The sequence below is a fragment of the Lampetra fluviatilis genome, chromosome 62 (assembly GCF_964198595.1).
Source record: "Lampetra fluviatilis chromosome 62, kcLamFluv1.1, whole genome shotgun sequence".
In the NCBI taxonomy this organism is placed as follows: Eukaryota; Metazoa; Chordata; class Hyperoartia; order Petromyzontiformes; family Petromyzontidae; genus Lampetra; species Lampetra fluviatilis.
Window position 1 is genome coordinate 7,825,653 of NC_136336.1, and position 63,250 is coordinate 7,888,902.

The following is a 63,250-nucleotide window of genomic DNA, read 5'->3' on the forward strand; positions in this document are numbered from 1 at the left end:
CCCAGGTCCGTGGCCCGTGAGAGGAGGCGCCAAGGCTGTTGTTTACAACCACAGCCTGCCGAGCACAGGAGACCAATGGCACGAAACGTCAAGCAGCCCGCAACAAACAGCGCGATCAAAGTCTGCGATAATGTAAGTCTTGAGGAGGCGGGTGGGGTGGCCCTCTCGCCGGGAAGACATCTCCAGTGTCAGGAGGGACGCCACAGCACTTGAAACCATTGTGGGCACGATGATGATGATGGTGGTGGTGGGTGTTTTCACTCCGTGTATATCGTCGAGGGCCGCGCTCAAGGCCACCAGGGGCCCGAGGGCCTTCCAATGGAGAGCACCGGCACAGAGCTGCATGGAGCTGCTCACAGAGCGGCGGTCAGGGTCCAACATGGTTGCACTGTACTCTGGTCGACCTGGTACTCGCCACGGTAATGTGGACTTTCCAGCCCCGTCCTTGCGTCGTGCCACGTTGACAAGCAGCACGCTCGTTTAGTCAGGGACGCACGACTATGGCTGATGACTTAGACCACAACGTCTGAAAGGGGTTAAGTTTTAAAGGAAAACCACGTGGATGTCGCACCCAGCGATAATCCAGAATCCTGATACGGGACATCCACCCCGCTTCTTCCAGGCTGTCACGACCACGAGCGCTACCCGCGTCTGATTGGCCCAATGGGATCACGCGACACAGTCCGCGTCCAGGAGTGGAGTCGCAGATTGCGGATCCAGGAGCCGTGGAGCCGCGATCGCCCGCCCGCCACCTCAGCCAGGAGCTTCCCGTCAAACTTGTAAGCTGTAAATCTGAAGTTGTTTTCGGTGAAATGTCATAGTTTGCATTCATCAACATTCTGCGTTTGTATAATTTATGTAAAAAAATTGTCTATGTTTCCATACTCGTTATACAATGTGCGACTGTTAAGTGACAGTCACGTGACTCGTCTGTGGTTTTTTTGTTGGTGACGTCATGTGTCTAGGTTCACGCGCCGGTGACGTCGGCGGGAGCGTCGTGACGTCAATTTCCACTTCCCCGTTCCGCCCTTACGTGACGTCACTTAGCCGCGCGATCCCCCCTACACCCCGCCCGCCCGTCCTCCGCCTCCAATTGGTCGAGGTCGCCTCGCGCCATGACGCGCGCGCTCCGTCACGTGATCGCGGTGGCCAACGGGGTCGTCGCGGGGCGGGGCCTGTGTCGCGCGCTCCTCGCTTCGTCCGCGCAGAGGAGGTGAATAGTCCCAGAGGGCGCGGGGCCAGTGGGAGGGGCCATGGGGGAGGGTGTGAAGCGGCCGGTGGAGCCGAAGTAGTTCCCGACACATTCGTGTGAGGAAAAGGCCTTTAGCACGCGCAGTGTAGCGATTTAAGTGTTTATCGCAAGGCGATTCCGAGGTAAGCGTGCTTTACGTGTCGATACTATGAAGAAAATGGCTATTACTTGAAACGTCGCCTATAAATATATGTTTTTGTTATTTGTGCACCACGTAATATTAAATAATTCGTGATTATATTTCTGTATCTCTTGTCATCAATGAGCTGTAAGCGTCGTACGGGATACAGCAGCAGCAGCCAGACACTCGGCATAAAATCATAAATACATTTTAACAATAATTTACGAAATGAACTAAACGTTGATTAAGCACAGTGATAGCATGACGCGCGCGTAGACATAATGCAGTCGCCTTGTGCATGCGGCCTTGTGCATTGCATTGCCAGGGGGAAATCGGGGGTAGAAAATGTATCTAAGCGTAGAAAATGTCTGTTTATGTTCGAGAGTTGCTGAGGGAACATTTAAGAAAGTGAATGTGAGAAAATTCGCTATTGTAGCGTTGTGTAGAAGACCATTGGGTGAGCGAGTGCCATGGGAAAACATTGTAGTTCATTAACACAACGTCGAGGATTAAGTGAAGCCAGCGTAGGTTCCCATTTAAAATTAAGAAAAGTCCCGCGTTCATTGTTTTGTTTACGTTAAATGTCACCTTTTAAAAGTGAAATAGTTAATTTCCCTAATTATTTTACTACGATTAATTACATTGTTGACTTGAGTTCCAAGTACTGTAATGGTCGAATCCTTGTATGTATATTGAACTTCTTTCGCACCGTACGTAGTGTAGTGTATAGTGTAGTATGTGTATAGTGTAGTATGTGTAGTGTATAGTGTGGCCAGGGTCAACGGTGGCGTGGTGTATTCCGCAAATATGGCCGACTGAGCGCGGGCACAAGCCGGCGTGAGTAGGTTAAACGTTTAGTTTATAAGGGCACCACGGGGTGACCAGCCCCTCCCCACCCAGCCCCTCCCCACCCAGCCCCTCCCCACCCAGCCCCTCCCCACCCAGCCCCTCCCCACCCAGCCCCTCCCCAGCCCACCCAGCCCCTCCCTGCACGACGGACACAATAATCCCCTGTGGGCTGGTGTAGCCAGGAGTATCCTACCAGTATTAATGTCTCTGCAATTAGTGTATTGTAACTCTCATAGGTGTTGAGCCTCGTGTTAAATCACTTTATTCCACTCGATTAAGGTTACTGTCACTGTGAATATGGGGTGGTTACGTCGAATGACTAAAGCCTTGGTGTCATGGTGAGGTTATTCGAAGGCGGTTTAATTGTGGGAGGATAGCACTGAAGGCCTAGTTGTAAAATACACGGCCCGTCACTGGTGTTGTGTAGTATGTGTACTGTATAGTGCAGTATGTGTGTATGTTGAACTTTTTTCGCACCGTACGTAGCCAACCACACTAATCAGAGGTGTGGGGGGGGGCGGAAGGACACCACCACTAAACACTGAACCAGTTGTAAAGAAACGAGTTTTTCAATCCTGGCGATGATTATTTAAAAGTGGACAGCTCCAGTGGCTTCCTAATGTCGGAAGCAAGAGCGCTCTAATCGGAATGCTTTATTTCGACTGCAGGAGGAGGAATCCGATGAGCTGTGAAGTGCTTATTTTCACAGACACAGCCAACTAGTAAGGGTTGTCACGTAAACAAAACGTGCCAATTCGTCACTAGTACAGCACACCGGTGTGTTGGAGAGCCAAGCCACACTTGTAAATGTTGTGGCTTGGCTCTCCAACTAGTAACGAATTGGCACGTTCTGCCCACGTGACAAGCCTTGCTAATTGGCTGTGTCCGGTAGTGGTGGGTTTAATGACACATTTATATATTTACGCGATCTAACCCAAAAAACTCTTATGGATTATACAAAAACGTAACGATAAGAGTGCAAAATAGATTAAAAGGTAAGGAAGCCACTAAATATGAATAAATACCAAATAAATGTAAAATATAAGTTCGATTTATCAAGCAAAAACAATAAAACAGTTCCAGACCACACCAAGGTAACACCACACAGTCCCTCAATAGAACTACACATCAACATGGATACTACACAAGTACGGATCAGAGTTACAAATCGCATGAGCAAATGTGACTGCTGTACTCAGCACTACTCTGCTTCAAGGATAGTGTTTTGAGGGAAGATTTTCGAGCGAGGAAGCCAGGTTAGAACCCACGGGCTTTGCCGCACCACTTGTTCCACCAGCGATCACTCCCGAACATCCCAGCCAGTGTCACACCGATAACCCGTGTCCCTACCCCCCCACACCACCACCGCAAGGCTGAGCAGCTTCTTGGGTGGCGCGATGCCGGCGGGAGACACGGCAGGAGACACGGCGGGGCTGGACGGGCGCCAGGTGGAACTGCTGGCCGAGATGTGCATCCTGGTGGACCGGGACGACGTTCCCGTGGGCGCCGACACCAAGAAGAACTGCCACCTCAATGAGAACATCCGCAAAGGTCCAGCGGCGCATGCGCGCCACCCCCCGCGAGCATTTCCATTGCACAACTTGCCGTATTCTCCGGGTTATGAGACTCGCCTTTCTCCCCCGTGTGTTTTGATGGCAAATTTGGGGGTGGTGCTTATAATCTGGTAGGTGTGTCGACGTCCTGCCACGGTGGCGAGATGTTACCTCCCTCGCCTGGTATGCAGGAGGCAGTGGGTTCGATCCTGACCCTGACGCCTGCTGTATATTTGGCGTGTCTCTCTCCCCGTGGCCGTGTGGATTTTTCTCCGGGTCCTCTGGTTTTTTCCTCCACATTTCATATTTGGCTGCGATAAATGCTGCTATAAATTTCAACGTGATGATAAACCACTTCGTTGGGCTATCATTTGTGGCCAGGTCACTTCTGAAAAAGAGCTACATAGCTCAGTGGGCCTTACTTGGTAAAATAAATAAAACATTTGCTTTTAAAAAAAAAATAACTTCATTGGCACCGGGCACAAGTTTCGGAGGTTGGCGTCTAGTTCGGCGTATGCCGTGGTCGATTGGGGTCGAGTGGTGGCGCTGCTGTTGCTACACAGCGGAGGGCGTGCGGGCGGGGACCGAACGGTGCTGACTTGAGTGGCGTGTGCGTGCGTCCGCTGTGCAGGCATGCTGCACCGAGCCTTCAGCGTCTTCCTGTTCAACAGCAAGAATGAGCTGCTGCTGCAGCAGCGTTCAGACGCCAAGATCACCTTCCCAGGTGCGTGCACCCTACGTGCGCTGTCGACACGGCGCTCCGTTCATCACAGGGGATCTTTGAGTGCTGTCCCCTCGTTTTCATGGGGTTTCGCCGTGTTCGTCGGTTTTCTCCTAAGATGTGGGTATCGGTGCGACTGTCTTGGAGAAATGAATGCAATGACTGTCATTATTATTACACCATTGGCTGTCCCTGGAAATGTGCAGGAGGTGGGGTTAGGGGTTAGTCTAAGGATTGTGAGTGAACTAGTATTGGTGGCTGGTTTACAAGTTGGTTAGGGGTAGAGGTATGTCTAGTACGAGTGACTGGTGTTGGTTAGTGTGTCTAATACTTGTGGCTGGTTGGCGAGTTTGTTCAGGCCAGGGGTACATTCTCTCGGTGTCTCTGTGCACACTGCTGCGTGTTGTTGCCGGCATGTCCCTGCAGGCTGCTTCACAAACACGTGCTGCAGCCACCCGCTGCACGTCGACTCGGAGATGAGGGAGGAGGCGGCGCTGGGAGTGCGGAATGCGGCTCAGCGCCGGCTGCACCAGGAGCTCGGCATCCCCATGGAGCAGGTGGGGACACGGGCTGATGAGGCACTCTTGATAACGAGTGCCACGGTGGCGAGATGTTCACTACCTTGCCTTGTGTACAGGAGGTCGTGGGTTCAATCCAGACACTGACGCCTGTATATCTGGAATTTGCATGTCTCCCCCGTAGTCACGTGGATTTTTCTCTGGGTTTTCCAGTTGTTCTCTCCACATTTAGAATAAACACGCAATTAGAGTATTTGGCTGCTATAAATTTCCACATAAGCCACTTCATTGAGCTATCATTTGTGGCCAGGTCGCTTCTAAAAAGAGCGATATATCTCAGTGGGCCTAACTGGTAAATTAAAAGCGTGTTTAGTATATAGTTTAGTGGAGGAGAACGCTGGTGGTGGTGTTTAGCCAATGTTAAACTGGGCATGGAGTAATGAAGTTGGACCAATGCACACTTAGTCCAAATTACATTTCGGCTTTGTTCAACGAGCTGGGCTGAGCATGCGCTGTTAACAGCAGCAGCAGTCGACAGCAGCCGCTTCCTCGCCTTGCTGCTACGAGCCTCTAACCTGCAGCCAGCCATGTATGAGCCATTCTCCACAGCCTCCAGCCTTCACAGCAGGAGCAGCAGTCGCCGACCCACCACCACTCTTGACTCCCACAGCCAGGAGCCCTGTGTGCCGACAGCGGTGGTCTTCTCCCGATTGTGTGCCACGGGCATTTCCAAAACGTTGCAGAATTTGCAACGCGCACGGCGGTGCGGGGTAACCCACGGGCAAGCGAGCATCCAACCAGAGCCGCCACAAACAGCTGCCCGAGCTCCGTGGTCCGATATTTGGACGTTTGGCCAATGTCGTCGTCGTGAATCGGCAGGTGACCCCGGAGGAGCTCACGTACCTGACGCGCATCCACTACGAGGCTGCGTCCGACGGGGTGTGGGGCGAGCACGAGGTGGACTACATTCTCTTTGCGCGCAAGGACGTGGAGGTGACGCCCGACCCCAACGAGGTGCAGAGCGTGCGCTACGTGACGCCGGACGGCCTGCGCGAGCTGCTGGCACGCGCGCGCGACGGCTCCACCCTCGTCACGCCCTGGTTCCGTCTCATCGCCGAGTCCTTCCTCTTCCGCTGGTGGGACAACCTGCACGACCTGGAGTCCTTTAAGGACCACGCCACCATCCACCGCATGTGATGCGGAAGGCGCGTGGGGGCGAGGAGAGCCCCAGGGCAAACGGAGAGGCCCGCCCGATAGGCCCGTGCCTGGCGATTACGGAGCAGTGGCGATTGTGCGAAAGGGTCTGAGAGGGGGGGGTATGGGTCCACCCCCTCACCAATGAGCAGCAGTGCCCCCCCCCCCACCCCCTAAAGTGCCTCTTTATTCAGAGGCAGATTCTGAAGAGCAACCGGGTAAGCACGTGCGCTAAGAAGTGATCCCGGTCGATGCTGCTGCTGATGTCACCTCTACTCTGCCACAGAGTGACAAATTAGACACGAGACATCAGAGTCGCCTTGTAGTACCATCACCACTTTCTGGATTTAGGTTTTCCACTCGTCACGTGGTTGGCACGTCCTTCATTGACAGCTGTACATTTCCATCGTCATTATCTTCATGTTGAAAGGCCGCTTTTACTCTCATCACCAACAGCACCTGGTTTTTGGTCTTCTCTTCCCCTCGCTTGCCGACTTCCTGGAAGCCACCCCAATGCCCATCTCGGTCACCTGCACTTCTCCGTCCTGCACATGCACCTCACCATCATGACGTCCTCTTCTTGATCACTTCGACAGGAATCTCTTGCTGTGTTCTATTCCCAACCTCAAAGTTGCGTACCCTCTCCTCATCCATCCTGCGTGTACGTGTCTCACCTCTTTCCCGAGTACACCCACAACCTTTTTTTATATCGTGTTCTGTTCGAACTTTCAAGTCGCTTAATCTGTCCTATGATGAATTTGCTTGCATCCTCCACATTGTTTATGTAGACACCATCATCATCATCGCGGCACTATCCACTGCTAAATGAAGGCCTTCCCATACCATTGCCATGTCACGGCCTCGCGATGGTATAATGAAATCCAGCATCTCCGCTTATGCGAATGCAATCTCCTGTGGACGTCTTCTCGAACGCGTTTCTCTCCTCAGGCTGCCTTTCTTTCCGTCGTCTCAGCCCATCATGCCTTCTGCCAAAGCCCACTCTGCTTACTGGTCTACATGATGTCTTTCGTCTTGGGTGTGTCCTCTAATCCACGTGTTCCTCTTCCTACTCTAACTTCGAGCATGCGCACCTCTTCCGTGCTCCTTTGCGCCCTCTTCATGGTTTGTGTTGTAATATGCACAATACATCTTATTGGCCACAAACACAAATGCTATTTTGGTCCAATGAAGTTTTACATTGAGGATTGGGTGTATAGGCAAGTGCCTCCCCTGTCCACCACTGTTTTCTGAATCAACAGCTGCTGTGGAATGAGTCGGCAGCTTTACCCCAAGCCCCGAAGCTGGTCTTGTCGTTGTCGGTTTACGTAGATTTAACTTTGTGTGCAGATGTTTTAATCGCGGATGAAACTGATTCGTCTCGGCCGATTTCTTGAAACTACTAAACTCGCTGCTCGAGTAATTTGAAGAAAAGTTACCCGTAAATTACTCCTTCTACGGAGCGTTCATCGCCCTGCCACTGCGAAAGCTTGGCAGGACCCTCCTGAGAGAGTCATGAGACTCGGTAAGACTTTGCTGGGTCAACGAGCGTAATCCTAATAACATTAACCAGGATGTTTAGACTGAACACGAGGCTTGCGCCTCGGTATTTGTGTACGAACGCCTACGGTTTCCGTTGACGCGTAAACTGCAGTGGAGATGTCTGCGGAACACTCCGCACAATGTCGATTAAAGTGTCTCCAAGCTCGCGGGAGCTTGGAGACGATGCTCTTGACCGTTCATGGTCAAGAAATTCCACATTCTTATGGCAGTGGCCAGTCCATCTCGTGAGAGGATGACCATCGTTCATCAGATTCTTCGAGGTGCCTCACCTCTGCGCATGACTGTGCTTCTTGTCAAGTTGCAGGTGGTTTTTTTGTTTCGTGGTTGCTGAGCATGGCCGGCAACCAGCGGCGCTCGTGAAGGCGTCATGGATTCGAGTTTGCGTTTCTCAGATTGAGGAGTGCTCCGGGAGCTTGCTTTGTTTGTCTTTGGAAGCTTGGGAGAGAGGAGACGACGGGAGAGTTTTAAACCGGAGTGGAGCTTGGAAAGCAGCGGAACCCGAGTGGAGTTGGGTGGCTGAACGTGGTGTGGAAGAGGCAAAGCGGTCGGCCCAAGTAGATTGTCTCTCCCCCCCCCCGCTGTAAGGCATGGGGGTGGTAGGGATCGATAGCCGTTCATGGGAAGTCACCATGGTGGTAGCTGCAGAAGAGGTATGCACTGAGTGTGAAACGTGTAAGAGGCTCGTGTACTTTATCCGTAAGACGTTGCAGTCTTGTCAGAGTTGGTGTCAACAGCTTGGCTGCAATCGCCTACAACAGCGGTGGCAGTAATGGCAGTAATGACAGTAATGGCCTGCACTGCCCGGAGCCGATCTCCAAGTGGCTGAAAACGAGGCGTCAACATACGGCGGCTTGTGTGGCTGTTGCAGGCAGCCGTGAGAGGTGATGCGGAGCGATGATCCTCTTGCCCCCCGGCTGTTCCCTATTGGGGAATTGTGTCGGGGAAACGTGTGGAATAGGGCTTGCCTCCTCTCCAATGCATAATGCTTAAAATGGAATGTAAAGAATAAATCTTTCAACACGGTCCTGCTTCCGAGCCTCCAGCAACGGGATTGAACATGCGAGGGTTCATGTTAAGTGTGGTTTAGACACGAACTAACAAACCTGTGATGTCCCTGGTCCTGGTGTGAGATGTGAATGCCTCACCTGGTATACAGGTCGCTTGGTTTGAGCCCGACTCATAAAGACATTGAGTGCTCATTTTACAACTTCACAGTGGAACAGTTTTATAATTTGAGAAGTTGCAACAAGCCCTTATTGGCGTTACCCAACAGCGGTCATCAGCCTGTCGCCCACCACCATCAAGACCACTCGCTGGTCTCCGCTCCCAAAAACAACTAACGTTGCCAAGGCCACACTACACAGATCACGTTTACGCCTCAAGTCAGTGTGAAGCAATGACTTTCATGTTGTGTTCTGTTTGGCGTGTCACGTTATGTATTAATGTATCGGTGCGTTTTATGACTGCTGACATTCCCCGCACACAATGTATCCTGCACAGGATCCGTGGCACCCCCCCCATAACCACGGTTTCAAATTCCCCCCCATCTGATGAAGGTGTGAAGGTAGCAAAAGGAAACGCAGTAAGGAGCACACGTATGTACATGTTTTTTTTAATTGTCAGCGGAGCGATACAATCACGCACCACTCCGAGGCACGGTCACACAAACACATTTGTCATATTTCATTGGGTTTGTATTTTGCGTCATCTGCTTCAGTTTCGTCCTCTTGTTGCCCACCGCGTCCAGCAGCACTTCTGACCATCGCTGTTATACACAGGGGCAGGAAACTGATCCTGAATACAATCACGTACTTGTTTATAACTTTGATAATGTTATTGTTATTTTGCGTTAATGTTTTTGTACGTTTTCCGTCATTACCAACTGCCCTATTCAAGACCTGAAAGAGAGACAGGCAGCACTAATACAGCCTTCCAATTATTTACACGCACACACTCGAAGAGGGGGGGGGGGGAATAAAACCGAAACTCAAGTGTGAAGTTATGCAAGTCAAGCAGGACACACAAGCAACAACCCTCGCTCAGCCCTCAAGTCGAGCTAGCCCAGCCTGCAGCACACTCCAATCTAGTCCACGGGTCAGAGCAGAACTGGGTTACAACCTGAAAGAGCCACAATTTCGTGGTACCGATTTATGAGTATTGAGATGACTATTGATAAACACCATTTCTTTTAAAATGGTTATCACATTTTGCACTTTTGGATGGCCACGCAAAATTATTGGAACCCAGTCGAGTAATGCCACCTCAGGTGGGTAACCGTGCGGGTGAGATCTGATTTGGGCTCATGAACTAACAAAAGCCCCTCCCCCCACGCGCCGTTTGAGTAGCCGAGGCTGTGCCGCTGCACCCAACCAGAGGCCACCAGGCACATGGAGCCCAAGGTCAGCGCAAGAACGATGGGGTCCGCATGCTCGCCATGCCACTCGCAAACAAGTCCAGCACATTTACAAAGTTAACGACCAGACGGAAGCTCGTGCTCTGACGCAACGCGCAGCGTTGGGCTCGGGGCGAGCCAGGCTGGACAGGTCGTGTGCACTGGCTCTGCGTGCGCAGCCGCATGCAATGGGTCTTGCCACAAGAGAGCAGTGGTTACAGCCTGTCTGGACCTGCAGGACCACAGCCAACTCCCAACAATCGACTGCGGCCTGTCATGCACCAATAATATTTCAACAATCCAACGACGGTCCTCTGAGGGCTGTACAATGTAAATGGAAAAAGCCAGATAAACTTAACTCTTTACCATTCCAAGATGGTTGCAAGTTGCAGGGTGGGTGTCTCGCTCACCGCCAAATCTCAGAACGCGCAAGCAGTTAGCGTTAATTTTATTCAGCAGCGTTTTTAAAGACATTGTACTCACCACACAGAACTGTAGCGACACGACCGCTCTTGATATCTGGCGCCAAATTGTGCCGCGCCCTCCCACATGGCCTTGTGGGAGCCTCGGTACCGTTCCGTATTTCTTCCGACGACGTACGTGCACATCGGAACGTACACGTACGTCATGGGAATGGGTTAACTTGCTCTTTATTGGCTCATGTATAATTTAAATAGTTGTGCAATTGGCAGGAAAACATTACTGTGCATCTGAAATCGTTTGGCGGACCACTTCTCACGGCATCACGGACCACTACGGGTCCACGGGCCACAGGTGTGGTGGAACCACTGCGCTAGAGGTCACCTTTATCATGCAAACCGGCTCCCACAGGGCTCCGCTGAGAGCAATTAATACAATAATCCGTTACACCATGCAAGATCAATGAGACTTCAGTGCACCAGCCTATGGGCCTTCTGCGCCGGCGCACGGCAGGTCTTCAACGTTGCACCGTGCGGCTTTACACGCTACGTGAAAGTTCTGCACCAAGTCCGACGTTTCGCTTCACGTGCTGGGAGCTTCCTCAGGAACTGAACTTCAGTTCCCCAAGACAAAGCGACAACATGTCAGAGAGCAATGTAAAGCCTTGATTTGACCATTTTGTATTCTTGGTTCTTTCGGTAAAGTCACGTAGATAGAAAATAAAATTAAAAGCAAAAAACCGCCGCACAGCTTTGCTCACTTTGAAAGCCCTTATAAGCATATCAAAGTGAGCAAAGCTTATAAGCAGTTGCATTTGGAGGCGATCGAAACGTCGTGGTTTTTTGCTTAATTTTTTTTCTATCTCCGTGACTTTACCGAAAGAACCAAGAATATGAATTCCTACAGTCACAAAAGTTAAGTAAAAATTTTACCATTTTGCCTTTGCAGACCGAACATCTTGTTGATTTGACTGGGGGCGGTTTAAACCGCTTGATAACTTCGCCTGCTAACGCAGATGCTGCCAGAAAACATGGGATGTTGATGCCGGTACGCATGCGTTTTATTTTATCTTTACATGGTGCCGGACAGACCAGTGACTGCCCGCTTGCAATTTGCTGAACTCGCTTTGCTCACAATCACAAGCGCACAATGCATTGTGGGGTTGAAGTGAATGGGGAACTGTGGAACGGGGGGGGGGGGGGCGCGAGGTGGTTGAGAAGGCAAACTTGGTTCGTTCGTTTGATTCGCAGCCACAAAGCAACGGGCCACGGGCCAAACTACGATTCGGTTTTCCGCAAAGTGGCGAAAATGCAGCGGTCACAATTGATCAAAACAGCCGACAACACCGAGTTTGTGATAACACGTAGACTTGTATAACGGTGATTTACAGACGGAAGGCCGCCTTGCGGTGTGTGCTGGTCATGAGGGTCGTTTGACCGAACTTCACCACGCTGGTCAATGCGTCTTGGTGGAGGCGGGGGGGATATCATTCGCCACGAATATCGGTCGCTGATGGAAATTTAACGCAGGGAGCTGGGTTCGTAGAAATAATCTCTGCGCGACCATTCCTAAGTTGAAGAGCTTATCAAGTATTTGTATCGGCTGTGTAAAGAGATCATGAACCACTAAAGTTTAGCCAACTCGAGTGGCACTTGGCAGGGCAGACGTTCAGTCTGCACCCGCTGACTGCTGCAAATTGGTTACGTCACAAATCTTATCGAACATTAAAGCCTCATTTGTAAGCAAATCGGTTTATCGGCTACGCTTTGACCAAACCGTGGAGCGAAACGTCACGACAGCATGCAGAGCAACATCCAGTTGCAGCAACCCAAACACACGGCGGGGCACCGTGCAGAGACCGCCAAATCCCACGCAACCGTTGCGACACCGCGGCCGGTCAAGCGGGCGCGTGGCGGTGGTTGAACGGTCACCGAGGGGAGGTGAACTTTAACCCTCGGAGAAGTCAGACGCCCCATATAGGTGGGCCGCGCGCGCACAAACACACAATCAGCCACTCACAGCACACACACAGCCACTCACACACACAGCCCCACATTCATTGGCTTCGAGCAAAATAATCATAGCGGATACACGAGAGCCATACAGAAAGGTGCGAGTTACAGAGCGTACACACGCGCGTACGTGCTTGTACAGCCACACTACGCATACACGCATATGCACATCACGCGTCGGCGTGCGTTAGTATAAATATACAATCGTGTGCACGAGAGGCGGCGGAGGCGGTTTTCTCTACAACTATTTGCAACTGCCGTGGTGCAGTGGCACCGTGCCAGAGTTTGATTCCTGGCCGGAGCAACCGTCACGTCCCAGCGAGCATTGGGCAGTACCAGTTGATAACCAGTCATGGAAATTCCACATTCCCATGGCAGAGACGTCCATCCACAGGATGAGCACTGTTAACATCTCTCGAAGGGATACCACGTTGTGCTGCATGTGAGATGATGAGGACTGCACAGCGAGCCTCCCAGGGAGGCGTCTGAGTTTGTTGCTAGGGGCCAGCGACAGAGCGAGCACTTGCCGATGATCCTGGGTTCGAAACTGGGTTTCCGACGTCGCCCGTGGGTTTAAAGCGGGTTCGCAAAACGAGCAGCGAGTTGACGAAGTACAGAAACCCAGAACCCCCCACATTTGAAACGTTTCTAATTCCCGCACCGAGTGGGTGAAAGGCATTCTGGCCGTGAATGAACGCTTGCTTTTGGTTCGACTTCCACGTGAACAATGCATTTCTCACGGGAGGGAGAGTGGGGAGCCCAGGTGTGGTTTGGGAATTGAAGGGGTCTCCGTCCGTCACGATATCCGGCGTCCACAGGGCATTTTCTCACGCGGGGTGGTGCACTGCTCACCGCGAGAGTTCCGTATTGGAATTTATTGCCCAGGCAGCACCGCGCCGATGAGTAGAATTTGAATGGGAAGACGCGGAGAGCGCACCGCTTTGAGTGAACCCTCATCGACACCGACAAAACGCGTTCGCCACCTCTCGCACACAAACGCTACAACGCGCGCGCGCAACAATTCTAGGACGTACGCAATAAGTACACGCGCACATACATACGTATCGGCAAACGCACGTCACGTGTGTGAACATTGCATTAACAGGATGGGCATGGGGGGGGGGTGAGGGAAAGGTGAAATTAACACAACAAAAAAGAAGAAAATCTGGATAAAGAAATTAATAAAACATTCCAAGCATTTACGCCGTGCCAAAACGATTTCCGCAAACTACGCGTGACGCTCGTATGTACAGTGTATATATTACAAAGGCAATGCTCTTCTGCCCTCATCCCCAGCGCTAATTCCCCATCGTGCATCCTGGGAACACAGGGATGCACGGGGAGCCCCCCCCCCCCCCCCCCCCTCCTGAATTTGCATCCGGCAGCACGTTCACTTCGCCTGCTGCTGCGCGCTGGCTGCGGTGGACAAGGCAAACTCGCAAACGTCGCGGACTGCACCACGGCTGCCCCCCCCCCCCCCCCCGTAACGGGCACCGGCTCGCCCAACGGATTTGCCAGGGGCCAAAAAGTGAACATTGGAAATGAAAGAAAAGCGGTCAAACACGGCCGGGGCACAGGCTCGAGGGTGGTGCAAACTGGCCAAACGGCAAAGATCTCCGCCCTCAGCCCTGCCCAGCACGGCCACGACGTGCCGCCCAGTGCTCTCGCCGACGTGAACCAACCAATGGCGAGTGGTAGGCCTACGCTTAAGCCTAGCCAATGAGTCAACACGAGCCACCCGCGGTAGACCTCCGTAACCATAACTCGCCAACGGGCCACAAGTGCTCTCGCACAGCTCGTGACTCGCGCTAGACCTACGGCGAAGACTGAACAGACTCGCCAACCGGCCACTCGTTCGAGCGCTGACCGCAACCAACTGGGCAACCGGCCGCTGGTACGAGCCCCAGCGATGGCCGTATCCCAGCCCCGCACACCACCCCAGTGTCCTGCCACACCCCGGTCACGTTTTGTTCGCTCGTCAGTTCCGGTGTTCAGGAGGCACATTCTTGCGCCCTTGCAGCCGTCCCGATCTCGCTGCTGCTGCCACGGGGGGCGGCACGCCACGGCACACGAAATCCGTCGGAGGGGAAACGAGAGAGACACGCGTCACCTCGCGTTCGTCGGGCCTTCTCGGGCGGCGGCCACGCCCTCGCTTGGGACAGCGAGTTGAGGGGGGGGGGTCCAGGCTTCACGGCCGCTACGTCCTCGCACACTTCTAACGTAGTTGACGGGGCCCAACTCGGCCGCGGCTCGCTCAGCATTGACGTAGTTCGGAGGTGGCGCCGTGGGGAGCCGGGTAGTGCAGGTGGTGGGCCCCGCTGCAGAGGCTCTTGGCTGGGGGCGGCAGAATGAGGCCACCGCCCCCGCCCGCCCCCTTCTACCAATGCCGGTTCGGCACTTGGAGGCGGAAGAGGCAAGGCGGCGGCACGTCAAGAAGTTCGGCGTGGAGGTCAGAGGTCAGAGGTCAAGAAACGCGCAGGAACGCGAGTCTGCTGGCTACCGGTGGAAGCTGTCCGTCGATGAATTGGCCACGAGTGAAGTTCCACTTGCTTGTGATTGGTTGTGGCCAAGACTGCACACACACACGATCCGTTGATGTTGAAGACGGCATTGCTCGTAGCCGGCAGTAGAAAGTTTTTGCTCGAAATTGCCTGTTGGTAGACCGCTTGCTCGCAAATTGGTTGATAGGAGAAAGCGGCGCTTGCACTCGATTGGTCGATCGTACGGATCGCCCACGTGCGATTGGTCGATCGTACGGATCGCCCACGTGCGATCGGTCGACAAGTCGTGGGTCGGGTCCCACCGCCCACTCGTACCGCGCGCAATCGTGGGGCAACGGCCCGACCCTCAATGTCAACGTGCCGCCACCGTCGTCGAGCACTCGCGACCTCCGCTGGGGCTCGCGGAAGGTCGACCCCACAAAGGAGCCCAACCGCCCCCCCCCCCTGAACGTTCTCCCAAAGTCACTCGCGCGGGAGCGAGCAAACGCTACAGCCAACGCGACATTCAAACCTCGGCGGCTCAAAACAAAATATTACATACACGGTATACACATAAATTACAGTTACTGTCGTTGTGTCGCCAAGGCGACAACTCGCAATCCACGTGCTTCTTCGGCTGACTCTTCAAGTAGAGCAACGCGATCGCTGTCCAGACTCCAGCTGAAATGATCAACCCCGCGGGTTTTTTCTTCGTCCCTTCCGGAACGGCCGGTTCAGAGCCGAGAAGATCTACCTGCCTCACATTACGCACCGAACGACGCGCGAGAACCCAAAAGCACAGCGGGGATGGGAGGGGGTGCAGGGGAGGGAGGGGGAACTGCGCACAACGCGGCCGGTAAAACGCACACGGCGCACGGCAGACGACTCTCAACGGCGAAAGGCCGCACGAAGGCGACGGACACCGCCCGCACCGCCCCAATCCCCGCTCTGTGCGAGAGCTCCGCCGAGGCGCGACTGCATCCATCCCCACGAGGGTCTGGGTACGGAAACCCTCGACGGAGCGGCGGTTCCACGCGTGAGCGTTTACCGTGCAAAACCGTGACAGTCCGCATATTCCCCTGCCCCCTCCACCACCACATCACCCATTCCGCGAACGCGAGTCCCCCCTGGTGATATTTGTTCTAATCATTTTTGTGAGACACGAGTCGGGGGGGGGGGGGGGTCGACTTCAAAAGCCGCCGTGCGTGCGCCACTCACGCCCACGGCTCCCCCGGCGACGGCGTTGCGCGTTTTTAACGATCAAAAGTGCGGCGCTCAGATTCTGTGCACGCACGCGCGTACCCCCCAACGTAGCAACCATTTCTCCAGCGGCACATCCCAACCGAGCCGGCGCAGGACAGCCCCCCCCCCCCCCCTCCACCGCCCCTCTTCCAGCACAGCCAGTTTTCCCCCTGGCCGAGCCACTCGGCCCAGAACGACGTCCGCATCTGGACGGGAGTGGGTCGACGCACGGCAGGGTCGCGGGCGAGGCGGCGGCGGCGGAGAAGAAGACGTACCGGGAGAAGAGAGCGCTCGCGCGTCCACGCTCCATTTGGCGGCACCAACGCCGGCAATCGGTCGTGCGAGGCAGCGCAAGACGGCGCCGGACCCACCGCACGCGGCAGCGCAAGGGGCTGGCATTTTCAAAACCTCGCACCGCACAGCACGCACACTCACACACACTCACACGCACGCACACTCACACACACACTCACACACGAGCATCGCCGTCTCTCGCCGCAACTGCTTTTGAAATGGACAGCAGCGTCGGGACACACTAAGTGCTTTACGTCCAAATTAGTTTTTTTCACAAGCGGATTTTTTTTTAAACTATGGAGGCGCGAGCAGCAGCAAAATAAGAAAAAAGCACGCAGCAAAAAGAATCCAAAACACGACACAAATCCACGACCTCCGTTTCATCCCCAGCCGTGGCTATCCGCGAACTTAGAATTTGCGAGCCACCGTCACAGCCTCGGGGACGCCGTGTTTACCCGGCGGTCACAGCTTGGGGCATAATAAGCCTCAGTCCCCGCAGGATCTCGGGAGTGAATGAATCCCAAGCCATTCCCACCGAGTTAAACTACAAACTTTACCAGGTGAGGCCCACTGAACTACGTAGCTCTTTTTCAGAAGTGACCTGGCCGCAAATGATAGCTCAACGAAGTGGCTCATCATCATCACGTGGACAATTTATAGCAGCTAAATACTCTAACAGGCGTGATGTCGATTCTAAATGTGGAGGGAAAAACCGGAGGACCCGAAGAAATATCCACGTGACCACAGAGAGACACGCAAAATATAAAGCAGCAGCAGCAGGCGTCAGGGATCGAGCCCACGACCTCCTGTAGACCAAGGCGAGGGAGTTGATTATATTGGTAGTTTGTGCCGTCCGGGCTGTGCGGTTTATAGATCTCAACTTCGTTTGATCCGCTAACCCCGAATTAAACATCGGCAAAAGTCAAAAATTATATTAAAAGAACACCAACTTGAAAACTGGCAAAGGTTCAGCGTCAAGAAAGTAGGATTCTGCCGAGTAGGCAAACCAAGTAAACGAATTAATTATCTCACGAAGCACAACATGATTATGTGGCATATGAAACAATAATACAGTAATACAATCTATCAACAGCAAGAGGAGAATCGATGAATCCGTGGTGGGTTTGGGTAAAAATAAAACAGAGTGGGTTCTCGAGTTTTTTAAGTCCACGTTTTAAAATCGTCGATGTTTACACTCAACAAGGATCCGACGATACGTGTCTGGTCGGCATTCGAATAATCGGTGATTAATCGATGGCCGGGTGGAGGAGGGTCCCTCCCGAGACACCAACGAGCAAGCCCCTGCGGCATAGGTGCACCAGTTCACGACCCGGTTTGTCGTGAATCTCAAATCTCAACAGGGGTTCTCACCTGCACTTAACCCTCTCATGCACGAGTTATACACCATTTGTTTTCTTTTTGGTGGGGGGGGAGATGGGAAGTAGGGGGATAAATGTGATTTTAGGAGTTCAAGGAACGTGTTGAAAAATAATTTCTCGTTTAGTTCTATAAATAATCCAGCTGGGTGGGTCAGTGGTACAGCGAGCAGCTCACAATTTCAAGTGTAAATCCAGGTTGGGAGGGGGTGGGTGACTCCGTGACTCGGCCCATCATTCCTCCCGAGGTCGATAAAACAAGTACCACTGTGAGAAAGTCAACAGTGGGTTTTGTCCGATGGATAGATTCACACCTGCCATAGGAATTAAGAATTTCCAACACTGGCTTCTGCAGGGCTGTAAACAGATGATGAACACTGCATTGATGCTCATCAGAGCAGGAAATTACTTTACTTTTTTTTCCCTTACGTGTAAATAACAGTGACCCACCACCTGTGGACATGACGCATGAGAGGTTTAAGCGGCGTGCTGAACGGGACATCCCACACCACTTTGGCAGTTGTGACCGCGACGTGCACAGCAGCAGAGACGGAGAAACAGCCGGAAGAGGCTCCCCCCCCCCCCCGCCTGCTCGCGGCAGACCGAGCGGTCACACGGGACACGCACGCGGCCCACTGACAGACAGGGGGACGCAAAATGCGGACATTTTGCCACGGGGCCTCGTGCAAAAGAGGGCCCCAAAACAGATGCTGGCGCACGGCGTCACGGCCCCGGCTTTCCTCTCCGAGTCTCAAGAGTCTTTGATCGTGAGGCTAAGAGCTGGCGAGGCCTTCCCGGGTGAATAAGAGGCGGCCGCAGCCAACCCATCGCCGGACTTCGTCTTCCCCCTTTTCGTTATTTTCAGACTCGGCGCGCGGCGCGCCCAACGGCACCTCAACTCACGGGGAAGTTTCTCCGGTTAGGTTCCACGCCGCGTGCTGGCGGACCCCCGCACGCACTGGCCCAGCAACGCCAACACAAAAATCTCGTTCCACACAACTTGCCAAGGACGAAAATAAAATAATATTCACGAGGACGACGGGAGTAAGAATCTAAAATTAACTTAATCACAGCTGAGCCGAGTCCAGGCCCATCTTGTAAACACAAAACCTGCCCACAGCTCAATGGAAAAGAATCGCTCAACGCTCACGCGGGGGTGGGGGCGGAAAATGTCGCCGCCCCCAAGTCTGCCGACACTCGGTCTGCACTCGCACGCACAAAGACAAAGATCCCCCAGGTAGCCCGAACATACTGTTGGGGCAAGTGCTGTTAAGCAAGCACCAGTGAAGGCCGGCACGGCACACGAGCGGGTGGGGCGGTCAGCACCGTGGCCGGCCGCCTTTGTCTCCCTGGTGGCGATGTTTACTACGCACCGTACCAGGTACTCATTTGAATGAGGCCGAGTCGATCCATGGGGAGCCCAGGACCGGTTCGGATAATCGTCACTGGTGGTGTTGGCCGTGAGCAGGAATCTCGGGTCACCGCCGAGTAAGCAGCGCAGCTCACTAACCGCTGCACGACCGCTCACCGACACTCGTTCTGCATTAGCACACTCACACACACTCGCGCACACTCGCACATACACACAGATCCCCGAGCGTAGCCCGAGATGCGATATGCGCCGTTAGCAAGCGCCTATTAAGGCCGGCACGGTACAGTCGAGCGGGTGATGTGGCGGGTACCAGGCCCAGCCGCCTTTGTCTCCCCCGTGATGATGTCTACACACCACACCAGGTACTCATTTGAGGCCGAGTCAACTTCGGGGAGGGACAATGACCGATTCAGATAAGTCACCGGTGTTGGTGGCCGCTACACTCCGCGCACACGCAACACTCGACGGCCTCTCCCGCTCCCCGACGTTGGGAGCGAGCAGCGGCGTGCGTCTCGTTTCGCGAGCGGAGCGGGGAGCGCGTGGACCGCAGCGTGCGAGCCACAGGCGCGACCACGCACACAGACCTTGGGCCACGGCCGCCTGTGGGTAGCGGCGGCGGCGGCAGCCTGTGCCACAGGTGAGGAGGCAGCACACCCACGCCGCTACCCACAGGTGAGGAGGCAGCACACCCACGCCGCTACCCACAGGTGAGGAGGCAGCACACCCACGCCGCTACCCACAGGTGAGGAGGCAGCACACCCACGCCGCTACCCACAGGTGAGGAGGCAGCACACCCACGCCGCTACCCACAGGTGAGGAGGCAGCACACCCACGCCGCTGCCCACGCCGCCGCACGGAGCGGGCAGCGCAGCACGCGGACAAACTCGACTCCGCCCCAATATTTGAACTTTTCCTTAATTTTTTTTTGCATTATCGATTTACATATTTTTTTTTACAAATGCATATTATTAGTACTGTATTTTTGCTTATTTTTCTTAAATTAAAGTTAACATTATTAACAGTACTTTTAAACGGCATCTATGTTACACCTTAAGATAGATTTTATATATATATACACGACATACTCTATTATACTTCCCCCCCCCCACATTTCTGCGCAAGTCGCTATTCACAATCCCGCCCGGGAGATGCAACATTCCTGCCACGTGCCGGCCGTAACGTTCCCAACCAACGGAGCTACGGGCGTTCCCTCCGAGGAGTTCAAAAGACCGGGAACGGGAGACGTCATCGCAAGGAAAGCCGTCGACGGTGGCACCGCTCCTCGACAAAGCGAGGAGCCGGGTTGGCCTCAGCGGCCGACGACATTCAGCAGGGGGACAAGAACATTCCCACCAGAGCACGTGACGTTCCTGCTGAAATCGACACCATTGTTAATACCAATCCATAACATTCCTGCCAGCACCTAAAACATTCCTTCCCCAAGGGACCTCCAATATCCCGCTAGACTTGGGGTATTCTCCTTCCACGATCCGCAATGTCACAGACGGGACCGGTGATATTTAAACAACATTCCTACCCTGGGGGCACGACATTGTCGCCGGGATCTCACACGTCCCAGCCGGGGGTCGCACAGACGAGTCGGATACTTTACGACGACGGGAACTTCGAGGTTGGGGCACCTGCTACTGACGTGCGCCCACTCATCGCTACATCACCTGCCCCGCCTAGCGGGGGGAGGGTACCCTGACTTAGAATGGGGCAGGAGCATCGCCCCTAACCCCCCACCCTCCGCGTGCCCCCCTCTCGCTCGACTCCTCTTCCTCTCTCATTCGCTCTCTCTCTCACCCTCTCATTTGCTCTCTCTTTGGTAGTTAAATGCAGTGTTTTGTTTGTTACGCATCGACTCACGAGCCATTATAAAATCAAAAGCCGCGAATAATAAAACAATCGTACAACCCTTACAACTACCACGGCGACGGCAACAATTATAATACCTGCAATCTCTGCACTACCTATGTGGCAAGTTGCCTTAGTTTGGCTCTACGAGCATTTCAGAAAAAACGCACCGAACTATAGGAGCATTTTTTACAAGTTCATCATGAACACGCACGCACGTCACGCACGCCACGCACGGAGGACCTTGCATAATATACGACACCGGCGTCCCTAAAGCGACCTCCAAACACTGCATGATGCACAAGGTGAAAAGGTCGCTGGGCGAGCGCTTCTGCTAACGGTAGGACAGCCTGGACGCTGGACGCTCGCGAGCACGAAACGCGCGAGAAATCCGCGGAAGCGCCTCGGGTGGCTTGGGCAGAACCCGGCGTTCGCTGGCGGCAGGGCGGTACGGCAGCGGCGACGTGCGGTGGGGAACGCCGCCGCAGCCAATCGGTGGGTCCGAACCCCATCCCTAACCCCAACCGCTAACCCCTGGTTCCTCACCACCAACCCTTATTCCTCAACTCCAACCCGACCCCTATTTCGCACCCCTACCCTAATCCACAAGTCTCCCCGTAAACCCGTCTTTGCTTTTCCTTGACATAAAAGTTAACGATACCCCCATCTACCTTCATCAAAAGCCTGCTCGGGTGCCCCATCTCTGGTTTAAAACAAAGTCAAACAAATCGACTCCAATGAACACCCCCCCCCCCCTCCCGGACACACCCAACTCCGATTGACCGCGGCATTCGTTTTTCGCAGCCAGCGGCGCTTCGCACCACAGCGCCGGCACCGCAGCGAGGGAAGGCCAGCGAACACCACGAGTGCCGACACCGGCCACGCATTTGAGGGCGGAAATGTGTTTCCCCAACGTGGGAGCTGCAGCGAGTAGCAGGGACTGCAACGGGTTGCACGAGCCGAGCGGATTCCAGCGCTGCCGATGAAGAGAGCGCGCATCGACGCCACAGCGGCCGGGACGGCTCGCCCAAGTCACGTCGGGGTCGAGCCTGGACGGTGTTCGGGAAGACACGGGCAATGCCTCTGGTTAACCGCGTGAGATGCAAACGAGATGCGGCTCAACACCACTCACGCAACAGAATCATTTAGACGGCAGGGGCAGTGCCACGAGGATAGAGGGGTACTTAGAGTAGGGGAGAGGTGAAACCAGCGGCTGCGTGCGTGCGGTTAATTGGGAGACTACGCAACAGGGGCTGCTACGTCACCCACAATGCAAACGAATGTACTCAACAACCGTGCTCAACAACAACAAAAACCCAACACAAAATCCCTAAAAAAAGAAAATGTCAGATCATGGCTCAAAATCGGGGAAACACAAGTCCTCCTGCAAATGCAAACTGCGTGCATCTGGGGTGTTGTTGCAAGGCCTCCCTAGGAAGAGAACGAACTCCAGACGGCTTGGGCCATGCCGCAAGTCCCACAGACTGCCCCAGCCACGGATCGGCCGACCCGACGGGCGCCCGTAGGAGTTCTCGCTCCTCGACTCACAAGCGGGAGGCGGGAGAACGGCCCCCCCGCAACCCAACTGGGCGAGGGAGGGCGGGCGGCACCCGCTGAGCGTCAACCGTGCCGCGGAGCACGCAACAACGCGCGTCGTCAAACAAACTAAAAACCGCGCTCGCTTTTACCGACTGGTCGGGGGAGCAGCGCCATCCAGAATAGAAGGCACCTGAAGACCGCCCACGGTCTCGCCGCACAGATGAGAGGAAAAAAACACGAAATCAAAACGCGCGGCTTCGTACGCACGCACCAAGCCTCTGCGATAGTGTCAACGTAAAACGACGACGCTCCAGGGATCTCCGGCAATCGCGCACGTACTTTGTGCCCAAACGGCCCAAGCCTCATGCCAACGATTCGGCCAAACAAAATCTCCGTACGTAACCGAACGTGCCCCCCGTGTTCGCGTTTAAAAGTCCCGCGTACGACGGCCTCTTTCGGTTCATCCGAGCGAGCTGGCACGACGTGCACGCGAGGAAAGGCGCGGGGGGGGGGGGGGGTGGGACCGACGGCGGTGGTGGCGGCGGCGGCGAGGGTGGGTGGGTGGCAATTCCCACGAATTTGTCTGCGGCTACGAAGCTGCCCCGGAGACCCCCATCGGAGTGCCGCCAATGCGTCTGGGGGGCTGTGGGTCGCCGTCAGGTCCTCACGTTGTTTCAGCCCAGATTTTTTTTATTATAAATGTTTTTTCATTTTTTTTATTCCAAGCATCTGCGGCAATAAGCAAGCGACACGTAGTTTTATTTTCTACTTTTATAAAAAGAGACCCCCGTCCCGCCTCCGACCGCGACACTTCATCTAGGCCACGTGTCACCGCAAGAGGCGACACAACAGCCCCCCGGTCATTAACCAACCCCCCACGAAAACACACGGGGCCCCCCCTCCCCTCACAGCCCCTCACAGATAAAAGGCTCCACAAAACCTCTTCAATTTCTACAAGTTGCCACCGCCACCACCGCCATCGCCTCACCCCACGCGCCGCCAGTCGACCATCGCCATCGGCGTGAGGTCGTCGAGCGAGAATGAGCGGAACCGCACGAGAGTCATCGGGCAAAAACCCTCTAGACGCCAGCCCTCCCCTCCCGCGCTCACGGCGACTGCCCCCGTGCGTCGCCAGGAGTCGCGGTGCCAACTGAGAACGGGACGGAGCCGTCGACGACACATTCGGTTGAAATCTTAAAATGAATCCGAGCGGGGGGGGGGGGGGTTGGGGAATTCGCCAGGAAGAAGGCCCCTGGCCTTTGCGCTGGCGACTGCTCAGGGGAGGAGGTGGGGGGGGTTCATTTGCTCGAAATAAAAAAGATTTTAGCCCCAAGCGACTGCAGGCCCCTCTCGTCACTGGCGGCAAGGGTCAGCCTGAGCAAGCGACACGACCGAGCAGGACCGGGATGCGCCCCGCTGTGGCACGGCGTGAAACGGGGGGGGGGGGGCGGGAACGACGACGATGCCCAGAGGCAGCGGCCACCAATTCCGGCAAGAGCGCGAGCGGAGCGGCTGGGGCCGCGTGCGTGTGAGGTAGCGGTTGGCGGTGCAGGGGGGAGGCCCCCCCCCGACCTCTTCCCTGGGAATCCCCCCTGCCCCCCCCCCCCTCCTGCCCCCCCCGCCCACCCCCTCCTGCCCCCCCCCCTTCCCACTCCACCAACCTAGACTGCGCCGTCGCAGCGGCGTTCCCGGCACAAACGGCCAAGAGAGATCGCGCCGAAACCTCGGAAGCCACAGCGGCGTCGGCGGCTCTTCGCGTCGGCTGCAGAGCCGCCGACGGTCAGCGGGGGGGGGGGGGGGGGGGCAGAGAAGCGAGACGACGGGGCAACTCGCAAGAAGATCCTTGTTCGGCCTGGTGGGTCACGGCGAGCCCGGCGGCGGCACGCCAGCACGTCAGGCGGCACTTGCCGAGGGGCTAGGATCAACCGGCGACGATCGACATGCAAGGCGAGGTCCCCGCCAGGTGCTTTTGCCAGTTTCGAGTAGCTAAGAAATTTAAATGACACGCACGACCGTTTCCCCGACGCTAAAGCTCTGCCATACGCGCTTCCAGGACACCCTCCCCTCTCAGGCAATCCTTAAACCCAACGTCACTCTACTTGCACGCTCATTCGCGCTCTCTCTCCACACCGCGTACAACAGCAACGACGACACCGGCAAGAGAGCGCGCACACAATGTCGTTACAGCGCGCGCGTCGTTACAGCGCACGCGTCGTTACAGCGCCACGTCGTTACAGCGCCACGTCGTTACAGCGGAACGCCGACGCCCGTCTTGTGGAAGTGTCGAGGATCACCGCTCTCGGGGGTGGGGGGGGGCAGTCAGAGCGCACCGGGTCGCTGGCCCACACTCGCGCGTGACACTGTTAGTGTTCGGGTTTGCGGTTAAAGTCATGGCAGAGTCAGGATATTACAGCCAGGCATACACTGGAGGGTCCTGGAGAGCATCCGGTGTAAGGTGGCGGTGGGGCCTACGAGCGTTCGCGTCGACGCCAGCACGAGGATTAGAGCTACGGCCGCTGCCACGCGTCAAGGACAGAGGTGGATTTGTTTAACGCTTCCACCGCGACATCCAGGCCGGTCGATAAATCCTGGCCACCCCCCCCCCCCCCAACTCTGTCGGGGAGCCAAAGCCGAAGCAATCTAAGGCAAGTTGCAGCAGCCTGCTCGACACCGCATCACACCGCGCGCTCCGTGTACATCGCCAACAACGCCCGCCCGCTCGCCAGAAGCAGCGCGCACGCATGCGCCAGCCTATTTACATCGAGGGTCCGTTCGAGAGTCCAATCGGTTCAACAGCTCTGCTTCGGTTTTCAAGTAGTAAGAACGTCCAGTTATGGCTTAGTTACCCGAGCAACCAGATCTTCCGCTCCGTGCCGTTCGGCTGCCCCGCGTCCCGCCCCTCCCGTTTCCAGCGCGTGTTTGCGTCTCTCCCGCTGCTGCGTCGCCCCCAGGCGTGATTGTCCACCACGTTATTGCACATAAAACTCGAGCGAGCTGCTGGGGTTACGGTTGTGGAGGGGGGGGGCGGAGGGGTAGCACGCTGCTCGAGCGGAGGAGGTGGCTCTGCTGTCGCATCCAGGCCTAACGTTTTAAACATTAAAACAAGCAAAATAATTACAGGCCGCACTGATTGGGCGAGGCGCGAAGAGAGGCGGATTAATTAGCGCGTTCGGAAGCGATTTAAAAAATAAAACGAGATTTTGTTTTCAACTAACAAGCCGAAAGGAACAAAAATCATCAAAAATAAAAATGTGAAAAGTAGATGATGATGATAATAACAATATATATTTTTGTTGTTTTGTTTTAACTTCCCGCGGGGCATCTGCACGTGAAGGCAAGGTCGCGGCCTCGCCCGCCCCGGCTTACGGATCGCACAAAGGGTCAAGGCACTTAAGGAAATGCAAAAAAAACTAAAATAAAAGTACGCACGCAATGAAAGGACGATCGAACCGAAGAAATTTAAAGAGTATCCTGAATCAAACGATAAAATCATCTCTCTTTTTGCAATTGACATCGCATGTAAAAAAATAACATTTTCCTTTAAGTTATAACAAAGTGTTGAACATTAGCCCAAGCAACTAAGAACATTTACGAGAATTAAAACGTGCTGCGATTCGCTCCGCTAGCCGATGCACCTCTGCGGTGCCGATCGCCGTTCCCATTGCTCGGGCAAACACTTCTTCATCTCCACAGGCCCGCAAGTAGCGCTGTCCTATGTACACATTTTTTTACTTTTATATTTTTTTTCAAAGCGTTTTTTGTTGGTTTTGTTGTTTTCGTCGCAGGTTGCTGCTCTCCGTACTTCGGCGCACCCTAGCAATTCTACGTGAACATTAAAAACTTAAAGGGACCGCTAAAAGGAAGCAAGAGCAAATTGATCTTCGCGAGTAAAAACGAAAAGAAAACGAACGTCATCCGATCCTTGCACGCGCAAGAGACAAAACAAACGAACACTATCCTGGGAGGCGGCGCAAAAAAACAATCGTCCCTTGTCAACCTCGCAGCGTGCGAAATGCACCAACCACACTACAGCTGAATCGGAAACAAGGAATACAAAATAAAAAAATGCAACAAAAGTGTATTTTTCCAACCCTAGCTTCTCCTCGAATCCACCCGAAATTCATCAGCAGCAGGGAGGTGGGGCGGAGGGCAGCCGCTGCCGCCGGCAAGTTGCCGCTTCGGCGAAGAAGACGCGTAAGAAGGTGATGGCGGCGCAGGAAACAGGAAAGCACCAGGCAGTGCTGCCCCCGCTTAGGCCTGGGTGGCTACAGTCCTCCTCCCCCCCGCCCACCCCCACACGGAGGCAGGAATCGGCTGCCGGGTGCGAAGAGAGGCGCGTGGTGGCGGGCTGGCGGGCGGCCCACGGTCGACCATCCGAGCCGAGGGTGGCGGGGGGTGTCGGGCGACGTCCACCCTGCTCGCCCCGCTCGCCCCCCCCCGGTGGCGGCACCCGCCGCTCTCTCGCTCTGCCGCTTGCGCGCCCATCAATCGGCGAAGCCGCCCGTGGTCGAACCCGAGGTGGCGGCGCTGCCGCCCCCGCCGGCGGCCGGCAGCTGCTGCCCGCCGAAGCGCTCGTTGTAGCGCGGGTAGTTGCGGCGGGCCGTGGGGTAGCGGGCGGGCGGGTGGAACGGGTAGCGGCGGCCCCAGCCGGGGTTGCGGCCGCGCGGTTCGCGGTGGTAGCGCCCTTGAGTTGGGCTTCCGCCGCCGCGGTCGCCGTCCATCCCGGCGCCGCCGCTCTGCCTCGCTCTGCCCTCGCCTCCTCCAGGAGAATCGACGGGAAGCTGAGCGACAGGGAACGGGAGACGGACGTCACGGGGACGAGCACACGGCGAGCTCCCGCGCTAACCCCAGACTGGCACAGTTGGCTACGTACAGTGCGAAAGAAGTGCACCGTACACACAGGCAAAGGTTATGCGTAAGCACCTGAAATCTAGATCGAAAACTCATTTCTTTCTAAATGCTTTTTGGGTTCAGTTTGTCGTCCTTTCCCCCGCACCTCCGATTACCACGGTTGGCTACGTAGGGTGTGAAAAAAGTTCAACGTGATACAAGGGACCAATGGGCGAAACCTCTCTCTACGTCTACTCGACGCGCCCACCACTGCCGCCATTCCCCCCCCCCGACCCCCGACGCTCGCGGTTCCACTCACGCCGTCGGCGTCGTGCGCTCCCGAGGCCGCCGCCGCCACGGAGCCGTTCTCGGCGTTGCCGTCATCGCGGGTGCCGTGCGGGCCCTTGTCGCCGGCGGTTGCCGTCGCCGTGGCCGAAGGGGTCGGAGCAGGGGCGGCCGCCGTCTGGGACGCGGCGGCGGCCTCCGGCGGCACCGGCGGCGCGCCCGACGGGGCCTCCTTGGGCGGCCGCTTGCACACGTCGGCGTAGCTCAGCTTCTTCCCCTCCTGCGGAGTGAAACGGGCGGCGCGATATTGCGGTTAAGCCCGACCGAGCTCGTTTGATCTCATCTCACGGAGATTCATAGAGCAGCGCCTTTGTACAAGGCGCTTCACGATAACTGTAAAGTTGTGTGTGAGATGACGGCAGTGATGAGGAGTGTTGGTGTAGCTGTGGCGACAGTGAGGAAAAGGTGGAAGTGGTTAAGGAGGGGTTGGGGTCGTGATAGGGAGGGGATGGAGTTGGGATAGTGACAGGGGTAGTGAGAGTGATAGGGGTAGTGAGTGGTAGTGATAGGGATTGGGATAGTGATAGGGGTTGGGATAGTGGTAGGGGTTGGGGTAGGCCTGGTCGTAGTTGGGGGGCCGGGGCAGGGAGTAGCAGTAGGATAGGCAAGGGAGAAGAGTCGGTGGTTGTTTTAGGGAAGCTGGTTAGTCACCAGGACTGGTTGATGTGCAGTGTGAGTTGGTTCTAGTGAAGGGGAGCAAGACGGGAACAGGAAGGTGAGAGCAAAACCATAAAACTAAACCATTTCTAAGACCCACAGAGCTACGAAGCGACCCGGCCACAAACGACGACCGACATCAAAACCCTCGAGCGCCGAGGCATGCGCCGTCAGGTGGACTTACAGAGGCGGCGGGCGCCGGCTGCTTGCTCAGAGCGACGAGGGCGGGCGCCGGCGGAGACGCCGTCGGAGCCGGCCCGGCCGGCGCGGGAGCGGCCGTGCCGGCGCCGCCCCGGGGCTCCTCCCTGGGCGCAATCGCCGACGGGACCTCGCGTGCCCCCCACTGGGGGGCCGGCGCCGGCGGGGGGTGGGCGGGCGCCGGCGTGGGCGCCAGCAGCAGCAGCGGCGCAGGAGGAGGAGGCGGCGGAGGCGGCGGCGCGGCCCCCGTGTCGCCGGGCCGGGAGACGGGGGTCTCGTCCGGCTTGGCTGGCGCAGGCTGCGGTGGCACCGCCGCCACCGTGATCTTGGCGTCTCTGCGGGGAGGGGGTGAACGTTGTTCCCGTGAGACGCGGCAGCGGCGCACGACGGCAAACACGCGACGCGGTGCCGGAGAATAACGGACAGAACCATAACACGCGGCGTAAACACGCTGTTACACGATGGGTTCCCCAGGGAGCATCGGAGTTTTAACAATGAACCAGAGTGAAGCAGGGTGAACCAGGGTGTAGCAGAGTGAACCAGGGTTTAGCAGTGAACCAGGGTTTAGCAGGGTGAATCAAGGTACAGCAAGGGTGAAGCAGCAGCTGCTGCCAGCCCTGCAGATGCGGGTGGCGCGGGTGGCGCGGGTGGCGAGGGTGGCGAGGGTGGCGAGGGTGGCGAGGGTGGCGCGGGTGGCGAGGGTGGCGAGGGTGGCGAGGGTGGCGAGGGTGGCGAGGGTGGCGAGGGTGGCGAGGGTGGCGAGGGTGGCGCGGGTGGCGAGGGTGGCGAGGGTGGCGAGGGTGGCGAGGGTGGCGCGGGTGGCGAGGGTGGCGAGGGTGGCGAGGGTGGCGAGGGTGGCGAGGGTGGTGAGGGTGGTGGGCTGTACCCGGCGGCGTGTGGGGTGGTGCGCGCTGGCTGGTCGAGTCGCCCCGAGGGCAGGGAGAAGGGCAGGCGCGGCGGGGTCGTGGTCACGGTGGGCACGGACAGCGGCGAGGCCGCCGCGGCCTTCTCCTCCACGGGCGGGCCCTGCACTCCGCCACAACGGCACGGACACACGTGAAGCGTACACACACACAGGGTACACACACACACACAGGGTACACACACACACACAGGGTACACACACACACACAGGGTACACACACACACAGAGGGTACACACATACACACAGGGTACACACACACACACAGGGTACACACACACACACACAGGGTACACACACAAAGTACACAGTGTATACACACACAGTATACACAAAGTACAAGAAGACAAAGATCCCCCGTTTAGCCTTTATATACTTTTGGGGCAAGTGCTGTTAGCGAGCACCTATGAAGGCTGGCATGGTACACGAGGGGGTGGATGGCCAGCACCACGCCCGACCGCCTTTGTCTCCCTAGTAGCGATGTTTACATAGTGGCGATGTTTACATCGCCACTATGTAAAGTCGACCTAGGGGAGGCCCAGGACCAGTTGAGATATTCGGCACTGGTGTTGGCCGTGAGCGGGAATCTAACTCGGGGTCGTCAGGTTCGTAGCGCGGGACGCTAACCGTTGCAAAACCACTCCCCACAAAGACACGCATATAGACAAGCGATCGCGATGCGGCACTCACCCTGGCTGGCGGGAGGGCAGGTGTCGGCGTCGCGGTGACGGCCGCGGTGGTGGTGATGGCGGCGGTAGCGATGGATGCCGGCGGTCCCGGGGCGTCCACCCGGTCTTTCCGCTCAGTCGCCTCCTCCGCTGGGCCCCGAGGTTCCGGCAAAGCCTCCACGGGGGCGGCTGTGGCGTGAGGACGGGGAGCCTAGGCGGACAGTTCCACCGCGCCGTTACCACCGTGACACTGGTAGCGCTTTGCCATATCAAGAGTCTCAACGGGCTCTCACCCGGTTATAGAGTTTATGAATGAACCTCCAAGGGCTATCCCCTGCTGGATGAAAGGGGCTCCGCTAGAAGGGGCTCTATACAGCCCCGAGGGAATTTTGGTCTACACTTCCACGCCGGCCAGACGTCTTGGGAGAGGTAAAGAAGTACCCACACGCTGCACCCGCCACACGCTTCACCTGCCACACGCGACCTGCCGACTGACTGCGACGTGCCCCGTTCACACTGCTCGATGGACAGAGGCAACAGCAGCGGCTACGGGGAAGATTCGAAAAATGTTTAACTGCCGCGCCGGGAGATCGAACCACTGACCCCTGGAAGCCCAGTGTGCTAACCATTGTGAATGATGTATGCCTATGTATGCTGAACTTCTTTCGCACCGTACGCAGCCAACCACGCTAAATCGGAGGTGCGCTTGCACGTGCTATCTGCCCATGGATCGTGATGATGATGATGACGAATGAACGAGTCCCAACGGGTCCTCGCTGGAGCTACGAGCCTCTGCCGGTCGTCGTCGTCGTGACCGTGCGGCGGCGTGGAACACCGCTTTGAGAACACTCACCATCACAGTGTCGTCCTTTCTCCTCTCCTGGTAGTTCCCTCGCCTGAGATTCGGGAAACAAAACAATGTTAAATTAATCATCGTCGAAGAAATCACGTCATTTATTTATCTTTCACAGTCTCAGCCACCTTTATTAACTGGCTGCGTGTGATTGGACCCCAACAGGGAATCGTGAATCTGTTGCAGCAGTGTTCGTACGTACGGGAGGAACCTGGTCAACAGAGGAACACCCAGCACACGTGTACGTGCGGATAATGCTCAAAAACCAGCGCAGATTAGAATCATGAATCCACTTGGCTCTAATGCCATCGCCTGGATTGACACAGCAAATTCTAAACTAAAGGTTCTTGAGATCAAATCCAGTTATGGGGGAGGGTAGAAGGGTCAACTCAGCCAATCGTCTCTCTCCAGTGTCAACACAATTTGTTCTTATTAGTCTTCACGCTTACCCAAGAAAGCCTCAATGAGTATCAAGAGAGTCCTGACAAGTTTTCGTGGCAGGGGTTGACATTGCTGTGTTATCCTAATTTAGAAAATTCGGGAGGTAAATATTAAAGCATTGCGATGTTTGGCCAATACCGGCAATGTTGCGTTTGTGTTTTGGGAGCGGTGGCATAACGATTAGCGCGCTGCGTTACGCACCCCGCGACGAGAGTTCAATTGATGCTCATGGCCAACAATGACGATTACCTAAATCAGTCCTTGGCCTTCCCTAAGTCAACTCAGCCTCAAATGAGTACTGCGGACATCAGCAAAGGCGGTTGGTGTGGTGCTGGCCACCCACTCCCTCATTGGTGCTCGCTAAAAGCACTTGCCCCACAAGTATGTGAAGGTTATATGGAGGATCTTTGTCTTATATTTTTGGTTCTTTCGGTAAAGTCACGTAGAAGGGAAATAATAAAATAATAAAGAAACTATTAAATTATCACAACGTTTCGATTGCAACACAAGCAATCATCATCAGGTGTGAAAACCACAGCAACAAAATTAGAAAAAAGTGGCGCACAATAAAGGCACCCGAGTCAGGAATGGAACCCAGGATCTTTGCGCCCTGTGAGCCTCGAGTGTCACCGCTGCGAAACGACGACCTCGGCGCCGGTTTTTCCGTCCCCGCCCCAGCCCACGCGGCCTCACCCAGGCCTGGCGTAGGCGGTGGCGTCCCAGGGCTCGGCGCGCCGGCCCAGCGGCGGCCGTTCGAACGGCGCCTCCGCCGGCGGTCGCCTCTCGCCGTCCGCGGCGTCCCGAGCCATCGCGGGGCGGTGCAGCGACGGCGCGGCCGACGCCGAGACGGACTGCGGCGGCGGCTGCGACTGCGGCAGCAAAGCGATGCGGGGGGCGCCCATCGGCCCGGAGACGGCGGCGGGGGGAGGCGGAGGAGGAGGCGGAGGCGGGGGGCCGGCGATGGAAGCGCCGACGTAGGGCGGGCGGCGGTCCGGGGGCGCGGTCTGCACGAGCGACAGCGGCACCACCGTGCCGCCGTCGGCCTTCACGTAAGGGCGGCTCGGCGGTTTGTTGTGGTTGTTGTGGCTCCTGTGGGGTTGCGTCGTGGGCGACGACGATTAGTACGTCACGTGCGCGGGAGCTTCTAGAGCTGCCTCACGTGGAGGGCCCTTCCCACCAGCAGTGGCACCGACGCGCAATTGCAGGGCTGCGCCTCCGCCGGCACATTTTGTACACGAGCACACATTTTGGTATTGCGGCAATTCTAACAGCGCAGGGCTGTCACGAAGGAGGTGCCGCCGATGCCGTGTTTCACAGACGACAGCCCCGCACAGCGTCACAGCGGGCAGCGGTGTCGCCACGCGACCTACTTCCTCCTATCCAATTAAGCAGTCCTTGGCTTCTGAGGCTAATTCGTTCCCGTTCGTAAGTCGAACGGTTTGAAAGTCGGAACACAGCAATGCAGTGCATTTAAATGCCCATACGGTCAGTGATGTGAAATGTGTGACGGTTCAAAAAGGGAAGCATAGTTAAACTGGTTAAATCTCGCGGAGGTTTGCTCCTCTGAAGAAAATCATTCCACTGTTCCGTTTTCAAGTGCGAGTTCGCGTTTTAAGTCCATGTTATTTTTCTATTTTTCTATATTACGGGCCGTCCGTAAGTGAAGGACTGCCTGGAGTATATATTCGAATTTGGAAAATATGGGACCATGACGCCAGCGGCAGACACACGGAGCCAACTCTTTAGCAAACAATTCCACGGGATCTCTTAACGTCCCGCTGTGACACAAGAGGGCAAAGAGCAAGGGTCAACACAAGCATCGAGAGTTTGTGGGGCATTGTATGGAAGTTGAACTTCTTTCGCACTGTACGTAACCAACCATGCTAATCGGAGGGGCGGCATCTTAAGCCGGGTCCAGTGGCACACCGTGGGGATGGCAATCGACGATTAAGCGGGCCGAGCCCATCATTTCATTGGGGATGCTAAAACTAGCACCACTTCACAGCCGTTACCCCCTTGTATGTAGGAGGATGGCCAGAGATGGCAGCGCCAACGTAGGGCGGGCAGCCTTACGTTGGCGCTCCTGCACCTGCGATTAGCGCGGTGCGCTACGTACGGGAAGTAAGAAGTTCAACGTACGTACGTACGTAGTAGCCAACCTCGCTAATAGGAGGTGCGTGCGTAAGTGGGTGCTCGTGCGTGCGACCGCACACCTCTGTCTCGGCGCGTAGTTGCGCACGTTGGGCTGGTTCATGCCGCCACGCGGCTTGATGAGGATGGGCCCGGTGAAGCCGTTGAGGAACCCCGAGCTGGCGAAGGAAGCCTGCACGCACACACAAAGATCCCCCGTGTGGCCTTTAATAGACTGTTGGGACAAGTGCTGTTAGCAAGCACCGAGGCGATATCGCACACAAGGGGGTGGGTGAGCAGCACCATGCCAGGCCACCTTTGTTTCCCCAGTAGTTATGTTTACATATGGCACAGCTGCTTATTTGAGGCCAAGTCGACCGAGGGGAGGCCCAGGACCGGTCCAGGTTGGTGTGAGCGGCGACCGATCTCAGATGCCTGGGTTAGTAACGCAGCGTGCAAACCACTACACTAAAAACACAGACAAGCACAGATCCCCCATTCAGCCTTCTTCAAGCCGTAACACACGAGAGAAGTTTTAGGATAACCCGCCGCAGGCCATTGTTACCGGTGTGTTGGCTCAAAACCCCTGGTGGACCGTAACACTGTGCAGAATGGAGCTCTTCATCTACAGCACCGGTGGACTAGAACAGTCTGCCAACTGAAGTCCACCTGGCCATAAACAAATTCTTTGCTTTTCAAGACCCCACTAAAAACATTCATTTTCTATTCTGTTTGGTTTTAGTAAAAATTTCTCTACGGAATCCACGCTTCCTTCATAGCTGAATACGATGCCTGGACACACTGATGATTGCTTGTGTTGCAATCGAAACGTCGTGGTAATTTAATAGTTTTATTATTATTTTATTATTTCCCTTCTACGTGACTTTACCGATTCTGATTCTCATCTCCTGCCACATGAGACCAGGGGGGGTGGGGGGGGAAATCGTGGTGGGGGGGGGGGGGCGGCGGGGGGAGGAGGTGGTTCCAGGTGGGGCGCCACCACTCACCACGGGCGGCTGGAAGTGCGCGGAGGGCGGCCAAATGTGTGGGTGCGGCGGTGGCGGCGGGCCAACGGCGGTGCCGTACACGGGGTACTGGTGGTGCGGCGCCGAGCCGTACATCTGCTGCGCGAACAGCGGAGTCACGCTGGCAGGGGCGGGCGGGGGAGGCGGCGGCGGCGCCGCCTGGGCGGGCACCAGCCCGGCCTCGGGCAGCGCCGGCAGAGGCTTCGCCATGAAGGGGTTGACGGCCAGCGGCTTGGTCTTGATGCGCGCCTGCGCGCGTGACGGCGAACGCCAGGGGAGGCACGGCAGCGGTTACTCTCTCGCCCGGTCTACAGCAGGGCGTGGGTTTGATCCCTACCCGGATGCCTGCTACTGTATTTGGGGTTTGCGTGTCTCTCTCTCTCATCATCATCACCACGGTGGCTAGGAGATATTAACTCCCTCGCCTGGTCTACAGGAGGTCGTGGGTTTGATCCCTACCCGGACGCCTGCTGTATATTTGGGGTTTGCGTGTCTCTCTCTCCCCGTGGTCGTGTGGATTTTTCTCCGGGTCCTCCAATTTTTCCCGCCACAGCATTGCGATGTTTGGCCAATACCGGTAATGTTGCGTTTGTGTTTTGAGAGCGGTGGCATAACGATTAGCGCGCTGGGTTACGCACCCCGCGACCCGAGTTCAATTATTGCTCATGGCCAACACCAAATGACGATTATCTAAACCAGTCCTGGGCCTCCCCTAAGTCGACTCAGCCTCAAATGAGTACCTGGTGCGATGTGTGAACATCATCAGCACCGGGGACATCAGGAAAAGCGGTCAGTATCGTGCTGGCCGTCATTTGTGCTCGCTAACAGCACTTGCCTCAAAATTATGTAAAGGTTATATGGAGGATCTTTGTCTTAGTTTAACTATGGGAGGAAAACAGAGAACCTGGAGGAAACCGACGCAGAACGGGCACTGCGTTGAGCGACCATTTGTTACTTCTGATAAAGAGCTACATAGCTCAGTAGGCCTTACCCGGGTAAAATAAACATTTGCATAGTTTAGTAACACGCCCTTCTTTCAACTGCCGTTGTCGGGAGATGGAATCAATCCGGCCAGAGATGTGATTAGCCATTACAGCACTGAGGCAATTCCGTTAGTTCCTCAGGAGGAAAGGTAAAACCGTGATTGTTTAATGCTCCAGACATCTCCATGTGTGCGGCAAACCTGTTGTTTTTCATGCGGCTAGAGGTAATGTAAAAATCGAAAATTTTAACAACCCTAATTTACTCTTCAATCAAATTATAACCCCTCGATTGTGGCAATTCATCAGATTCTGAGGGACGGGGCAAATCAATACAAGAATCCCCGCTGACGACTTCAGCGTATTAATTACACAGGTGCAGTGCATTGTGGGTAATGCATGTCGACCCACCATGATTGGTTTTCCGAGGAACACCTTCACCTCCTCCCGCAGGTACTTGTAGGCCTAGCGGACACACACAAACATACAGTCTGCTCTTTATAGGCCATATTCAAGTCGTAGGTAGGCCCGATGTTGCCACAAGTGAATTTAAATTAATTAGCGGGGCCGCATGTTCCACGCCCACCTCAGGAATATAGGATGTTACCGGTCATCTTGAACACATTTTGCTGATTTGAAAATCATCTTGTGCTACCGTTGTGCGGTGATCAGTCGTGCTATTATTTTCCGTTGCATTAGGGACTAGTTGTACACGTGCCAGAGATTCCGTATCAAGCAATACTTTATACTGTGTAGATCTGACCGTGACGAGGCTATAGGCCGTGAAAGGACGAGTTTGGGTCATGGGGAGACATGCGGGGGGGTAGGGGGGAACGGGAGGCCGATCAGAAGATGAGAGAACGAGGGGGGTGGGAGGGGGGGCTCGTGAAACTGACCCGCTGAGCGTCCGCCTCCGAGTCGAAGGTGATGTACCAGCTGTCGTTGTGCGCGAACTCGTAGCCCACGTAGCCCGGGCAGTGCTCGCCGTTGAACAGCGCCTCGATCTCCTGCCGGGCGACAAACTGGGTAAGAAAACGGAACCCCCGGGGGGCCCAGCGGAGGGGGTCTCGGGCAGTGTTCTTTAGCTTTTGTACATTCCACGGCACGCTACATTCCAGCTTGCTTCATCTTTGCGGCACAGCCGTTCGCTCAACTCGCGCATGCGCGACCAAATATCGCTGTGGGCCCGGGTGGGAACTGAGAGGGCCGGAGGTGGGGGCCGAAGGCTGTCTGCTGCCGTGCCGCTCCGCGAGAGGCGGGCTTGCGGGTGGGTGGGGGGGCGGGGGGGCGGTGCCGCATCAGCCACTGAACGGCACGGAGGAGGTCGCCTGTCCGAGCTTGCGAACAAAGCGAGGCGCTTTCTTTTCCTAGAGTTCCGGCACACCGGCGCTGGCCCTAAAGCTCATCCCCAGGGCACCACCGCTCGCACGAGCCGACACACTTCCGTGTCACGCGTCGTCAGTTAAAGGAGGTTTCCGTAACTCTCCAGAAATGCCGACAGGTTTTATGACCAATGGGTTGTTTCGGCACGACATCAAGGGGCCTGTGTTTGTGTAGAATGCGATGCGGTAGTGCGGTGTGGAGGTGCGGTAGTGCGGTGTGGAGGTGCGGTACCGCGGCACGGTGGTGCGGTGTGGTGGTGCGGTAGTGTGGCGGTGCGGCATGGCGGTTTGGAGGTGCGGTAGCACAGTGAGGTGGTGCAGTGTGGTGGTGCGGTAGTGCGGTACCGCGGCACGGTGGTGCAGTGTGGTGGTGCGGTAGCGCAGCGTGGCGGTTTGAAGGTGCGGTGGTGCGGTGGCGGCGGGGACAGCCTCGGTGCCCACCTCGGGTGGTGTGCTCTGGGGAACCTCGCGGAGGATCACGATGCAGCGCTTGGGCAGCACGGGACGCACCCTCCTGCCGGCCTCGTCCACCTGCACCAGCGCCGATGCTGCGGGGCACGGCGGGCGGCGTGAGGGTTTAGCGTCACGGCGCGAGCACAGGAACAGAGCGACATAGAAACACGACACCTCGCCGATAATCTCGTCGAGCAGCATGATCCAACGTCACGCAAACTACGGTCATCCTCGCAGCAGCGGCGGCTTTCGGCTGACCGTCGAGCAAAGGCGGTGGTAACCGCATCGCGCGCTTTCAGATGCGCTTCTGCGGCCGTTTGGAACGCTCTTCCTTCCGATGTTAGGAAGGAACTCAAGTTATGCACTTTTAAATCATCGTCTAGATTGAAAACTCATTTCTTCATAACTGCTTTTTGTGTTTAGCTTGTTTTCCTTCCCCCGCACCTCCGATTAGCACGTTTGGCTACGTATAGTGCGATAAAAGGTCAACATACATACATACCGCGTCCCGTCTAACACACCACCATCTCCACAACAAACAGTACATAGATAGAGAACGAGCACTTAAAGAGCGACGTTAGCATACAATGAGCGGTAAGTTTAAGGCTTCCGCGACCAGTATTACTCATAATAAAGGTTTTTGGGTTAGATCGCGCTATTATGTGTCGCAATCCTCCACCACCCGACATGGCCAATCAGTAAAAAATGTCTCACGTTAACGAAACGCCAATTAGTTACTTCTTCAGCCCACCAATTAGTGACTTCTTCAGCCTACCCCGTCATGCCCCCCCTCTCTTCTTATCTGAACCACGTAGGCTGCACCAACAGCACTTGCCCAAACAGTTTGTGAAAGACCACGCGGGGGATCTTTGTCTTTGTGTGCGCAAGAACCGACGCTAGTGCGACCGATATACGCGGCTGAGCTCACATCGCAGCACGTCCGTGACGAGGTTGATGTCGGATGTCAGCCTCTTGACGAGGTTGAAGTTGGCGATGGTCTCCACAGCAACAAACTGCTCGCTGTCCATCTGGGAGAGCAGGTACGCGTCTCCAGCCAGGTTCTCCCTGGGTTCCCGGACACAACAACAACAACGGCCGCAACAACAACAACGGCCGCTTACCATCGACGTGCTTTTACGAGTCATCACCGCCGTCGTTAACACCGCAACGGCCATCACCACCACCACCGTCAACGCAGTTAACATCCCCTCCACATCATTCTTTATCGCCAAAATTAACACCACCTTCACCATCATCCTCATCCACATCGTCACCCTAATTAACATCACCACATTCACCACCGCCAAGACAACTTTACGGCAACCAGTGACAAGTTGCTGTACCACGTAGGCAAATGTGATTGCTACTGCCGAGTGGGAAGCTGGGATAGCAACTCGGTTCATTGCGCAGCGTAGCGCTAACCCGCTGCACCACCGCTCCCCACGCCCAACTGACCCGGACCGTTCATCACCAACACTGCCGCGATCACCGGCGACAGAGGGCAGCCTTCAGTGGCGTTGCGCGCGGCAGTACCTGGAGAAGTAGTACTCGAGTTGTTTCTTCAGCGCCTCTCTCAGCGCGGAGCCGCCCTCCGGGAGGCCCTCCGAGTCCGCGGCCTCAGCTGCAGACACAAAGACGCACCAACCCCCCGTGGTTATACGGACCGCTGGGGCCAAGTGCCGTCATCAAGCACCTCGCGAGGCACGATGGGGTGGTGGTGTGGCTAGACCAGGATGCCCTCTGTCTCCCAAGCGATGGTCATCACACACCACAACAGTCAGCCACTGAGATACATTCAAACAAACAGGGCCTAAACAAAAGCATCTACAAAGGTTTCCGGTGAAGCCAAGTCGTCGATGTTTATTTAATCGCAGCTTTGGTTCCGGATTGAGTTAAGACGAAATTGAGAGGGCCAAGTGATTCTAGAATATAAGCGCTTCGACAGGAAAAACGGAATATCGACGGAGCTGATACTGTCGAGCGGCCTCTTCATCCGCACTACAATACTAAGCTATTTTTATTTTACCAAGGGCCCACTGAGCTATATAGCTCTTTTTCAGAAGCGACCTGGCCACAAATGATAGCTCAACGAGGTGGCTTGCCACGTGGAAATTTATCGCAGCCAAATACTCTAAACGCACATTTCTAAATGTGGAGAGAAAACCGGAGGACTCAGAGAAATATACACGCGACCACGGGGAGAGACATGCAAACTCCAATATACAACAGGTGCCAGGGTTGGGATTGAACCCACGACCTCATGTATACCAGGCGAGGCAGTTGACAACCTCGCCACCGTGGCACCCGCCCTTCCCCTTCTCCATTGGTCGTGGCGCAGTTCCGCAGTACAGCCGTCAGCCGCCAACCCCGGCCCACTAAACTCACACCCGGGCCCACAGCGCTTTGACTTTTATGTTCGTTTCCGAGGCATGCCACTCAGATCGCGAGAGCTCGCTGGTGCTCCGTGGAACGCAGAAGCGCCGATGCTCTAGAGGATGCCGGCAGCAACGGCAGTTACGGCGAAGCTGACCACTGCTCCGCCGTCTCCCGTGTGTCCCAGCCACTGGACGTAAGTACGTTGAACTTCTTTCGTGCCGTTCATAGACAAAAGTGCTAATCGGAGGTGCGGGGGAAGAACTTAAACTCGACACAAAAATCAGTTCAGTGGATCTCCCAAATGGAAGATAGTTTCATCCCCACAAAACATTTTACTATAACTAAAAAACAACAGGGAGAGATGCAATCATTGGGCACGGTGGTGTAAACGACACAAGCCAGGCACAAGCTGGGCTTATTTAGTACATTTCATAAAAGCGTTTTTAAAAAAGATTTTTTAAACATATTTTATTGTTTGAACAGTTCTGCTTTGAGTTGCCTATCAACCCCACACCACGCCCCTTCCCCACCCATGCCCTCCCCCTCTTCCCCAGTTGTCCTCAGTGTTGCGAAACAAACATAAAAAAACAGAACATTGTTTGCGGTTAGGTAGAGGAATTGCTGACTGGGCAACGGGGTCCCTTAGCATTCCATTAGGCCAGTACACACTGTAAACGCAGATCAAACACGGACCATCCCGCAGAGCAAGCACTCAATTTTTAGCACCCCCAACACCCCCATGCCCCCCCCGACCCCATGCCCCCCCCCCGACCCGTGACAGCGAGCACGACAGAGAGGTCACACGGACCAAGCAACTTCACCCACGCGGCACGCTCGCGGCTAAACTTTTCCCAAGCGCAGCGGGCAAACTTTGCCACGGCGAAGCAACTACCTCAGGAGTGCAGCATTTCGTCGCGATAGACTCAGGGTGGCAGTTTCAATCAATAACGCCGCTTCGAATGGTAGCTCCTCCAGCGACTGTAATGGGTCACGTGAAGTCATTATAAAAAGCCATTATATATCACTGCTCTGATTGGACATCACAGACTATTAGTAAAGAACAGATCATCACTACGATTGGATATTATAGCCTAGATTATCACCGATTGGATATTACACTCCATATTAACACTATGATTGGATATCATGCAATGTATTATTACTGTGATTGGACACCACTATTTTAACCGCTATTATTGGATATAAAAAAATACATTTTCACAAATAATTGGATACCAAAGTTCTGATTTGCAGACAAATGTTCATGATACAACTGGACATCAGAGACTAATAGGCTAGAATATATCAATATGCTTAGATATCATAGAATAGATTATCACTGATTATGTATGACATAACAGATTAACACCACAACTGCATATGACAGAATCGTAATCACGATGATTTGATTTCACTGTTTTTGCTGCAGTTTATTATTATTATTTATTCTCCCACTCTCTGTCGCCCGAGAACCACGCGTGGCACGTGAGCCACGGCTTGGCTGCCCCCCCCCCCCAAACACCCCCCCACGGAAACAAAACAAACCACAGACTCTTACACGCGTCGACTTGTGCACACATCGCGATATCAAGCTTCAGGATATCCGACATGAAAACGACCCGCGTCCACGCTTCCCAGTGATTGTTGGTGTGGGCAGCTAGAAAATTCCCCGCCCTGAGTATCACTGTCAGCCAATCAGTGAACTTGGTAGTCTGTTCATAGACAAACGCAGCAGTACAATTACTACCACGGATGTTCTTTCTCAGGGCTCTCAGTCTCCTAACCCTTTCCCGTTCCTTCCGATTCCCTTTCGATGACCCGGAACCAGACATGTACGCCATCGGAACGCAACCGGAAGAAAAAATAAAAATACTGTACCGAGGCTCCCACAAGGCCACGCGGGAGGGCGTGTGGCACAGTTTGGCGTCAGCCATCGTAGAGTGCGGTCTTGCCGCTAGTTCTCTATAGTAAGAATGTCTTTAAACACGACGGCGTTACGCCTCTTCAAATAAAATGAACACCGAACCGCTTGCGGGTTCCGAGATTCAGCAGTGAACGGGACAACCCCCACCCTGCAATTTGAAGTCGTCTCGGAACGGGAGAGGGTCAATAATCTCACTAAATTGAGCTGAGGTTAATCGTTGGTAGCGCCGGCTCCTCGCCGCAGCGTGGCTACCGTTGCTGCCTTTGTCGCACGTGTGTGGCTCCTCCTCATCGCACCTCCCGAGTAACTCTCTCGCTCGCTCCCAAGAGTGAGTGCGAGTACTGTGCCGCGCCACATTATGAGTTGAAATTAATCACGTTTGCGTCTACTTTCAGGCTAATTAGCCTCGTCAAGTCCGAGTTGGTCTCGCTCTGGTCTGCAGTGGGGCGGCCGTAATCAGTCACAGGCTCGATGATTTAATAAATTTAAGAAATAATGTGCTTTGTTGACATAATACATTTTATCGCCCGAATTAACCCTGGACGTGGGCAGTGCCTCTGATTATCACGGTTGGCTAAGTACGGTGCGAAAGAAGTTCAACATACATACACGCTGGATGTCGAGCTAACACCAGGCCTGTTGATTGTTTCGCATGTAAAAACAAATCTTCCCCCATGAGCCATCACCGCCGTGAGGGGCACGAGGCTCACACCAGGTCACCGTGACCGACTAAGACCCCTTGCCAGTGATGAAGGCCAATCAACAACGGCTCAAAACACAGAGGTGGCGGTGGCCAAATGGCATGGGGGAGTGATGGCTGTTGTCAGAGAAAAATAACCATTCCAGACGAGATGATGGGTTCAACTCCTGGCCTAACGCTACATTATTTGTGTGTATTGCATGGGTGCCAATGTGTGCGATGTGCGTAGTGTCATGGAAAACAAATTGTTTATTGGGGGTGCCAGTGTATGTGGTGTATGTGTGGTGTAAGTGTGCAGTATGTGTGTAGTATGCGAGTGTGGCATGTGGGATGGGTATCGGTGTATGTGGTATGTGTACGTCGTAAGTGTGTAGTGCATGCGTGTAGTGCGTGCGTGCAGTGCGCGCGTGCAGTATGTGCAGTCCGTGCGTTTGTGCAGTGTGTGGGTGCAGTGTGTGTGCGTGCACTGCATGTGTCTAGTGTGTACGTGCGTGCATGTAGTGCATGTAGTGTGTGCGTGTAGTACGTGTGTGTAGTATGTGCGTGCGTGTGTGTGCGTGCGTGCAGTGGATCTCTGTGGTGTTCAGGAGGTTAACCACGTAATGTATGATGATGATCTGGTAATTGCTGCTCACTTAGAGGAGGAGTTCGAGGCGCTGCTGCTGAACCTGGAGCTTGCCACTAAGAGGTGGGGCCTTACCATCAGCCCCACCAAAACTAAGCATCTACCTGGGTATTTTGTACCATCGGGCACTCCACCCCCACAACTCCCAATTGGTGATGGGGCAGTTGTGGAGAGTGTGGAGAGTTTCCCCATACCTGGGCAGTGTGTTCATGACTGGCTCCGGTTTGACAGCAGAGGTCTCACTCCGAATCAGTCGAGCGGCATTATCTTTTCATCGGTTGCGTAACGCTGTGTGGAAGCTTCCTGGTCTGTCGCTCCGCACGAAGCTTCGGGTCTTCTCGGCCACAGTTATTCCCTCCCTTCTTTACGCTTGCGAAACGTGGACCCCCTAATGGAGCATCTTCGCCGATTGGAAACATTTAGGCTGGCCTGCCTACGATCCATCCTGGGTATAACCAGGCTGGATTGTGTGATGAGTTCACAAATCCTTGAAAGATCTGGGCAAAGTCCCATCGGTGAGCTCCTCCGGCAGGCAAGGCTGCGTTGGCTGGGTCATGTAGCCCGCATGCCCAGTCACCGCATGCCTAAACAACTTTTGTTCGGCCGAATAGAGGGGGCGAAACGGGCACGGCACGGACTGGAGAAGAGATGGAGTGATGTGGTACAGGAAGATGTAGAGCTGAGTGGACTTGCCGATGACTGGTACCAGCAGTGTCAAGATCGGCCTTTGTGGAGGAGGCTCGTGAAGGACGCTACTGGGCAGTTGGAGGCAGTCGCCCTCCAGCAGCAACGGAGGGGGGAGGAGAGACGTTCACAACAACGAGCGGAGCGCCGGGTGGCTAAAGCACAGCGAGTAGGCACAGTAGGGGGCACAGGTGGTGCATCAGCCGTGGCACCTGGGTTTGCCCCGTGACCTCCTGTCAGAAGGCGTTCAACACTTCACGTGGTCTCAACATGCACCTAGCCTGGTACAAGCGTCGTTGTGACGTCACCGCCACTTAATGGCGAATGGCAGCTGTTTTTGTTCAGTGTGTGCGTGCAGTGTGTGGGTATAGGTGCGTGTGTGGGATGGGTACCGGTGTGGGCTGTGTGAGCGGCGTGGGTGGTGGCATCGCCAAGCGCCGGCGGTGAAGGCTGCCTCATCTCAGCCTCCCCATTGATGTGTCGGCATGCGGCTGCAGTGAGGGGTGGGGGCACAACCAGCACAACGCACATTGCAACTCGACGTGAAGTGCCGGCCACACGCCCGCAGGCAGGACATTTATTTGCCCCACCGGCACCAGGCATCAATTGGCTGCAGGGGGTACACGGGCGAACTGCCGAGTCCCCCAACCGTAATTATCATTGCCGCCTAGACGCCACGACCATCGACGCCCGTCGTCGCCACCACGACAATCCGCGGCCCAACGCGTCGGTTTGCCGCCGAACCTCTCACCTTCGGAAGTGGAGGTGGGGGCCATGTTGGGGTCCTTGCAGGAGGCGGAGTCGTCCACGGAGGTGCCGGGCGAGGAGGCGCCGTCGTTGTGCGCGAGGTTCTGCCACGGCTCGGAACCAGGGTTCATGCCCGCTCCGTTTGAGGGAACCTTGAGGTGGCAAGAAAAGACAAAGATCCCCCGTTGAGACAAGTGCTGTTAGCGAGCACCCAAACAAGGCCGGCACAGCACACGAGGGAGTGGGTGGCCGGCGCCACGCCTGCCGCCTTTGTCTTTCCGGTGCTGATGTTGACGCACCGCACCAGGTACCTATTTAAAGCCGAGTCGGCCCGAGGGGAGGCCCAAGACAGGTTCAGATAATCGCCACTGTGATTTGATCGCGAGCGGAAATCAAACTCGGGTCACCGGGTTTGTCGTGCAGCGTGCGAACGAACCGCTACGCCGACGCACCTTGTAGTAGCAATGTACGCACGCACGCTCAAAAGCGAGGAAAAATCTGAAATTCTGAAATGGCTTACAATGTGCGTTTGGCTTCTAAGGTATTTAATTAGCGACCGTAACAAAGTCGCAAGCAACGAAGTAATTGGGAGCAGAGGCGCACGCACGACGTGAGAAGCTGCGGGATGTCCCGTACGATGACATCATCGCGGACGCACGTGCGATGGGACGTCATCGGATTGGCCGAGAAGGCATATCAACCATATTTGGCATAATCCTTTCATTATTAATATTATACTTGTTTACCCAGGGAGAGTACGCGCAGACAATACTCAAAGAGCAGCACAGATGGATTCATGCATCCACTTGCTCTACTGCCACCGCTTCGATTGACAACAAATTCCAAACGAATCAGTTATAGGGGAGGGTAGCAGCGTCAACTCAGCCCATCAACGCTCCAGTGTCAATACAAATACATCTGATTATTCTGTATGCTTACCCAGGAGAGCCTTACCGAATCACAAAACTCTCTCAGAATGGTCCTGTTAAGTTTTTTCAGTCGGGGGCGATGTTGCTGTGTGTTATCCCAATCGAGTTAATTTTGCAGAGTAATTTTTCAGCATCGGGATGTTGAGACAATTCCAGCTACGTTGTGTGTGCATGTTTTTGTTGCATGTCATCCAGCAGGGGATTTCCAAAAGGGTTGTAAAATCCACACGTGTCGCATGTCATGGGTTCACGTGATCCCCTACAGCCACTGGCGATGCTACCATCAATCACAATGTTAAAAAGATTGTTGAATAAAAACGCACCCTGAAAAGCGACAATTTCAGCACTTCAACCCCGAGTGTAAATCTTTACTCGCCTAATAAAAAAACATACGTTAGTTTCAATCATTTTCTAAAATGTAACTTCCTTTGTGAAATACTTGTTTAAGCAAGACTTCAAGATGAGCACAACGAATTTAGAACAATAATTCACAGCGCTTGTCAATCCACTGCTGAATGAAGGCCTCCCCGTGATTATCATCCACTCATCGTTTGACCATACCTCACCAAGCTCATCAGTACGGGTGAGTGAAGGAGGGCCAGTGAAGAAAACCAGTTCAGATATCATTCGCCAGCGACGTTAGCCGTGGCCAGGAATCAAACTCGGGTTGCCGGGTTCCCAGCGTGTGAACCCACAAGCTCCACGGGTCCCCCCCCCGCCACTATTCACCTGAATGACATTTCTTGGACTGCGACGTCCAGGAATTTATTTGCTACAAATTTGGGATTTGGTCTACGAAGCTGATAAACAACGCTCGACAGCATGGCGTGCGTGCTGCCATCCTCCAACGTTGCAGATTAACCACTGCCCACCAATGTTGAAAACGGCAATGCATTAGCTATATCGGTGGGGGGGAAGGAAGGGAGCGGGCACCGTAATTCTCGTAATGATACCGGATTATAAGAAGCTCCAGAAAGTAAGACGTAACTCCCAAAGCTTTTATTTTCTTTAAAGTGCGCTTTGTAATCGGGAGAGAATGCATGTATGCATGCCAAACTTATTTTGCACCGTAAGTAACCAACCGTGCTGATCGGAGGCGTGGATACGGTTATCGCCACGGACAACCATATTCCACGGAATGACCACGAACGCGCCGCTTTACAACGGGGGAGAGAGGACGTGTTCTGGAAGATGTTTCTAGCGGCTGGTGGCGTGCCTGCAATTCTGGAGCAACTAGATGGGGGTACGTCTTCTGCGAGCCACGCTGCATTCTCCGCATTACAGCCATCACATTGGGTTTTATTAATACAGGAAAAAAAATGTGCACCTAAAAATGCAGACGAAGCGAACCGTTACTGAGAATATATGTTATAACATAAAAGAAGTGGACAGTATCCCACCTTCACATATCTGTCCCTAATTGAAATGAATGAAAGTTAATGACAGTCACTATGCAGGCTATAAACCTCCTCCTTCATATGTATCTGTTCCTCCACAAAAAATACACACGTAGAAAAGTTTTAAAAATTACACATTCCATCAGCAGCACAGCCTTCTGGAGTGCATAGTCTCAGAAGCGTTGGTTCAACACAAACAAATCTATGGACCGAATTGGAGAGTCGGGGTCACATCAGCAGTCAGGCCTACTTGAACCCCAATTCGAATGAACTACCAGGCGTTTAAAGGCACAGACCACCTCTCTGTTAAGACAGGGGTCCAGTTGAAAGCTGGCCAAACTGACCAAAAGTTGGAAATAAAAAAGCAGAAAAGGAGTAAATGTGCTCCTTTGCAAATTCAATTTGCACCACATCTGGCACCTCCGATTAGCACGGTCAGCTGCATACGGTGCAAAAGAAGTTCATCGTACGTACATCTGCCTGTCGGTTTTCTAAATAAATGCTCTGGAAGACAACTGGAAAGCGTTACGTAATCCACGCACAAGCGTGGTTTTTCTTAACTCGCTTTCGTGCTGGAAGGGGGCTTTGCGCCCACTAACAAATGAAACTGGCTCCAGCAGTCAGTCCCCCCCGGCCCCCCCCCCCACAGGGTAATCGACAAAAACAAACTCCAGTTCACAAAAATATTTTGACAACACGGCAGGGGCACTTCTCTTTGCGACTGTTGGACAAACGGAACTTTTGTTTAAACTCAAGTGTAAGTGTTTCTCCCCCAGTTAATTGATTCAAATGACTGTGGCAACCACTAGGTGGTACTATAATGTAATCGTGAAGTTTCACGGAAATCCGTATAGGGCCCGAATCGTTAATTTGCTGCCAAGTGAACTCCGGCGCTGTCTTCATATTTTTTTAGGAGCCCGAGCCAGTGTGTGGAAAATCCACAATCCCATGGCAGGAGCCAGTTCATCTATTGCACGACCACTGCTGTCCTGAGCAGAAGCACCAGCATCTCATTATAATAATAATTTTAAGTTGTAATGCGCCATAACGTATTCGCTCACTCCCAAAGAGAGAGACTGACTCAGAGGCGCTAGAAAATAACTACAGACCAGTGGGTAGGCAGCAACCAGGCAGAGCTGGCACCAACAATTTCCAAAGCTCTGCGATCCTGTATATATCAAGGTGTTACTGGAGCAACCGGAGAAAACCCGCGGGGGGTGTGAGGCGGGAAACACTCCATCTCATTCAGACAGAACAGGTGAAGTTCATATTATCCCGCACCTCCGATTAGCACAGTTGGCTACGTACGGTGCGAAAGAAGTTAAACATACACACGCACGTGCGGTACCGCCTTCTCACGGCTGCCCAAAGGGAGTTTCACAACGTTGGTGCTATGACCCACCAACCTTCGCCTCCGGTGATAGATTACAGGCGTGCGCCACCACTGCCCGGCTAACAGAACACCGCGCTGCAAACCTGGCAACAAGAGTTCGATCCCCGGCCACGGCTCACGGCAGTTAGTTCATCAACATAGCTATGTAGCCGACTTGGGACAGAGCGGGGACAGCCGAGGCAGGAGCTGGGTAGCGAAAGGGAGGTCTGGACCACCGTACTCAACATGTTGCCACCGCGACCCTCACCACGACAAGCGGGCTAAGAAACAAAGAAAGTGGGGGCTTATTTTTGTCAATAATGACAAAGAGTGGACGACAATCATCAAAAGCCTGACAATGTCCAAGCCTGTTAAACACGCAGGCTTTCGCGACCAATATCATCCATAATCAAGGTTTTTTTGGGTTAAATTGTGTAAATATATAAATGTATCGTTAAAACCCGCCACCACCCAACACAGCCAACTAGTAAGGGTTGTCACGTAAACAGAACGTGGCCAATTAGTCACTAGTACAGCACACCGGTGTGTTGGAGAGCCAAGCCATAACATTTACAATCTGTTTACGACGTTTCGCCAGTAATTACAACTAGCTTCATCAGACGACAGCCAGATTTGTGAAGTCTTAACTGTTTCGTTCCTTATATAGAGGTGTAGATGTGGTGACCACGCTTCTGTGACCTTGCTTCACATGGGGGGGGGATAAATGAGTCAAGTACATTATGCATGAGCATTATGCGAGCCCTTTGAACTTGTCCTTCCTGTCGATTGTGTGTATTAAAATAGCCTACCAACGGTAATCCCTATTGAAGTAAGCTGCCCTTTTTAGGCACGCATTTAAATAATGTTTTAATTGAGGATTCGCTTCCAAGCAGCACTAAGGCGGTAGCTATCCGAACGGTTAAAGTTATTTTTATTTCTTTCAATTTCTATAGATTATCTAATTAGTCTTGGCCAATAGTAGCTAGTTTTGCACAGAACTTCAACATCAAAATCAATTGAGTGTCCTTGTTGGCACGCATGTTCTGCTACTGCTGACAATTGTATTTGAGAGAATTTAATATTTCACTGATGTTCTTTTAGTCTCGTGCTGATCATTCGTCCTGTTTGCCCAACATAACATTTACCACACGTGCAGTTAATCCAGTACACACCTTCTGTTGATAGCTTCGGTAATACATCTTTTGTACCAGATATTAATTTCTGTATTTTATGTTTTTCCAAACATCTGGCTAGTTTATCAGTTACTCCCGCAATGTACGGTATTGATCGTTTTCATTACTTGGGCAGTTTCAATGCTCGTGTTATTTGATTTAGTTTTGGCATTCAATGCCCTGTTGATTTGTGTATCATTTTAACAGTTCATTTGCAGCGCTTCTTTAACATGTTGAATATTTTGATTTAAAGCTTTCGTGACTGCGGGAATTCATATTCTTTTGTTCTTTCGGTAAAGTCACGTAGATAGAAAAGTAAAATAAAAATTAGGGTTTTATAAAAATGTTATTCTATTATTTTATTATTTTATATCTACGTGACTTTACCGAAAGAACCAAAGAATATGTTGAATATTTATAATCCTTTCTTTTGCGCGATTATCGATCATGCAAAGGAAAAAATAAAGCTAAGTTAATGACCGCCAACACTCAACCGCTGGACGCCACATGCCACCACCACCACACCCTCACGACTGTCCCCATGTGGACCCCTGCCATGGGACACGAGCCACATGGATTGAGGTGCCGGGGCCAGGCTGGCTGGGGTTCCAGGGGACTCGCCCCGCCCATGGGAAAGAAAATGTCAGCTGGGCCAGGCGACACGTGGTAGTGGCAAGCCGGGGGGGGGGGGGGAGAAAGAGGCACTTGCCGAACGGGACGTGGCACCGCGACCCTGGAAACCGTCTCGCACACGCCGTTACCGAGCGTCACTGGACACAATGACGACAACACAACGGGGAAACCGAGAGAAGTCATGGTCAAGAGGTCATTCGTGGATAACGCCGCCGATACCGTCACATTTAGAAATTCCATCTGCCAAACTTATTAACAGAGGCTTTTCACCACCATCTGGCTTTAAGTTTTCCCCTTGGTCACCTGCCCTTCTCCAACCAGCACACGTGCCCCATCACAGCCTCCTCCTTAATCCTCCTTACATCACCAATGCTCTCTGCCATATTTTAGTCCCAAACTCCAAGTTGTTTACCCTATCTCCCCCCCCCCCATCATAATTATCCTATCCATCACAACTTTTGCATTCTGCTCACATCTACAACCCTCCTGTCACATTCTGTACCCAACTTCTAAGTTGCTTACCCGATGCATCTGCATGCTGTGCACATCCCACCCATGGCAACCTTCTCTTCCCAATCTTAAAGCACTTCGTTTTACCACAAACTGGCAGGGACAATGCACAGCAGTAGTGGCTGTCTGTCAACGTCAATCTGAGATGACTTGGGGCAGCATTAAGGATTGGTTCATATTTCCAATGCAACATTGGGGAATGGAAATCTGCTTGAACGTAATTGCAGCAACGCGGAGCATAAAAACACTTCAACACCGCTCCGCCGTCACTAAGGACAAAGCGACTGTTGAGGCGAGTCCCATTAATGAGCAACCGTGCAGGCCGGCACGGCACACGAATGGGTGATGGGGCCAGCACTGTGCCCTGCTGCCTTGGCTCTCCCCCAGCGCTGGTTTTAACACTCCACACCAAGTACCGTATTCTCCAGATCAAAAGACCCCCCCCCGCCCCCGTGTATTAAAGAAAAAGTTGGAGGGATGCATCTGATTATCCAGTGTGTACGTGTGTGGGGGAGCGGGAGTGCAGTGGTTAGCCGGTGACCCGAGTTCGATTCCCACTCGTAGCCAACACCAGTGACGATTATCTAAACTGGTCATGGGCCTCCCCTAGGTCAATTCAGCCTCAAATGAATACCTTGTGTAATGTGTAAACAGCACCACAAGGGAGACAATGGCAGCCAGGGGTGGAGCTAGCCCCCCCCCCCTCGTGTGTTGTGCCAGCTTCCATAGCTGCGAACAGCACTTAACAAAAGTCTGTGAAGACTATCCTGAGGATCTTTGTGTTTAACCAGATTTGTACGCCTTAATTGAGACAGGGCACAGGTTTGCATCTAACAATCCGAAGGAAACTGTGTTCATTTAAGGCTGAGCTGATTTAGGGGAGGTCCAGCACAGGTTTCTGATGCCACATGAGTGCGAATCAAAATCAAAGTAACCGGATTCATAGCATAACGCGTAAACCGCTATTACCACCATTGCCCACAAATCAAACACACACACACTCACTCGTGCAGACACTAGCAACGTCTGTGACAAATCGTTTCTCCTTCAGAGAAAACGTAACACCTGCCAGCGTGGTACAGTGCAACGTTTGCATTAGCCCATCACGCCCCACCTTGCAATCTGTCTCCCGGGGACTCTGTGGAGTTTTGCTCCGAGCCTCAATGCTCACCCAGCCAGCCGGACAGCCCACAGCCACCACCCAAAGCAGCAGCAGCAGCGGTAACAGTCCACCCACGCCCCTGCTACTTGCCTCCTCCATTCTAATGTTAGCGCAGCAGCAGCAACATGCCCATGGTGCGGCAGAGGTCTGTTTGCCCAGCATACATCAGTCCCGATCACGAAAGCCTGCCTCTAACGAGAAGCGAAGTAACTGGCTCCCTCCCACCGCCGCCAGAGCCGCAGTGGCAGTGCGATGGGAGAGTGTCCCGTCGTCTCTGCGGGTTACATGCGTGTGCACAATTTCCATCAGGCGTGGCCCCAAAAGAGACTCCACGAATAGAAGGGCCATGCGATATCCAAAAAGAAGACAAAGCGTGTCCTGGCTCACGCCCACATGGGGCAGTGCACGCATCCGTAGCTGTTGCCCTGAGCTGCCAATGATGGACATTCCACATTCTGACGATGGATAGACGTCATTCCAAAATACTGTACAAGGTTTGAAGCGTTCGTGACTGCAGGAATCCATACTCTGTGGTTCTTTCGGTAAAGTCACGTAAGTAGACCTACTAGGTGACTTTACCGAAAGAACCAAAGAGTATACTGTACAAGGGTTTCTGACTTCCCAGAAAGTGGTATTCATTTTACCGACCAGGGAGGGACGATGGGCCGATTCGACAGCCTGACTGGGAGTTGAACTCACAATCTTCATGACGAGTAGTCTCTCTCTGCCACATCACGGAGCCAAAATTTTTTATCTACAGCCCCTTGCCAATCCACTGCTGGATAAAGAATCCCCCCATGCAATGTTGGTTATCAGTAGCAAGTCATATTTTTAAGCGGTCCTGTTCATTGACCATACTTCACAAAATTGGTTAGTGCAGTTTTGTGAAGGGGCATGGGGAGGGTTAATCCAATTCACATGTCACTCCTGATGTTTCCGTTGGTTGGGAATAAAACTCAGATGATCGGGGTTTGAAGGCAGTGTGTTAACCACTGCACAACCTCTACCACCTCCAAACCTAACAGATCAGTGTTATCATGGCAAGGCCACTGGCGGCCCCTGACGTGCGGCCCCCGACAACACAGAAAAGTGAAAACACTCCCCATCATCGTGCTGCTGTCAAACCCAACAATGGTTTCAAACATGTGGCGGCCCTCTCACTGATGATGTCTTATCGGCGAAAGTGACCTCCCCTCTGAAAATGAGTGAAGAACACTGTAATAGATGCACAATAACACATACAACAGCCGACTGGACAGCCTATGGTTCATTACAAAGTCCGGGCAAGCCAGTTGGATTCCCGGCAAAGCGTGGTCAACCTTCCCAAACACCCGGTGATGATGTCATTCTCCAGAACGAGCTGTCGCGTGACACGAGCGTCGTGGTCAAACAGCTTGACCGCGGCAGGTGTGCCAGCGACGGCTAGGATGACCGCCGGCACGGCGTGCCTGAATCGCTGGGGCCACACGACGGAACTCGCCACTGGAACGCGGCGAGCCACCTATCGGGCAGCAGGTAACACGGCACCGGCAGGCACCGGCAGGCACCGGCAGGCAAGGGCAGCCAGGGGTCGCGTCTCAACCCCCCACGAGCTGTACGGCACGCGCCGCGACCTTTGCGACAAGTCGCGGTGCGTGACCCCGGCAGCGGCCGCCGGGTTCAAAGCACGGCATCTAAACATTACTCGAAGAGCAGCGCACGAACCGCGCGCGTGGGACGTTTTCCAGATTTAGCGTGGGCTATACCTTTGGGGCAAGGGCTGTTAGCGAGTGGCTATTAAGGGCGGCAGGGCACACCGGGTGCGGTGGTGGTGGCTGTCCGTGTCCCAACTGCTCACGGGAGTAATTATGGAATCTGTTTAATCTACGAAAGACTCGCCGAGCATTGAGATTTATTTTCAGGCGCGTTTTGAATTGGAATGTTTGGCCAATTTCACTTGGCTTTGTGTGGGAGGAATTCAAAGCACCCCCACATACGAGAGGATAACATTCAAAGTCCACAAAGATTGATTGAATCCACTTGCTCTACTTTGATATCTTGACTACCTCGCATCCCAGTGGAATAAAAACATTTGTACGATCTACCAAACCTTGCCTCCCAAACTGCTGGATTACAGGCATTTGAAAGGCGCTTTATAAAACTGAGTCAATTAGTATCACATTTGGTACGACTGATTTTAGGCTGAGTAGACCTAGGGGAGGTTCACAGCTGGTTCACAGAGCATCGCAAAGCAGATCACGCACACTCACCGGGACTGCACTGAACGCATGCTTTTGTCAACGAGCTGCATAACAAACGCACACTTAGAGCCACGCATACAGCATACACTGGGGGCATCACGTCAACCACTGAGTGGGCTGGCAGAGGACGGCGTCGCTGGGAGAGTTGGCGGCAGTTGTCGAACCCAACGATGGAGCGGCAGCCCCAAAGAGCAAACTCGCCCAAGAGGAATCATCCAATGCGATGCCGTATGGATGTATGTAGAACTTATTTCGCACTATAAGTTGCCAACCGTTCTAATCGGAGGTATGGGGGAAGGATAACAAACTAAACACAAAAAGATAAAAACACATGAGCTTTCAATTATAGATTTAAATGCGCATAGCTCCAGTGGCTTCCTAATATCGGAAGGAAGAGCATTCCAGATGGCTGCAGAAGCGCACCTGAAAGCGCTCAATGCGGTGACCGTCTTTGTCCGATGGTTAACTAAAAGCAGCTCGTCACTAAGGGGGGGCTTCTCGACGGATCGTTGCATAAAAAAACGGAGAGAGATGGCGACGGATTGGTGAGGCCTCTGTCTCGCAGTGGACAGATCGTGGATAATGATGCTGATGGCAACATCAGCATTGTAATGGTAAGATTCTGACTGCAACATCAGAATATTTGTTTAACCTGGAGATATCCGACGAGCTGTGAAACTCTTTCACACACGTCCAGTGACGGGCGGGTCAGAAAGTTACAAGAGTTCAAAAATAAACAAGTTTTATTTTACCAGGTAAGGCCCACTGAGCTCTGTAGCTATTTTTCAGAAGCAACCTGGCCACAAACGATAGCTCAACCAAGTGGTTCATGAAGCGGAAATGTATCGCAGCCAAATACTCTTAAACGCACGTCGATTCTAAACGAAGAGGGAAAAACCGGAGCACCTGGAGAAAAAGATCGACATACAGAACACACCTGCCTCCACGCAGTAAGGTTCTGTAAAGCACAAGTTGATGGTTGAAAGGGAACAACCATTGGGACCGACTCTATTGAGAGCTTGTCACGTGTAGATCCAGTAATCGGCAGAAAACAGCACGGATCAACTCCCTTGAAGCGTTTAGCAAATTTCACATATCACTTGACCTAGATTCTTCATCTCTCTTTGATGTGCATTTGGTACAAGGGGTTAGGGGTTACGGTTTGTAAGCTCGACCAACAAGAGCTCAAATTAAAATAATAAAAAAAACACAATTAACAGACCGCGTTGGTGGTGACGCACAAATGCTTAAATTAAACAAAACCTCACAAGCATTGACATTGACACCACTTTACAAACGAAGAATGCAGACTCAAGTTCTTAGTCATGACCCGCCTTAAACAAAAATAAAAACGGCGGACAGAAATCTACTAAAAATATCGACGTTTATGAGAATTGTGTCCTACTGCGCTGGCAGTAGTGAAAAAGCATGAACACAACAAATGCCTGAAAAGGAACCAAAAAACGACTCTACAAAGTTTTTTGCAACAATCCCTCTGCCACGATCCACGCTTAGGAGGAAGCGGTGGCACAGCGCTGTGAAACCGGTAAACTGAGTTTAATTGACAACCACGGTTAACATCAGTGAATCTGTTCTGGCCTTTGACCCCCACCCGCCGCCTCCCCCCCCCAGACCACTTCATGAACCTGCACTGATCAGCATAGTGATGGTGAAGTATGGTGAAATAACATACTTGGGGAGGCCATCATCTCGAAATGCTTTGACAAACACCCATTCATTATTGCTTATGTTTAAAATATAGAATAGGGTAGTTCGCTCCACAAAAGCGAACTCATGTATGTAAAACGTCTTTCGCACCATACGTAGCCAACCGTGATAATCGGAGGTGCAGGAGAAGGACGACACACACAAAAATCAGTTCTAAAGAAGTGCAAAGCTCCAGTATCTTCCGAATATCGGAAGAGAAAACTTATTTGGTCCATCAGACGATGGGCTTTCCGACCGACGTTTTTCCGCAGTATAGCTCTACAGGTTGATTATCTCTCCGATGGGTTGTGTGTGGGTTTGCACTGCGGTGTTGCTAGGCATGATGCCCGACGTTTCGGTGCGCGTGCTGGTAGCTTATTCAAGAAGTGAATACCGTCCAGTTAAAGTTATGCTGTTGTATCATGCCAAGCGACACGGGGTGGAACCAGAAAACGCAGCGGAGATGTAGAGCACATCCGAGAAAACCCGAGATCGTCGATTATACAAAGTCAAACTTTCTTGCGCTCTTTCTACATTGAAAAAAATTCCTCCCCCCTCCACCTCCCCAAATCTGCAATACCCTCTGAAAGAATCCCAATTTGTCCTGCGGCACAACAGTCAAATTCGTCCACTTTTAGCAGTTTGCTAAAATCCTGCTGTGGCATCCTACGAGAGGGGATAACATTGCAGTTGAATGCCAAGATGGGTACACAAGCGCAGCCAACTTGAGCCTTGTCAGACTGCTTGGCATGGGACACCAGAAAGAGGCGATGCATGGTGTGCCAGACGGGGACGGGAGTGGGGAGTGAGTGTGTGTCGTGGCGGTGGAGTTCATGCGTGGGAGGGGGTTGTGTGCGTGTGCTGCAGCGCGGAGAGTGGTGGTGCAGCGGTGAGCGCCACGCTGCGCTATGAAACTCGACGACCCAAGTTCGATTCCCGCTCACGGCCAACACCAGTGACGATTATCTTAACTGGTCCTGGGCCTCCCGTAGGTCGACTCTGCCTCAAATGAGGGCCTGGTGCGGTGTGTAAACATCGCCACGAGGGAGACAGGCGGCCGGGCGTGGTGCAAACCACCCACCCCCTCGTGTGTAGTGCTGGCCTTCATAGGTGCTCGCTAACAGCACTTGCCCCAACAATATATTAAGGCTATACGGTGGATATTTGTGTTTGTGGTGGGACGTGGGTGTGGTGTATGTGTGGTTGTGTGTTGGGAGTGCGTGGAGGGGCGTCTGTGTGGGCGTGCGGGGGTGTGTGCACGAGTAAGGGGTGCGCGATGTGTGCACGGGGGTGGTGTGTGGTGGGGTAGGCGTGGATAACGTGGCGAGTATGTTCTTCTTGTGGTGCGGTTGCGTTTCGTGTAGAGTGTTTATTTGTATAGGTTATGCATGTTATATGGGAATAGAGATCGATTCCTGATCAATAACAGTCGCGAATATTTGAACCGGTCCTGGGAGTGCCCTAGGTTGACTCAGCCTAAAATTCGTACCTGGTGTGTTGTGTAAACATTGCTACTAGGGAGACAAATGCGACCGGGCGTGCCAGCCTTCATCGGTGCTCGCTAACAGAACTTGCTCCAACAGTCTGTTAAAGGCTATACGGGGGATCTTTGTCTTTGTTGTGTGTGTCAAGTGTGGGGAGCGGGAGTGTGGTGGTTTGCACGCTCTGTGTGTGTTGTGTGCCAGTGTTAGCGAGCACTGTAATAGGCGCTGGCCACCCACCCCTTCATAGGTGCTACTCACTCACTAACAGAACTTGGCCAAAAACGTCTGTAAAGGCTTGTTATACTGTACGTATGTGTGTGTGGCGGGGTATGTGCATATTTATATTGGTGCTTCGTTGTGTGGGTTATGGATGTAGGCATGTGTGTGCGTGTGGATATGCATGTATGTGCGTGTGGATATGCACGCGTGCGTGTGATGTGGGTCTGTGTATGGTGGGCAATACAAGTTGAATCAAAATGCCGCACGGAATTGGCTAGGCCATGCGCGCTGATGCTGTGCTCTGGCCACGCTAAACCCCAAAAGCTCCCAGTAAAATGTTGACTGTGGAAGGGAAAATAAGATGGCTTTGGTTGGCCTCCTTTATTATTTCATTCACCCCCCCCACTCAAAACCTGACTGCGGGGCGCAGGCTATGTTGGCAGGCGAGGCATTTAAAGTCCTCACCAAAACTGCACGACCCGCGAACCCCACACCACAGCGTTGGATCCCGACCCGTGACGCCTGCCGCTGTATATTTGGAGTTTGTGTGTTACTCTCTCATCACTACGGTAGCTAGGAGATGTTAACTACCTCGCCTGGTCTACGGGAGCTCGTGGGTTCGATCCCGACCCGTGACGCCTGCTGTATATTTGGAGTTTGCGTGTCACTCTCCCCGTGGTCGCGTGGGGGTTTTTTTTCCGAGTCCTCCCGTTTTTCCCTCCACATTTAGAAGCATGCAGTTTAGATGATTTGGCCGCTATACATTTCCACGTGGAGAGCCACTTTGCAGAGCTGTCATTTCTGGCCAGGTCGCTTCTGAAAAAAAGCTAATATCTCAGTAGCCTTCACCTGGTCAAATAAACAGATACATATATATTCGTGATTTGCTTACCTTTCCTATACTTTGCACTGCTATCGTGTTTGTGTACTGTTTGTTTGTGTAACTTTCTGACCCGCCCCTCCTGGACATCTGTTAAAAAGCTTTATAGCTCATCGGATTCCTCCTGCAGTATAAATACAGATTCTGATACTGGATATCTGGGGCGAAAGAGCATTAGGGCTCATGGGATTCCTCCTCCAGTATGAATAAACATTCAGATTCAGTTTTCGTGTAACGTGTTTTCGTGCCGCTATTGGTGGTGCTATTGTTGTTGCTGTTATTTAAGCAAGGGCGGGCGGGGGATGGGCGCGCAGTGCGGGCAGGATAGCCAGCGGGGGGTTCGGAATCTTTTCTGTCGTCCACCTTTTAAAGTCTTCTCCTCCCCCACACCTCCGAGCTTGCCACACGCGCGCTCACGTATCCGCGAATCACTATCACCAGCAGGAACACCGCCGCCACGCTCAAGTGAAGTGCAACTTAAGAGTTTGCATGTGTGGGACCTTCTTTGCCACGATCAAAATTATGGGGAGGAGTGGGGGGGCTAAGAGACTTTACCGTTTGTGGCAATAAAACACGAGCTGTGTTAAGATGTTTAAACGCCAAATCTACAGTACCTATCGCAAGGCATCAAGTCTGCACCAGCCACACATACTTGTGGCAAAAAAAAACCATGCACACAAACACACGCTCCCATCATACGCGCAGTGCAGTTGCCTTTGAAACCGATTCGCCTCCACCGAAGGCGGCCCCCCTTCTTGAGAGAGTTCGCCTTCAACGCGGGCAACGCGGGCAGCGTGGACGGCGAACGGCGGCAATGATTGTCGGTGAATGAAGATGGCGATGAGGCTAATCGCCAAGGGGCGGCTGCACGCGACGGCCATGGAGGCGCCGTGGGTAGCGGGCGGCTGCGACAATGACACAGATCCGCGTTAGACGACGACGACGATGGTGATGATGATGGAGGTGACGAGGAGGGCGAAGACGACGAGGGGGAGGGGGGGAGAGATACGAGAGTTGACACCGAACACGGTGCGAGACGGCACCACGACGGAATGCGACGCAGCCCGTGACGATCAAGGACATGAAGTTGACGACGATGAGTTTGCGAGAGGGCGATTCCGGGAACAATAACGCGGTTATTGATTAATAAAAACACATCAACAATGGCGACACTGTAACTGGCGAAGTCGATAGACTACAGCCGAAGGTGCACACACACATATATATACACACACATAGACACTGTGACTCTTTACAGCTGCGAGGAGGCGAGCGAGGCCTGAGTGAGGGCGGGACCCGCCGAGAAGGGGGCCTGGCCCGGGGCTTGGGTGACACACGAGGACGCGGGCCAGAACCTTCCCGAAAGACACGGGCGGCGTGAGGGAGAGGAGCCGCCGCAGAGACCCTCCATCACAGCTCGTCACTCTCCCCACCACCACCAACTCGCCACCACCATCACGGTTCACTCCCCCACACCTCGGCACGCACCTCGAATAAAACGGCGCATTCCACACCCGACCAACCTTTCCGCCGCCGCGTAGACGTCCCACTCCGACGACGATACCCCTCTCCAGCTGCGGCCGTTTACAAAGTTACGTTTTTATCGAGGTTTGTTCAAATTGAATTCACAAACAAATCGTGGAGGGGCGAAGGCGGCGGCCTCGTTGCGCCGAGCGGCTTGGGCCTCGTTGTCGAGACGCCGTTCGGAAACCCTAGCGCGGATAGGCAACGCGCACCCTATCGCGCCTCCCCATTGGCCGCGCGCGCGACCGCGTGAGCGCCGCGGACCAATGGGGAGCGCCAACAAATCGCGCGGCGCCTATCCCCGCTAGGGATTGCAAAACAGGAAGCGGCGTGGCACCCCGCACGCCCGAGGCGCCCTCGACTAGCGGCCTCGGCCGAGGAGGAGGCATGGGGAGGCGGCCGAGACGACTAGGCCGCACCTCCCACCTCTCCCCCACCCCGCCACCTCAACCTTCTCCGCCGCTACAACAATAACAACAAGAGCCCCAGGCAACGCCGCAAACCCAACCGCCTGCCTCATTCGCCTGCCACCCACCTCGGCGTGAATCAGCATCGCTTATCCCTCCTCGGCGCGTTGCTTGGTGGTCGCGACCGAAGCCCGAAGAGAGGAGACGGCGGCGGCGGAGGAGAAGACGACGACGAGGGCGGGGGGAGACGGAGCGGGAGGGAACGCCTCGCCAGCCAGCGGGCCCGCGACCTGTGACCCCGCGACCTGTGACCTCCCCTCCCTCTACCCCTCCCCCAACGCACCAACATGGGAGGGGGGGCGGCCCCTCGAGACCACGTGGCGGAAGTTGCGTCACAGTTTGGGTGTGTGTGTGGAGACCCGGCGGGCATCTTGGGTAAGTGGAGTGAGTGGAGGGTGAGCACGTGGTCGGGGCTTTCGCGAGCGATGCCATCCAGAGTCGAGGTTGTTCTCTTTGCGTGACAGACCTTATTAATTGGCAAAAAAAACCTTGTATTATGGGTATTGGTACCGATTATTGCGAGCCTGACTGCTGATGACTGCCTGCTGATGAGACACTGTGTCAAAACTGGTCTAGAGCTTTGCCTCCAAATTCCTCATTGTGTGTACGGGTCATAAGTAGCACCGGTGTCGTACACCTCGACTCAATCTTTGTGTGCCAATATCGCCCTCAATAAAGTCGCCATGGGTGCACATCACAACGGAACGTCCACCCGACTCGCAGTCAGTGTGGTACCATGACCGCGGAACAACTCCGCAAACGCCTCCCGGCCCCCGCACTGAACACACAACCCGCACGCAGCGCACCCACGTAGTAGCGTCCTGGCGGGGGGTTGCCTGGCACCTCGGGTTTTAATCCGAAGGGCCCCTAGGGGGAGAGTCCCACGCTTTCCCGGTGCCAGGAGATTGACCGACCCCCACAGGACAGGTTACATTGCGGTGCCCCTAAATTGGCTTAAAATTGTATGGGCGCAAAAAGAAAAGGTTCCCCGGGCCAACCGCAATGAGTTACTCACAACATTGGGGGGAGGACAGAGGGTGGAATATTAGGCATAAAGAGCAGACCCGAACACTCGAACTATGGGGCACGAGAGAATTAAGGCGGGAGCTCCGGGACGATGAGTTCAGTTGTCTACAACCTCCGGGCCGTCACGACCCACTCCCTGCCTCTTCAAGCCGCTCACAGCATCCGTGTGATGCCAGCAAGTGCTGCTGCGAGACAGTGATTGACAAGTCTTCTCTTGTCCTTCTCCCTCCGACTCAGCATCCGTGAAACGCCGTGAGTCCAGTTTCAAGGTACGTGGTAGGGCGTTCGAGTACCTGGGTTCATAGGCAGAATTACGCTAGGCTCTCCTCGCTAAATATTCCTCCTCCAGGCAGTGTGTATTGGCGCCATTAATAAACTTTAGTTCAGAATATCGGTGGTGTGATTTCTGTGTGTGTGGGTAGAACCTCGCTCGGCATGGTGTCTGCGATTTGTATGTGGTGCGCCTGCGCGGGGTGATCGGGGTGCGTGAGAGAGCAAGGCTGCAGAGTGTCGGCACGGGGTTGGTGATTTCAGCGTGCATATTCATACCGCCGCCGTTTCTTTTGTTCAGCGCCAGCCCGTGTGAGGGAAATACACGCCTGCAGGGGCACGCGCGTGCACGCCTCCGCGTTCGTTTGTGTGGCGGTGTGATTTGAGCGCGTGGGAGATAACCCCGGGCGGTGGCGAGCAAGCTACTTAGCCATGTCCCTCAGAGAGGGCGTTGGCGTGGGGGGGCCGATTACCCGGTCGGCGGGGGCCCGGCGAGAGGCATCCGACGAGGAGGAGGGGGGAGTGGAGAGGGTGAACGTCGCGCCCCGCCGGCTCGCAGGGAGCGAGGAGGTGGACGTCGGCCTCCACACCAGTTATTAATGCCACGTGAACGAACGTTGCCGATTCATCAGTAATTAATGATGGCGAATAGTTTAGCAATTGAGCATCGACACCTCCCGATTAGCAAGGTTGTCTACGTACGGTGCGAAAGAAGTTCAACGTACAGTGGTGCTGGCCGAGAACAAATACATTGTCCACGTTTGTGCATCACTTAACACGTTATGAATTGCCTACACCGGGTGGAGGAGGGTTGTTACGACACGTTTTTCTTCCCCGAAAATTGACAATCCATGATACGCTGTCATTTGGTCGTGAAAGCCGACAACGTCTGAAGGTTTGAATGTGCCGAACCAATGCTGCTGCAATGAATCCCCTGCCAGAAGACCGTGGGGCTGACGGGTTGTATAAAACAATACATGTATAACGACTCTGACAACAAGTTATAAGAGCCACTTTTATTCAAGATTTCCACAATACGGAACCCTACTATAGATTTATATGATGATGGACCCTAGGCTTCGTTCTTGTCTTCCTGCTTGTATCTTCCTCCGAGCGTCCCCACTCCTCGTCCTCTCCCCTTATATCTCCCTCATCCCCTTTCTCGAACCTTCCAGTCCTTACTCTTTGGTTCTTTCGGTAAAGTCACGTAGAAAGAAAATAAATTAAATGATAGAATACGACGTTTCCATTGCAACACAAGCAATCGTCATCAGGTCCTTTCTCTTTAACTGATCCTTTTTGTTTTCCCGTTCAACCCTTATTCTCCAATCCCTTTAAAGTCTGCCTCCCGACAAATCACCGTGGAGGCCTCTTCCAATCGGATGCCTTTGTTTATTTTTAAATAGCCGTTAGGCTGCATATGGCTTGGGGTAATTTTTCAGTAATTACACATACACAGTATATGACTTGAAGTGGAAAAGTGGACATATGAACGAAACGCATTGGTTTGAAAGTGCCGAGAAATGAGTTTTCAATGAGATTTAAAAGTGCATAACTCCAGTGGC

General features: G+C 53.9%; 3 protein-coding genes across 5 annotated transcripts in view; 1 reads left to right on the top strand and 2 right to left on the bottom strand.

Annotated features, from left to right (window-relative positions):
- The window catches only part of LOC144951501 (E3 ubiquitin-protein ligase TRIM11-like), a 7,657-nt gene extending 6,929 nt beyond the window's left edge, over positions 1–728 (bottom strand). The window contains exon 1 of the mRNA XM_078881823.1: positions 1–728. This exon is cut by the window's left edge and continues 76 nt beyond it. The gene's annotated coding sequence lies outside the window, so the exon portion shown is untranslated.
- Positions 703–8,798, top strand: IDI1 (isopentenyl-diphosphate delta isomerase 1). 2 transcript variants are annotated; one of them, XM_078881821.1, is made up of 6 exons: positions 703–779; positions 966–1,213; positions 3,595–3,773; positions 4,407–4,499; positions 4,923–5,053; positions 5,894–8,798. In XM_078881821.1, the coding sequence occupies exons 2-6, from the start codon at positions 1,116–1,118 to the stop codon at positions 6,209–6,211; spliced, it is 819 nt and encodes a 272-aa protein (XP_078737947.1). In that variant the 5' UTR covers positions 703–779; positions 966–1,115; the 3' UTR covers positions 6,212–8,798. The 2 variants fall into 2 exon arrangements, with proteins under 2 accessions (XP_078737947.1, XP_078737948.1); XM_078881822.1 differs by lacking the exons at positions 703–779; positions 966–1,213 and adding an exon at positions 1,244–1,374.
- Positions 8,799–24,405: 15,607 nt separating this feature from the next.
- LOC144951456 (uncharacterized) lies at positions 24,406–60,640 on the bottom strand. Of its 2 annotated transcripts, none has more exons than XM_078881734.1 (17): positions 60,458–60,640; positions 44,698–44,845; positions 44,339–44,437; positions 39,171–39,258; positions 38,566–38,702; positions 37,626–37,732; positions 36,699–36,809; positions 36,214–36,267; positions 34,805–35,071; positions 33,881–33,990; positions 32,361–32,756; positions 31,227–31,269; positions 30,396–30,584; positions 29,669–29,808; positions 28,769–29,117; positions 27,902–28,147; positions 24,406–27,533 (listed from the first exon to the last, which is right to left on the bottom strand). In XM_078881734.1, exons 1-17 carry the CDS (start codon positions 60,473–60,475, stop codon positions 27,237–27,239), a joined length of 2,799 nt encoding a protein of 932 aa, XP_078737860.1. In that variant the 5' UTR covers positions 60,476–60,640; the 3' UTR covers positions 24,406–27,236. The 2 variants fall into 2 exon arrangements, with proteins under 2 accessions (XP_078737860.1, XP_078737861.1); XM_078881735.1 differs by lacking the exon at positions 60,458–60,640 and adding an exon at positions 59,922–60,096.
- Between the last annotated feature and the right edge of the window lie 2,610 nt (positions 60,641–63,250).

Bases quoted from the DNA above. Each gene is read 5' to 3' on its own strand.
- IDI1 (XM_078881821.1), top strand. From the start codon at position 1,116: ATGACGCGCGCGCTCCGTCACGTGATCGCGGTGGCCAACGGGGTCGTC. The intron at 3,774-4,406 runs GTCCAGCGGCGC...TCCGCTGTGCAG, and splicing joins CAATGAGAACATCCGCAAAG to GCATGCTGCACCGAGCCTTC. The intron at 5,054-5,893 runs GTGGGGACACGG...GTGAATCGGCAG, and splicing joins TCGGCATCCCCATGGAGCAG to GTGACCCCGGAGGAGCTCAC.
- LOC144951456 (XM_078881734.1), bottom strand. The intron at 38,703-39,170 runs GTACTGCCGCGC...CCGGGAACCCAG, and splicing joins CTCGAGTACTACTTCTCCAG to GGAGAACCTGGCTGGAGACG. The intron at 30,585-31,226 runs GTGAGTGTTCTC...CTGTCCGCCTAG, and splicing joins GAAAGGACGACACTGTGATG to GCTCCCCGTCCTCACGCCAC.